Source organism: Pholis gunnellus, assembly GCF_910591455.1.
Source record: "Pholis gunnellus genome assembly, chromosome: 20".
Classification (NCBI taxonomy): Eukaryota; Metazoa; Chordata; class Actinopteri; order Perciformes; family Pholidae; genus Pholis; species Pholis gunnellus.
The window spans coordinates 4,470,847-4,529,757 of record NC_136547.1 but is presented as its reverse complement, the minus strand read 5'-3'; the positions used below and the strand labels follow the sequence as shown (position 1 = coordinate 4,529,757).

General features: G+C 45.1%; 1 protein-coding gene across 1 annotated transcript; it reads left to right on the top strand.

The window, feature by feature from the left end:
* The first annotated feature begins 13,354 nt into the window (after positions 1-13,354).
* Positions 13,355-56,875, top strand: znf438 (zinc finger protein 438). The gene is made up of 4 exons (XM_079181231.1): positions 13,355-13,469; positions 36,214-36,299; positions 50,504-52,285; positions 52,454-56,875. Exons 3-4 carry the CDS (start codon positions 50,532-50,534, stop codon positions 53,049-53,051), a joined length of 2,352 nt encoding a protein of 783 aa, XP_079037357.1. The 5' UTR covers positions 13,355-13,469; positions 36,214-36,299; positions 50,504-50,531; the 3' UTR covers positions 53,052-56,875.
* Positions 56,876-58,911: the final 2,036 nt, after the last annotated feature.

Here is a 58,911-nt window from a genome sequence, read left to right as displayed (position 1 = left end):
AGACAGAACAGAGCCTGTGTGTGTGTGTGTGTGCGTGTGTGTGCGTGTGTGTGCGTGTGTGTGTGATTGTTCGAGAGAGGAAGAGCGAAGTCATGAGACTGTCATCACAGAGTCGATCCTCCACCTAAAGAAAAACCCTGCTGTTCTCCTGAGCCGAGCTCGCTGCAGCGGACGCGGACAAACCTCTGGGCACACACACACACACACACACACACACACACACACACACGCACACACACACCACTTATCACAGTAGGCTCTGTGTAAATAGACAAGAATCCAGGATCACATGTTTGAGGTGAATTTCTCCTGAAGGCCGGTAGCAACAAGGAAAGATGAAGTTTACAAACTCAGCACAGAGTGAAATGATGCCCGAGATCCTGTGACATGCAATTACAGGCCGGAGGAGCGGCGGTTGCTGCCCGGCTGCGGCTGTTCTTGAGGCAGATGACTGTAACGTTTCTGGTGCCTGGACCTCTGGTATGCGAGGTGCTGTCATCGGTCAGTCCATCGAAGCCGGCAAGTTGGGTCTCCTCTATTGACTGTGAAACGAGGCCGTGACATTTCGCAATCACTGGGAACGTTTTGGAGCAAACAGAGGTTTGACGTCTGTCTTTCTGCCGGATGCATTTGGATCACAGCTCCAAGATTTCACCGCATAACCATAGATACTATGTCACAAGTGTACGATATGAATCTACCGGTCAAGTATTTAGACTCCGGGTAACAAACTCCTCTTTACGGGACAATCAGATTATCATTCAGCGACATATGACAGCTTGTGTACATAGGACGGCAGATCTCCAGGCTGAATAATTCAGTAGCAGTAGAACGGTCCAGCTTCTCGAGGCAGGCTGTCCAGACAGAGAGTAATAGCTCGAGCATAAACAACACCTCCAAACTTGCTCCAGGTGGCCTCTCCCACCAATAGACAGCCTGCCTGAGAGGGACGTGGTTGACGAGAGGGTGCCCCCTGACTCTCTCTCTCTCTCTCTCTCTCTGCCTTCCCCTTGATGAAAAAGGCCCCAGAAACAGTCGACATCAGCAAAGATCAATGACGAGACGCTGCGCTAACCGTGCAGTCGTGGGCTGGAAAAACCGAGATGCTTGTTATCCAATGGAAAGTCCGATCCTCTCCCATTTTCCTTGGATCCCGCCACTATTATAGCACGGGGTCATTTTTCAGCGCCTGTGGAAAACAAAGAATAACAATCACGCGACCGCTACTATATCGAAATAGCCTGAAGACGTCTCCGCTGTGTTTCGACGGGGAGCTGGAGTAAAACGGGGAAAGGGGGGGTATTTATTTTCTCTGGCAAAATTGACTGTGCGTTTTGCACCGGAGCAAATTCATACACCGGCGAATGAGTAATACGTGGAGCTGGTTTCGGTGTTGGATACATGCAGGCTTCTCATGTGACGCCTCTATGATCTGGATGAATGCGGGGGCAGAGAGGTCAATTATCTAAAATCATACAAACACGGCCACCTCACTCCGAAACTAATACCTCTGCTTATAAAGACAGCGTTTGTTTTTTATCATGAAGGCCCTGCAAACTCTCCCCAAAAGGGGTCATACAGGTGCTGTTCACCTAAATGACGCCATGAGCTGTAAAAGGTGGATATTGTCTTGACTAAAGTGGGCCTTGAAATAGAATCCAAAGCCTGACTCCTGCTCTACCTACGGGGAGCTGAAACTGAGTCGAGGAGGGGTGGCGGGGGAGAGAGAGAGAGAGAGTGAGGGATAAGCAGCCATCCTCCACTACATTAAGGGATCATGCTGCTCCCTGAAAATGAGTATTGATCCTCTTAGGTCCGGGATCGTTTAGGAGATTAATGTGAGTAGCGGTTGAGCTCCGTGGTGCTCCACGCGGGACCGGGGGGGGGATGGGGGGGGATGGGGGGGGGGGGGTTCAGCTCAGTGGGACGGCCGAGCCGAAGGAGCCTATCGGGTGATTGGGGACAGAGGGGCTGGTGTGCAGCTGAGGGGTTAAGGGGGTGGTGGTGGTGGTGGTGGGGGTTCCTGTACCTCCAACCAACCACGCTAGCTCGGTGCCATCTGGGCAGTCTGTTGAGAGAATCAGCTGGGAGGAGAAGCGAAAGTGTGTGAGGAGCGGGCGGGACGAATGGAAAGGAAGCGAGCGGAGCGGAGGAAACGAGAGCAGAGGAGAGGAACAGAAAGTGCAGAGGGAGGACAACGGGGAAAAGGTGCCCCCCCCCCCTCCCCCCTTTGCCCCGCTTCCAAATAGAGCACGGAGAGAGGCAGGAGGCAGTGATAGAGAGAGAGACACACAGCAAAGACTAAACTGCTTAATCTCTCCCAAGGGACAGCAGCTAAATGTGAGGTCCTCCTCCTCCTCCCCTTTTCCACAGACCGGCAACCCCCCCACTATCACCACCATGGCACTCTGCTCAACTGCGGTTATCCAGCTAAAAGATACACACACACACATTTTTAAAGTGCTCCGGTGGAGCCCACAGTGCAACTGATACTGCGGAGGAAAGATCCATTTCAGCCTCGAAGTGAAGCGCCACGCTGCACAAAAAAAGAGCGGCGAGAATGAGCGGGGTTCGGAGGGAAACCCTGTTTCTTTTTCAAATTTATTTATAAATTCCGCTGCTTATAATCTGGCTCGGGGGTGAATAAACAGATCTTATTGCGAGCCTGAGAATTTTCTCATGTCTCTCTCTCTCTCTTGAGGTCGAGTCGGCCCCCTTGGGGGAAACGGTTGAAACAAATGTCAGCCAAAGTATTCGTCAGTAGTTGAATACACGCTGTCTGAGAGTCCAAAAAAACCCAACAATGCAGTGTTTTGAGGACGAGATGCCGATCTCACGGTTTCCCTCCACCTAGCAACTCGCTTCCGTCTTCTTCTATGGATTTGTCTCGAGACAGGAAGTGGCTGACACACTTGTTGGAGGGAGCCGCACCCCAAACATCTGAGTCGGGATGAAAGGTGAATGGTGACGGAACCAAAACGCTAGTCGTACATCCCAAAGTATTTGAGTGCTCCTCCTGTATCAAAGGGGGAACTCCACAGATTCTGTTTACCTGTCATGAGGAGTACTAATCAGCGCTCCAAAGTCTGAAAAAAAATCTACCCTGTTCATGTTATCAGGCTTGGACTTACAGACTCAAAAGTTTTGAACAGAAAGCCTGCATTACAAAGCTTTACAGAGTAAGATTTTACACACAAAAACACATAATGATCTTTTCAGAAATGAATAGATTGCAGTACCCAAAATATACAATACACTTAAAACTCTGCTCCACATTGAGATTGAAATGTGCTATTTAAATAAAGTTGCCTCGCCTTAACGAACCACAGCTCATGCATTAACACATCAATAAGAATATTCCCATGATATCCTGTAATAGATGATAATATAGCCACATGGGCCATTTTTCTGCATTAAGTACTTTTACTTTTAATACTTTGAGTACATTTGATAGCTCTTATGTCCTTACACTTCAGTAACAATGAAAGAGTTTGACTTATACTGGAGTATTCTTTTTTACAGTGCTGTTGCTCTACTTGAGTAAATGATCTGAATACTGCATTTGCCAAGAGGATCAAATTAAAGATGCAATCAAATTGCATTATGGGAAGTGTAGGTTTTATGAAAAGTCACAATATATATGTATTTTCCTACGCTGCTTTGATTCTGACCAAATGTGTCTTGTGATGTGTCTTTGTTATGGAAGTACAAAGGATGTGATTGGTTTAGGGGAACCAAAGACCAACGAGCCAATCATCATTGAGCAGCTGACACGGCCCTGCAGGCCTTACAGTCTCCCTAAAAAACACTCACGTCTTTCAAACTTTGTAATGCTGCAAGGCATTTTTGTTAAATTACAATTGCATGACCACCGCGGCCATTACGGTGTAACATTGTTAAAAAAAAGCCTCAAGACCAACCCGAGATAACCCTCATGACATCATCAGGGTCAGAGGCTGAGTGGGACTGCTCATGACATAAATTAGCAAAATTAGTCAAATCTGTGTAATGCACCTTTTAATCTGAGGCAAAACTGATGGGAACCCACTTTTTCTTCCTTCCTCTCTTTCCCTCTTCACTTTAGGAGTCAAACAACCTACATGAGATAATAGTTCTCATGGAGGATCGGCCCACGACAGGGGGTGAAGAAGCCCCCTCTGATGCTCAGAGTTACGCAAACAAACACAAAGCCCCCCCCCCCCCCCCCACTCCCATGATTCCACGGGGGTGGGTGGCCACGGGGCTGAGAGCTCCTGACCTGCGGGTGAACGTAACGCTGCCTGTCTCCGCTGCAGGCCAAGATATATACTTGTTTTGGCTAGCCGGACGTGTGTGTGTGTGTCTGTGTGTGGAGTTATCCTAACACGTGCGTGTACATACACATTCCACACACACACACACACACACACACACAGACACACACAGACACACACACTTGGTGCTCCAGACAGGCTCGCCACGGTCTTCTCCCTCCTCTTGTGACTGTTAAAAAAGGAGACAGCCATCCTCTGGAAAGCAATGTGTAAATTTATACTGTATTCATTGGAGCGCCTGTTGCATTTTACTGTTCATTTGTCCCTGCAGCTGGAACTGTTTGCGCACGCCGCGAAGATGTTCAAGTGTTATTTTCTGGAGGTTATCTTCTCTCACAGCTGAAAGCCTTGTGTGCAGCACAAACGATACGTGTTAACTGAGGTGTGCTGCAGTGACAGGACGGTGCTGTCAATGCAGCAAAGATACATTTTGCAGACTCTTAAACGCTTCTCTTTCGAATGTTTGTCCAATTACCTGTATGGAGTTGCAATTCTACATTGTTAAAGGGTCTTGCACCCAATTTTTTAAAATGCATATTGTAGACTATTGAGGCCTTGCAGATAGCTTCTGTTTCATTTGCTCAGGCTTTGAGATATGTCTCTGAGGTGAAGGTGAGTGGAATTTGTTCATCACTAAAGGTGTTACACCACGACCTCACTGTGAACAGCTCATTGGAACTACTTTCTATCGAAGCAACTTCTTTAAAGAGCTGTTGATCATGACTTTTAAAAAAATATATTTTCAAGCTGTTGACCTGGCCAAGAGGGCAGGCACAGTTAAACATCGAACAATACACTGCAGAGTAAAAACTAAAGTTCAACAGAAGAGGTTACATAGACACAGATAGTGTGTAAGATAATAGGGCATCAAGACATGACGCAATTGTTACACAAGGTTGCAAGAACAGTTTGTGGTTAAAACATTTGTTAACTTTCTTTTTTAACTGGCTAGAGAGATAAGTGACTCTAGATTGAGTCTATCCCGCAGATCGTTCCTTGACCAAGGGGCATTTTGAAATAGACTCCCTTTTCCAATCTTAATCCGTCCGACCTTAAATCCAAGACAATTGCTGGACCTAAAATTGAAGGTCCAACAATTGTTGTATAAACTTGGAGTATAGGTACATGGGTAACCTGTCTAGATTTGCCTTGTACATCAAAATATATGTACCGATCCTGCACCGTGTTCAGCAGCTAATTGATAACATTGTCTGTCTGTTGTTGTGGAGATGGATGTGCAGAAGTGTAAAGCAGGTTTATCAGAGCCTCTTCGCTGACTGACCCTAAAACAGTAACGTGGGCCGTAAAAAGAAGCAAGAAAGTTTGGTAGGACTGAGGAGCACTGCAGAGTTGGCTAATAATTCTCTGTGGGTTTGTCACTTCGAGCCACCCCTTCCACATTACAGATATTCGTTTGAGCCGTTATTACAGCAAAAAACATTTGTGCAGCTTTACATGTATTTGTCCAAAACGGTGCGCACCACAAACTAAATTATATTCTTCTCCATTACAATGGAGTGGAGGCAGAATTGTCAGAGAATAAACGAGCTTCACTTTAAAACAAAAGAAATCCACGCGGCAGCTCACAAAAATACGATGAAGCGCACTTTTCATTGATGAATAACGTGACCTTTTAATACACATTAACAGGTTACATTCCCCTATATGAGAGCATTTGTCTGTACACCGCATTTCCATTACAAGGGAACACATCTGAGACGGCGCGGCTATATGGGTACAATGGGGAGGCTGAGTGAATAGTGTGTGGGTGGTTTATGTTTGTGTATGTGCTTATGTTTCTTTCTGTGATAGGCCACTGCTGTTTTCACTGGATGAATATGAATACCGCACACCTACTCTTTTCCCACACACACTCACAACATCAGAGAATTTTTTTTTTTCTTCCTCCGTACACGAATAGCGGCGCAGGACTATAAATGAACATCCAAAATGCCAGCCAATTACTACGGTGTCCCTTTACTCAACCTCTCCATATTAAGCCCCGGTTGTCAAACAGATTGTCTCCGGTGCTCCGAGCAGCCCGCGCCATGAAACAGTTTTCATTAAGGGAGGATTGCCATGGGCCTTAGGCTGGCGGCTTAATGTAATTTCACAGCTCAGCGTCCGTGCAGCCACTTCAGGGTCCAACCATGGCCACCCACACCTTTACAAGAGCCAGCGAGAGGCGCTGAAAGGGTGACAGGCCGCTGGAAGTTTTAGGAGCGAGGAGGGAGCCCCAAAATGAAATTCCAGCACAGGAAATGGCTGCAATAATAGCACAACAGCCAATAAGGCGTTGGAAATAAACATGTACAGAGATAGTCCTCGTTGAGGTTTTTTGCAATGAAGTGTTGGGGACGGGGAGATCAGCGATCAGCTATCGGGGGTGGAAAGGTTTACAGAAATCAAGTGGGATTCCTGCAGTTATGTTGAAATGATCAGAGAAGCATTCCAAGATTTGGTTCAATTACTGAATTCCTCTAAAGCTTTTCCTGGCTATATTTAAAAGGACAGTATTATGTAAAGAACGTGGGAAACTGCTCATACTGTTTGTTGAAGACAATGATACAGATGCTCAGGAAGATGTTCATGAAGGAGAGAACTTTGGGTATAATAGATTGGTGTGGGCATTTTCTCGTACATGTAGTATTTTAATTGTTTTCTACCCTGATCACCTCTTGAGTATTCGCTCCACCAAACGTCCCTATTACAAACATGTGGAGAGCAACACTTATTCAATATGACATCTGGACAAAACTGAAAGTGAGATAGGCAAGTGTTTCATTTTCATGTTTTACAACTTTGGAAAGAGCGAGAGGGCCTTGACTTCATGGCTTGGAAAGGAGAAGAGGTCCAAAGAGCATCAAAGCCAGGCTGTTGGAAACCCCACATACAAACACACGTGCACAAACGCTAGGACACACACATGCTGAACACAGGCAGACTATCCAACAAAGAGGAAGGAAATATTAAACGTAATTAGTACCTTTCTTCAGTTTACAGACATTTCAGCCGACTCTCTTATTTAATTTGTCTCTGCCCCACATGTCCAATAAGAGTAATTCTTTAAAGGAATCTTTTGTTCTTTCAAGAATTTAGATGAGAAGATTTATATAAATCTCATGTTTCAGGGTTTGGTTTGACGTGTTGGGGAATACACTTATTCTCTTTCTTGCTAAGAGATAGATATGAAGCTACAGCCAGGAGATGGTTAGCTTGGGGGGTTACGTGCTGGACTATTTCTTGGCCGGGAGTTGTGACTATATATCTGGAGTAGGCTAATGCTGTCAAACAACCAGCAGAGACTCCAGTAAAACCACACATTGTTCATTTTACACCTCCGCTTACAGATTAAACAAACAACATATTGTGTGTTAATGAGTGAGCATTAGAGGTGTTGGAATACACATTTGGTTTGACCTTTTACCTTGGATGGGGCCATGCTAGATGTTTCATCACTTTTTTTGTCTTTATGCTAAGCTACGCTAACTGGCTGCTGCTTGTACCTTCATATTTAACATTGACAGTAACCTTCGACAAGAAAGCAAATTGTATCTCTCAAAATGTCAAACTATTCATTTGAGTATGGAGCTGGAGTCAGTTCATGCTTAGCTTAGCATGAATACTGGAAATAGGCGGGAAACAGCTAACCTGCCAGTCAGTTCAAAAGATTGCATAGTTGCACACTAGTTTAATCCAGGCTAGTTGTTCCCCCTGCCTCTATTTTTTTAAATTCCAAACAAGACCAAAAATGTCCTGACTCCAACTCTGTATCTGTAAAAATTCACCTACAAGCATATATAAAGATCATACATGAACATGTTATTTCTTTGTCTTACAACTTTGCCCGTGTTTTCAACCTTAATGCTGAGCTAAGCTAACTGTACTAGCTGTAGCTTCATATTTACTGTACAGTGACGTATCGATCTTCTCATGTCACAATCATTTTGAATATATCCCAGTGTCCACCTATTCCTTTGACATGGCCACTTTGAAAAGCCCCAGCTTGACATGCTATGACCATAAAGCTGCACACACACACATACACACACACACACACACACACACACACACGACTTTCATGATGTTAGACAAATTACACCTAAGGCACCTTTACCATCTGCTCATAATCCAGCGCATTAACTCATTACATCACTGTTGGAATAAGTTTATTTCAAATAAAAGAACAAAGAGTACAGGTATATTCTTTGTCTACAAGAACAAAGTTGTGGCTGAAACGACGGATGGCGCATTAAATGAGCAAAACACGACAATCAGCCCAACCTTCACGTTATGAGTCACGAACAAGAGACGCTCATGCTTATTCAGTGTGCCCACTGAGGTGTGCAGCCTCTTCATTTAATATTTTCATAAGGTTGCATATGAGTGTACGCCAGGCAATCCCTGTAATAAGGAGGTAATGTATTCTGTGCCAATGGCAAAAAGGTACGCTTGAAACATCCCTCACAGGAGCAGTGAGTTTTCTACTTGACAGTGGACACATACATAATTAAGCCAACTAGAAAGAAATGAATATTTCATCTCAAAGCATTTTCATCTCCAAACATCAAAACACCTCAACGTCTCACATAATGAGCAAGGTAAATTAGTTCTATTCACAGAGGGAATAGGCAACAAGGAGTGCTCACTCAAATAGATCAGCTTGAGAAGAAGAGGGGGAACTCGTAACACTTTTCTGTGTATTCTTGCCAGAATTCTTTGAGTCCTTGGAGGAAGCGGCCGTTTTAACTTGCAAAAAAGAGCTAATTCTTTCCTAAGATTGTTTGCCTAACCATTTCTTCTTCTTTTTTTGCGCGATGCTGTAATTGTGTTATTATGTTATATTACAGCGTCAGCCTTAATGCTTTGTAGCCTGATCTGACCATAACTCATACTGACCTGTAATTCACGAGATGTCATCCGTGAGTCGCCGGAGGACTTTTGGGGTTTACGGATATGCAGGCGCATGCCAATGGAGAGGATAAATTGTTCCATAACGTTGCCGCAGTTCAGTTTTTACTAGTGTGGTCCACACGAGCGCCAGCTTTTCTCCATTTCTGTGATGGCATCCACGCTCTCATATGTCTGAGTTTCCGAGAGAATAGCTTGTAAATTATAGCTTTTAAAATGGCTGTGTGGTACACGGGAGGGGAAAGTAGGTGCTGTGCATAGTGCTGCAACAGCAGCACCACCGCGCTGGAGAGAATTACTTTGACCGTCAAAACCTGACTCAGACTGGCTCCCTGAACACCTCCATAGATAGGGAATTAACCTGCCACAGCTTGAAACGCTTTACTGAGCGCTGGTCGATACTGTCATTATCCTAAAGCAATTCTTAATTCTATTTGGCCCTGAGCTAAAGATCCTTGTATTGATCACAAAGTAGGGATGCCACAACTACTCTTTTTCTATAGTTAAGACGTTGTTTAGAAAAAAAAGAAAGCTCCTATAGCTCAATACACAGCCACACGCGCTACAGAAGAATAGCGTATCATTTTGAATGTTCAAACATGTGTGTTCAGTGTGACACCTGAGGATTTAACCAAGTGTTACAGTCATAAGGCACGAATGCTAGTGAGTGATCAAGGGTAACAGCAAAAAAAGACAACTCTCTTTCATATCCTGTTTTAGGAGATGAGAAATGTTGATATTACTTGCCGAGCGCCACCAGCATGAAACGGGGCCTTTCAGAAACGCAGCGGTGACAACACCTGTACTGCAGTTCCTGATTGCGCGTCTTTGTTCTCAAGGCTTCTGACAACTGCTGCTGCTGCTCGAAAGAGACAGAAAAAGACACAGAGAAAATCCTGCGCAGCATGAAACTGAGTAGATCTTTTTCTGTCCATCTGTCTTCCACACAGACACACACACACACATACACACACACACACACACACACACACACACACACACACACACACACACACACACAAACAAACAAACAAACATCGCCACCTGCCACAGACTATACACTGAGGCCTGTGACAGCGGTTAACAGAACAGGACATGTGTAGCCCCAGGTGACTCAAACTGCAAAACTAACAACACCATGCTTCATTGCACCAAGAACGCTGTGTGAAATACCAGTAAGAAGGGCGTGTGTGTTATGTGTGTGTGCATGTGTGATTGTCAATTCATATGCATGTCTAAATGCTTGAGCTCGTGGTTATGCATCTGTGTCACAACCGATCCTTATAACGCAGACTTTTTGATATGAAGTGCCATTTTTAAATTAATTAATTAGGATACAATATCCAAATTGAAATCTCCAACGGATCTGTCATTTCATTCCATCCATAAAGGCAACGTACATAAAGCAACGTTTAAAAAAACAAACATTTTCTCCGAGAGCACTCCACAAGAAGGCTACCTTCTGATGAAAACACATCTTGTTCATCAGCAATAAACGTAACAAATCCTGCAAAAGACGCAACGAGTATAGCCAATCAGAGGCAGAGTAGGGCGGGTCTTCGCGGGATGCATTTGGGAGGGGGGGGGGGGGGGGGGGGGAACTATGAAACTACCGTAAATAACAGGTGGCACAACTGTCATGAAAAACTACTATTGGTCAAGCTACAGTGTGCTGCCTAAAGTTGCCTACCCCTGCTTTAATGTCTTGCAATAATTAATACAGTGTTGTAACATAAAACAAACAAAACAAAGCTGTAGCAGTAGGAATAAAACACAAGTGGGAACACTGGCAATTACAACAGCAACAGAAGTGATGCTGCTGTTGGGCCCCTTATGACCACCACCACTCTCGTCACGATGTGTGCATATACAGTATACCCGACTGTATTAATACAAACATACTATGCGTGCATGAATAAAAGCTTGATTTTGACCCAGGACCCCTCTACTAAACAAGGCCAAGCCATATGACGGGAGGACCGGCTTTGGCTGGAGTTTTGTCCCTTCTGCCACAGCGGCAGTAAATATAATACCCTGTTGAATGCTATATGTAGATGTTTGTGTATATATGTGTGGACCTGTGTATGTAAGTATATGTGGGGATTCATGTAGGGGCAGGGATGTACAGTATGTGTGTATGACCATATCCATCACATGTCTTGTGTGCAGGCTTTTCATGTGAGACATGACTGTGCAGGATTTGAAAACAACTTTCCCTCCTGGGACAAGAAGGATCATCCATGTCTAAGGAATAAATCCAACATTGTCTGAGTTTATGTTGTATTTTAATGGTTCAGTTTCACGAAGAAATATGCAATAAATGTAATTATTATGACCAATTGACAGGGGCTTTTTGTGCCCTTTTTTTCACAGTCGGTGGCCTTTAGGCAGTTGCCCTTTTTATCTGCTTGGTAATTCAGCCTTGATCGTTATACAGGGAACCACATTACCCACCAGTAAATATACTACTTGGATGCACAGAGCAGATACACTGGATTGGTGTTTAAACATATTGACCTTATTAAGGAGCTGGGGAATTTAGCTGTGACATAATCAGTTTACAGTTGGATGTCATTGTAATATTCAGTGTTTCCTCTATTCAGTCATGTGGTTCACCAACTCAGTTTTCAGGGCCACAGCGATCCCTACACAAACATGACGTCAGTAATTTCTAAACACCAAATTTTGAATATGTGAGGAAGAGGGATAGATATCTAATCTGTGCTTGATATTGGAATCAGCATCAGGAGAGGAATAGATCAATCGGTGCATCCCTGCTTAAAGTGAGCTCCATCTCGAACAGCACCGACAATGAAAAGCATCTGATGCATCTCTAATAAAAAATACAATAATCAGTATATAATGGCATAACACCGACAGAGGCCATTTATCCTGCATAAAGGGTAGTTTTTACTTCATGTTTTGTAGTTTACTTTCTTAAAGGGGGTACTTCAGTATCGAGTCCTGAAACACGGAAATGAGTCAGTCTTTTCACATAACTTTCCCTCGACTGGAAGTCAGTGGGTATTTCGAACGGGGTTTTTGTTAGATGCTGAAAATAGGGTCTGTGGTTAACACAAGCATAAGAGGTTTTAACGTTTTGATCTACAACATAAAATGCTTCAGTAAATCCCCCCTCTCGTAAATTTGGAAGCTTCTACGTGTATTAAAAAAGTGGCTTAATGGCACTATAAAACGTCATCACGCCAAACACTAGTTCGCAGCCTCATTGTGTATACAGTGGTGTAATTTGTTTGTATCTTAATGTGAGCTTTCTACTTTTAGGCTTAAAACAATCAGAAAAGTGGTGATCATTTGTGATGTTGCTGTACAAATCGTGTAAGTGTCATAGACTTGTGTTTGCCACAGAGGTTATTTTGTGAAAAATCCAATTGGCTTTTTGTCGAGGGAACTAGTGCAATGTTTACTTCCGGGTTTGGCCTACCAAAATACGTCATTCCTGCAGCAATCTAATGCACTTCCATAAAGTTGAGGGACTTGTCACAGACATTAAAATAATTAGTAAAGTTGCATGAGAGCCCCTATAATTTAAATTTAAACGCAGGACATTTGCCACTAGCGACGTATTTTTAAGATGCAGTATTGCTACTTTTACTGTAAAAAAAAAGAGCACCGAATACTCTTTCCACCGCGTCTTGTTTGTGTTATTCTGGCGTCACGTAATTAAGTAGGCTTATGTTACTGTGTGTGTTTTCCCGCAGTGTTACGGCAACGTTACGTTATTATTATAACGTGTTAAAACAGCCATCTACCATGACCGCTTTGACGTTTCTGACGTCCTCTCAGCTGTCCGTCAGTGACAGCACTGTGATGTGCAGCTACAAGTTACTACTAAGCCGCTCATTGGCTGCATTGACCGAGCAGAGCAAAGTAGGTCCCCGGGATATTACGAGCCGTACCATTCTCTCCTACACGGGGTTGCACGGGGAAATAGGGACCACGGAATGTTGCTTCACCACCAGCCTGAACCACACATTGCTGACTGAAACACAATTCGACGCATGTTTGAATTCATTTAATTATTTTAGGACACATTAAAATGAGAAATTGCCATATATTAATAACTCGGTCATATTTGTTCCACCCGCCGGATCAAGTTGACGGTTTGGCTCAAAAATGGCTGGAGAGAAACATGTATGAGGATCGACGGTATTACCAGGTATTTACGACAAAATGAGCGCCTCGTAGCTTGAAGGCGCTTCCTCCACATAACTGGGGATCCAGGTGAGCCGTGTTTAAAGTTAATCCAGCATTTAACACCCAGTCCGCCGCTGTAAAGAGAGAGAAAACGAAGCCGAACGGCGCTCGTTTGCAATGTTATCACGGTAGCATTTACATGCAGCAGCTAGGACCTTTAGCTTTAGCTCTGCATTTACAGGACGAATAACAGCTGCAAACTCGTATAGCAGTCCACGCAGAGTGGCAGGGTTTGCGTGCAAGTGCACGCGCAACGAACAGCGGGGACACAAACGTATGGCCGTGTTTGTGCGTGTGTTTGTGTGTGTAGCTAACGCAGAGCAGGCCTGCGGCTAACCCTGCAGCTGTGCTCTCATCGCATTAATACGTCATCAGACTTGGGGCTCCCCGCAGTGATATCTGCACACAGACATCAGCGACATGTCAGAAGATGCGCAGAAAACAGACGTTGCACTGACAGTTATCGTGCTGTGCGAAACAACCTCACTTCTGTTCCCCAACTCTCCTCCTGCATGTCGGCAGTGCTGGATGTGCACCTGTACTTTATATAGACGTGAACCTCAAGTTCAGTTTGTGCTCTTTTCTTTTAACAGGCGTTGTGCATTTGGAGAGAGGTCATCTGTATTTAGCATAAACGTAGTTATTATCAACATTAGGGTTATTTCCAACTATTTGGTTGCTGTGGCTATAATAACAAACACCTGTTGCCCACCTAGAGCAGGAATGCAAGTCCTAAGAGAACAGAAGGCGAAGCCCAGTTATTATCTTATTGCAGTTTTTTTTAAATTAAATGTATGCAGATGGGGCCCAATGTTTGTGCAATGTGATGACATACAGTGATGTTGCCAGAATTTTTTTTTCTGTTTGCATCATTGTGATGAAATGCTTTGATCTTTACATTTTTCAGAATATGTCCTACATTATGCCATACATTACAATATACTGCGGTAGAAGATTTGTACTCGTATCACCCCCCCCCCCCCCCCCCCCCCCACTAAAGGGCCCTCATCACTTTAAGAACTGTGCTTGGAGTCGTGTTCTCTCATCATGGCTTAGTCAGTTTCAAAGTATTGATATAGTATGGGGCACTGTATTTTTTGGTAAATTATTGCAAATGATGTGTTACATTCAGATCTGCATCATAGACTGCACCCTGCAGCTGTAGGCAACACACATAGGAGGTGCTTCTGTTTACGCTTTTGATACACTTACTGTATCATTAGTGATGCACCAGACTGTTGCAGTGCAGGTGCTGACCCTACCAACACCGCTCCTCATCAGCTGGAACTGGCTGTACTTGTTTACACTGTTGCTCAGCGTATTGCTGGTGCTTCTCCGCCGAGAGGTCAAAGGTCAGCGGGTAGCTCCGGGACAGCTTTCCTGCAACGTTGCTTTTGTAGCTTGTCGCTCCACACGAGCCACCCTGGGAGCACTGACAGCATGATTTCATAAGGTGCTGATCTAGTGTCAGCGAACAGGCCGTGTGACAATTCACGGTCCCACCCCGGGGTGTTCAAACCGGGTCGAGCTTTTAGATTAAACACCTTCTAAGAAGTTAAAAATGAGGAATGCGATCGTCTGTGGTGAACTGAAGATGGATCGTGGAAGAAGGAGAAATTCCCCTCCAGTCTGTCCAATCTCTCTCACTGTGGCGTGCGGTATGTTCCAGAGAGTGTTCTTGGTTTTCCTTTCCAGATGCAACAATTTTTTATTTTCACGCTCTGCTGAGGGACAGTTTTTGTCCCATGAAAGATGCTGTGAGAGGTCAGCAACTTAATGCAGGAAAAGTCAACTGAAAACAGTTTCTTAAACTATGGTTTCACTTTGTTCAGCTATCACAAATTCAGAAGTGTGGGGGGGGGGGGATTCCCCAGTACAAACATTACGAAAGAGAGAGAATTCTGAGCCATACGGCCTCTAGGGGTCTGGTGTCAACCTGACGTAATTCGGTCTGACTCATGGTAAGTTATTATTGGGACCTAGAGAGAAAATCACATTCACTGTCGCACCTTTTTTTTTTTTTTGGTAGAAAAACACTGCTGTCTCAGCAATATTTTTTGCTGATGATGGAAAGCAGGTCACACCACACAAATCGGCAAACGCTCTTTTTCGCATTCGGTAAAACTTTCACACTCATAACAGAAACTCCCACGGCACAGCCGACACCTACTCCATGATTATCTTAGTTAACAAATACTCCACGGCTCACTCTTTCTCTCCCCCACGCGCTCCAGTTTGACTGCGGTTGTCGTCATCTGTGGGGAATCCTGTTCTCTGTGTGTCGTGATTGGTTGGCTCTCAAAAACACCTTGTAAACTTCTCCAAAATAGAATATCTTAAAGGGCCAGTTCACTCGTTTTTTAAAATTTATTTGATATCTGTCATTGAGACAAAAAATATAAATTTCAGGTTCTCAAATGTGTAACTTTGCATTTTTTTCTTGGTCTAACATTATGGTAAATGAAATATTTGTGGTTTTTGAGCTGTTTGTTGCACTGGAAGACATCAGCTGTTGCTCTGGAATGTTGTGATGGGTATTTGTCGCTGTATTCTGAGGTAACCTCAGAGGGGAATATTTCAAAATTAAACCAAACATGTGTTCATGACTATATACGCCACTAGAGCTAAGTGGCAAAATATGTTTGTTTTTTTCTTGATTTGGGTGAACTGACCTTTTGATAAAAGGCCCGACTCTGCTTTAAGTGGCTGCTCTCTGTTTGCTTTGTGAGTGTGTCACGTTGTGTGAGTGCAGGTCACTTCAGTTTAGCAGAATAAACGCACCGTACAGTTCATGTAAGGTATGTTCCAGAGCGCCTGACCTCGCCAGATTAGAAGCTCATCATACGCAGAAATCAGCTTTCATTCTGGCTGCGGTTCCATTCGCTGTTCTTCTCAGAGCAGAAAACTGGGTTAGCCTGCACACACTTTTTTATTTTTTTTAATTCTTTTGGCAGACTCGGCTCTTTATAGATGATTCAGCATGAGGAGCAACCTCCCTTCCTACACACACACACATACACAGAGCAGAGTTAGACTGCGATGGCCTCCTCTATCTCGCAGCTCACTGTGGGGAAAACGTCTCAAACTTTAAGCTTCGTCGTTAAGCACGCGACCATTACGTGATGTCATTCATCACCACAGTGTGAGCTTGAGGGGCTGGCATCCGGCGGCAAGCGCATGCCCCGTGAGCGACGTGAGCGTTTGCTTTGGCCCGGCGAGCAGCTCCGGCGTGGTTTCACATGTGGCTGGACGAGGAGGTTGGAAGTCGGGCAGAGGAAACTTAGATGCTTGTCTGAACATTTCCGTTCAATCCTAACCAAGATGGTGTTACCGTAACACAGACTTTTTTTCAATACATTTTTTTTAACTCGGGCGCCAACTCATTCCAGACTTTGAAGTGAAGCAATGGACAATTATTAGTTTCCAAATATCTCAAATTTTGCACGAGGGGTGTGATAATACGGCCGAACATTCTGCAGCGGAGTTGGTCGGACACTGATTGAGTTTACATGGTGCTCTCAGGCAATGGCCTACGAGGGCAAATTCAGGGCAGAATCCTCTGCCGTGTTAAGTTCTGCCACAGAATTAGAAAGTCCATCAGCTTGTTTCAGTCTAATTGATGGAAACCCTTGAAGTGGTCATTTTCTTCCTTTTGAGTTCCACCTGAATTCTAAGCAGCCGATATTCTTCCCCGTCTGTTAAGTGCCGCCCGAAGATGTCATGAGCGGGGAGCAGAAGAACAAGGAAAGTGCATCTCCTGTCTGAATAATGAATGGAGAGCATATTGTGTTATGGAAAAATGGGAGGATGTGGTTCAGTAATAGTCTGGTGAACAGCTCTCTCTCTGCTAAATTGTTGGTCTTGCCAGACTCTTGCTTGGAAAGTGAATGAAAATGACACGTGAAGCCTAATGACTTGACGTTTTACTGGATTTGGAGGCTGCAGGCGGCGGGAGGCATGTTATTATATTAGGCCGCTGCTCCGAGCATTAGCATGGTTCCTGGCTACGTTCTACTTTTTTGCAAACCATTTTGTCCGCGGCGTGCGTGGCTCAAAATGAGCCGTCGTGTGGTTACGTAATGAGTAGACCTGAGCATCGGGCCTGTACGGTCGTTTCACTATGTGATTACATCATAAGTTTCCATTTAAATAAAATAAGTCTGACCGTTTTTTAGAAGTGTAGGATGGCTTTTCTAAATCTGGTTAGGGAAGTGAGAGAGCAACCCCCTGCCGAGGTGCCTTTGAGCAAGGCCCTTAACCCCCAAGCTGCGTGAATAAAGGCTTTTAAAAAGAAAAAAAGGGAAGTCGTGTTCAACCACTGTCAGAAAAGGCCCTGCTGTAAGAGTTATCGCAATCAAGTGGTTTTATTTGTTTCATCATTTCCTATTTTTGTGTAGGTTATTTTAAATGTCTACGTAGTGATACTTTGGGATTGTTGTTTTGTTTTTTTAGCAGGGAACTTCTTCAAAGCTCTCTTTTTCTCCACGGGGACTTTCACTTTGTGTAATGCGTTTCTAAAAAAAATATTTTCCAGTAAAGTATTAGTATAAATAACTGAAAATGTTTTGCCTTTAATAATGTTATTACTCTACTTATTGCTTTTCTTTTTACGAGAGCTACAATTAATGGATCAGTGGATGGACAGAAAATTAAACGGCAGCAATTTAGACAATCAATTAATTATTTTAGGAATATAAGAAAGCAACTTATCGGCATCTGACTATTGTATGAAGACGGTCTTTTTTCCTTCACAGGGAGTGTCACCTTAAGATCAGCTAGCCCCAAATGAAGACCCTGATCATGTCAGTAATGGTGTTATTGAGTGGTGCATATGAACTGTAATTAAGGGATTCTCTGTTGCTGCAGGAACAGGCTAGTTCCTGGTTTAAAGGTTTGGGCCGGTACGTAGAGGTGTGCGTTTATTTATGACTACCAGCCTAAATTTTCTCAATTAGCTTCAGACATTAGGGAAAATCCAAATGGTTTTGGGCCGACGTGTGTTCATTCTGTCTGAGACAGCGCTGCGAATTAGAAACCCGAGCCTGCTCCTCTGCGGTCCCTCCCACGGCAGCGGTGGGCGCAGCACGTGCGTGACAGGCAGCAGAGAGGTGTTCACTTTCATCCCAAATATACAGTGTATACCCCCCCCCCCCGCGCTTTCACGTAGCTTTCTTCCAAACACATTTGTGTCTCCTTCTCTCTCTCTCTCGCTCTCTCTCTCTCTCTCTCTCTCTCTCTCTCTCTCTCTCTCTCTCTCTCTCTCTCTCTCTCTCTCTCTCTCTCTCTCTCTCTCTCTCCATCCCACATCTATGATTTTGGCGTCAGGTTTGCACCCACTCTCTCCCTCCGGCCCGGGATCATGTTACCCTGCCATTAGTCAGTCGTTCCCCCCTCGACGGTGCTCCATGTCAGGCGTAGCGGAGCCTGCCTGCCTCCCCGGACCACAGCTCAACCACAGACGCCCCTGGTCAGTGGAGCCGCTCCAGCTATGGCACGAAGTCCCTGGAAAATGATGCAGAGGAGCGAGGTTAGCTGCAGTTTTAGATCTGTATTTTCAATTTCACGCGGGGTGAAGGAAACTCCTCTACTGCAGGACAAATGGGTTACACCCACTACCCAAGAGTGTTTACCGGCGAGGCCGTGAGCTGCACTACTACTACAACAACAAGCCCGGCCCCTTCCGTGTACCATGCGTCACCAGTCCGGTGATTTGTGGGCCCCTCATCGTTTTATGGTTATGTAATGCCGGTTCCCCTTGACGAGTAAAACCTCTTGTTAAACCCCCCACGCCGCCCCATTCCCATAAAAGTGAGTGATGCAGGCTGTGGTGCTATCCCGTTGTGGTCGGCCTGGCTCCCTATATGGCACGTGTCACTGGGATGGGATGGGGCTCCGTACAGGTGGCATGACACTGCAGAAATTCCACTGACTTGGCTTTATTGCTTGATTAATGCACGCGGCGCAAAGCTGCTAAATCTGCGTGGGATCCTATAGGTCTAATTTACGAGAGTCAGTGAAGGCGTATACCTGCGTCTCTCCGCCCGTGCCCTTTTCATAGGGTGTCAACTTTTATAGAGGCTACAGCATCCTCCTCCTATTAAGCCTGTCGTGCACTCTAGTGGAGCCATAACTCCACCCTCTGCTCCCGCCAAGCTCTCGGCTCCTCAGTAATTTATTTAGGGTCCGACGTCTGTGCGTCCTGCTAGATGCAGGGCTATCGCATCGCGGGCCTGCTCAGGCTAGGCTAATCCCCTCTAATTGAAAGGGAAGCAGGCATTTTCTGGAGGCCAGTGGCGTGTGCAGCGCTCGTCCCTCTGCTTGTTTTACAGTAATGAGACATCTGGGGGGGGGGGGGGGGCTGGAGAGCAGAGCTGTTTGTAGAGGGAGAAGCAGCTCCGGAGCCCTCGGGCTTACAGGGCTGTCACAGACAGTACAACGGAGCCGACTGCGTGTTTACTCGCGTCTGTGCGTGGGTGTTTTTGTTCTGCTCCAACACCGTCTCGGCAACACTAGTCTCAGTCGCCAGGCTAATGTTAGGTGAGATTTATTTCATTGGAACGAATCGTAACATATAGGCCAAGGGTAAGGCTATTTAAAGGTAAAGTAGGAAGAGAGAGTCTACTAATATTAGGCTAGCGTGACCCGTCATCTCCACTATAAAGCAGGGCATGAAATGTGTAGCTGCCACTGCAAGTTATTATTACTACAGATAGAAGTTCTGTTTCGGTTCTCACCATTCCAAGGATTGAAAACATAGGATTGAATATATTGGATACTATTACATGTCCAGCTTATTTTTGCACACTAAACAAAAGCCTTGTAAATGCAGTGTGCGGTCCGACACCAGGAAGTGCGGCCTTTGTGAGCCATAAAATGTATGATCGAATGAAAAATCGTTAAACGTTATACCATGTCAACTTAATTTGTTGATTCCATCCTTGAGGTTAGCGCTAGCTCTCTGCTGTGGGGTTGGGACTTATTAAATTCTTAACGTACCGGTACTATTAAAATGGGATATCGTACCATTTTTAAACAGCAGGGTAAGATACCTTTTCTAGTATCGGTATACTGTGCAACACCTACCAAACACATGAACATTATGTTACCCCCTAAATTGTGCCAGCCCCTGTCTTCCAATGTGCCTTCATTGCCGCTTCTTTCTTGTACCATTCCAGGTTTTATACAGCAGCATTTGTCTTTGTTTATGGCTGCACCCTGACAGGGTGTAGTTTTATGGCACTCAGAGTTATGTATAGATAAATGTCTGGTGGTCCTGGCTGAACACAGTGCTCGAGTGGTACAAACACGAAGGGCAGTGGCAGTCAGTAAATAGTCTTAGCTTTTAGCTCGTCCTGCCACCTTGTCTATGTGCCCAACGCTTCAAGCAGCCATGCTAACTGGCCTTGTGTTGCCATTTTCACACAGCAGAGTTGACCTGGCGGTGCATTAAGGCCGGTTTGCAGCTACACTCCAGATCCAGTTGGACACGCTAAGCCCTCTACAGCTCACCAGAGACCTCTAAATGACTGCTTTTCACGAGCAGAAAAGCACCTCACATGTTTTGAGGGGAGGAGATTTATTTTCTGTGTTTTCCGTCTCGGCGGCAACTAGAGTGCACACAGACAGGAGTGGTTTGCAAATCTTATATCTTTGCACTTGTAGAGTAACACCAATCACGTCTACGCTCCACACCGGTATTACTTCATGTTTGATCCGACTCAGGAAAGTATACGTTCACTCTCTGAAAAGGTACAAAGTTGACGAACCGTGGCAAAGATACTTGAGGCTTAAGGTTAATGCTAAACTGCTGTAATCCATTATTTGGTTGGTTTGAGAGCAGAGATAGCAATGGTTCAGCATGTACCTGTCAGGACTAAATGATTGCTTATTTCCTGCCAGAGTAGGGGGGGGGGGGGGAGGAGTAATAGCAAGCAGCTGCCTCAGCTGGACCTTACCTTTCCTTTCTGTCGGCCTGCTGTTCTCTCCAGCTAGCCCGCGTGCCAAAACACCTACTTGTGCTCAAGCTCCGCGCCGCCCGTTCGAGAGACCAACCGCCGAAGGTGTTGGTGAGCAAAAAGCTCGATCCACCTCGATGAGCAACGACTTCCCGCGAGGCCTTGTTGGAGTGAGCAGTACGAACAAAATGAAAAGCGCCATTGTTCGTCCAGCGAGTTCACCCAATGCCTGCTGCTTATGACGATCCTTTTTTAAAATATTTGTTTTATCCTGTTGCTTTGCTTTGTGATTAGCTAAACGCCCGATCGACCCGCCAGGTTGAGGTAGCCGGAGCGAAGGAGCCATATTTATCCCGCAGCGAGCAGGAGCATGCAGGATGTTGCACCGGTCGTCCCTCTTTTCATTGGTAAAACGATAAACGTAAATCTGTGAAATGCGTCCGTGTGATATAAGTCTATAAGGGGGGGGGGGTATTAAGAGCCGGAGCTCTATGGGGTTTGCTGACATTTGAGGAAAAATTGGAAAAAAAGCTCACCTTCAGCAAAGGGACACTTGCAAGTGCAGGATTGTTGCTCTAAATGGGAGCGAGGATCCAGGAACTTCTGAGGAGCCCCCCCTTAGCAACGCGGAGGGACCGTGGATAGGGCAAGGCTTCTCCCCGTGAATCACGGCTAATTAACGAAGTAATTAAGATCAGAATCTCTGCTCGGAGGAGGACTCTAAATGGTCTATACGTTCAAATAAGGGCATCAAATGTAAATCCCTTCCATTCATGAAAGGGGGTAAATTAAAGCGTTCAGACCCTCTCCTCTCTATTCTCTCAGCGTGTCACACAAGGGACATCCGTTGAAAAGAGAGAGCCACTGTTACGGCGCGTTAAAGCGCTCGCTGCTCCATCAGAAGCACTGTTCATAATGCATTCGCTATACATATTTCAGCCTGAGTGAATTTATTTCAATAAATAATATCACTCCAAGGACACGCTTCGATCTTTCCACGGCCGCCACGCTGACTGTAAGCCACACCGTATTGTTATCTCATTCCTCTGGTTGCAAATGATAGATTAACAAACAGTTTATAAACAGGGCGCCGAGCATGTCCACCGTTTTATCATCGCCGCACACTGCCGGAATAACCTCCCTTCATAATGGATGTATTTTTCCAGGTTTATTCTGCTGCTACAAGCTGCGGGGATATCTATGGGTATGGCCATAATGTTGGGGCTTACTGGGGAATTTCATATAGTGGGCGCACGGTGGATGCGATTTATGGCTGGGATTAAGTTTTTTCTGGTAGGCAGTATTTAGGTGGTGCTGTCACTACTGTGTCGGCTTTCTAAACGCTGCACCTTTTCCCCCGAGCTGCTCCTTGAGCAGAATGCTTCACTGGACTTTGAAGAGGTGCTGCAGCGCTGTCTCATGTCATGTTAACAGTCAGTGTTTGATTTCTACAAAGAAGACACTATTGGAGCCAATTTAAAATAGCCACACTCCAGTCTTTTTTTAAGGATGGCAGTGTTTTGTTAGTCAGTGAGTCAGTCCATTACTCTGGAGCAGTGCTGCTCCTGTTGACGACCAGTGGATGGATCACCGTGACATTTTGCTCCGTTATTCATGTACCCGAGAGGATGGATCCTAATGAACCCCTGACCTTTCTTCTAATGCCACCAGCAGGTCAAAGGTTCCACTCATTGAGTGAAAACATGTTCTCCATTCACAAACCGAGCTTTGTCCGCTTGCCATTTCACCTTCTTGTATTCTTTTCGGCGCTATGTCCACAATTTTCGTAGCTTTCTCTTGGATGCATGATTACGATCTGATACCCAGTTGCTACGTTTTTACAGATGTTGACGCCAAGAAGCTTAATATTATAATTCACAAATGCCATGCACAGGACACCCCTAAAGGCCTTTACACACCGGGTAGTTTCTTTCCCCCTGTGTGATTTTAATTTGAACGTGCAATTTATTTTTTACAAGCTGTCACTTTTTTCCTGAACAAGGTTGACTTTTCTGAGGATTAACAAAGCCATCAACCAATCACGTTGTCCAGATCTTCCCTTCTTACCTTTCACAATAAAAGCCCTAGGCATATGTGTATAATAGCCTTTAACTTGAAAAAAAAAAAAAAGAAGCAATGTGAGAATGTTTGCATGTCCTGTAGTAACCTGGGTGCCGTACATATGTGTATGCATGCACCATGTCAGTAATCAGAAGTCTGGCAAACCCCTTGTATGTAACCATGGCTTGGTTTGTGTGTCTGGGTCAGAAGAGGAGGGAATAGGCCTCTTACAGTGGAACTTACTGGTTCTCTGCTCAGGGTACAAAGCAAACCCCTGTTTCCTGAGCTGTCTTGTGCAATTTGTGCTGAGCTCAGTGCAGCTCCGGAACATTTCCACTTATGTTTCACCTCGGTCCGTACGCTCTGTCGGAAGACACACCAGGTCGAGACTGTGATGGGAGAATTCAAGCGGATGTTGAGTTCAGAGGCCACTACCTTTTTCTTTTTTTTTTCAGTGCTTTTCTTGTATCACATTTGAGCCCTGGGTCTTCACACATCACCTTTCTGAGCGAGGATGTAGGTAGAGATCAAAAAAGTGTTACTCTCAAGAGAAGTGAAACTGTTTTCAGGTTCTTAAATAAAGTCGTGCTAAACTAAGCCTTTGTAAAAATCTAGTATACCTGTTAATGCCAACGGGCTGCCTTTCAGGTTGCAGCCGAAATTTGTCACATAACCCAAATCACTTCCTCTTCTCTTTCCTCTCAGGCAGGAAAGGGTTACTCTCCACGTTTCCTGTCCAATTCCCAGAGCTCCGGCTACGTTCTGATTGCTTTCTTGATGTTAAACATTCCCAGGCTCCTATAACCTTCTAGCTTGCCTCCGCCGTCCAAAAGCCGTCCCAGGTGAACGAGTGGGCGAACCTCCTGTTTTTAAGGATACAATCTCAAAAAGAAAAAAAGTTCTCACAGGGGGTGGGAGATACGGGGACTGGAGGGGCAGGGAGACGTGGGATGGGAAAGCATTTTTTTTCTTTGCATTCCGTTCGGTTGGTGTAAGGCTGTGGGAAAGCATGTTTTCCCAACCATGGTTCGTTTGACACAGCGTTTCTCGGGAAGTAAGGCTGTGCTCGAGCTGAAGGTTTGATCGTGAAAACGCCAGGCCCGGCATGTAGACCCATTTAAAGTGCGAGGGAATAAATAAATACGAGTCAGTCAACTGTCAACAGTCAACTTCAGGAACATGCTTCTCCGACTCTCTGGATATCGAGGTTAACACGTGCTTCCCTTTTAAAACGTCACCCCTTTTATATTTTCTTCCACGGCTCCTTCCCACTCACTTCCTTCCCTCCCGAGACAGCTGATCGACGGCTGAGTTATGGTATCTCGCCTGAGTCAGCGGGGCCTCCGCATCAGTCATGAAACAAACGGGATCCAGATTGAACTAACACGCCTGCGTGGAGGCTGTGGTGTGGATGTGACCCAGGGGCAGAGCTGGGCCAAGCCGGACTATATTTAGCCCAGCGTTGCTCAGGCTAATTGCCCTCCCAGGCCTAATCATTTCCAGGCTCTGCAGCTCACAAACGACTGGAGGGGAGGCCAAACACCCACTAACCTCATGTTAAAAAGACGCAGGCGTCAATGGGGCTGTCAGAGCGCTCCGCAGACAAGACAAATTAGCACAATATCCATCCTCCCCGTATGCTATTAGATGTTCTGTAAGCGGATCGGAGAGTTCAGTGTTGCTGTCCGCCGTTGTGTATTAATTGAATATGTGTTACTGTTACTGTATCAGTCCTTTGAAGGGCTTTGGCAGCATCCCCCGCAGGCGACACTGGGAGGCTGTCTTCAGGTTATCCCTGCTTTTGGAGGCCTGCTTCTGAATGATAAAACCCTCCGCTGCTGCCTCCCACAGCCAGCTTAGCTCCTCCACGTGAGCCTAGCCCGGGCTGAAAAGAGAAAAGCACCAGGGCCTCGGAAACTCTCCTTCACTGCGGAGTTTACACCCCCCTCTTATGCGAGAGTTCCTGTTCGTGTCGAGTTGCGTACGTTTCCTGTGTGGTTCCTGTCCCCGAGACTTGCCCAGGTTATACAGCGGGCACATGAAGGCCCGGGTCAGAGGGTGAGGGGATGGTAGGGTAAACAGCTCGCCTCTGCCTGAAAATCAGCCCCAAGCTTCCTTCCTGGTCTAGTTCCCAAAGGCATGCTGGGAAACCATTTTTTTTTACAACCAGTACAAAGACCAGGTGGATATCCAATGGTGAAAATGATGATGTCTTGCTGCTGCTGTCCCCACCTGTATGATCTGTCCTTAAAGCCAGTCGGTGTGTCGCCATCTTTAGCATTTTAAAATGACTTATTGCTAACACAACGAGGGGCCCCAACTTCTCTACACAAATGCGGTCTCTGATAACGAGTGCAGCATTGAGGCCCTTAAAATCGGTATTCAGCGTGGTCACAGAGATGTAGTGGTGGTGACGGTCTTGCTCGGATTGCCTGGATGTTTGTGAATCATTTGGTTCTTCAGGCTACTTTGACAGCAAAAGCAAACCACGTGCTGACTAATATACATCGAGACAATTCACAAACAATCAGTTTACAATTTATTTTTTCTCAAATTAAGAAATTGGTGATATGATGTTTTTGAGAAATTGATAGCTATAATTGTCACCAGTCTTGGTGATATGAGGACAACTCACTATGATCTTCAAGCCGTTATGTTGTTGAATAGTCCCCTGATTAGGCTCGGCGTAAAAGAGCTATCGTGAAGGGTGAAATCCTTCAAACATTTGCCTCCGTATCTTGTAGGCCGTAGGCTGCTCAGTCAAAAGGTGAGCTGAGAGCCAGAGCCAGAGGAGGAGGGAGAGAAAGAATACGTGAACTGTGTTTGTCAGCTTTTTAAACCCCTGAAATTGATTCTTCTTCTGCGCTCTTTATTCTAATGACAAGCTAATCCCCCCCCCCTCTCTCCCCTTCCCCTCTGTTATAAATAGAGCCTCTTATTTTCCCAGCTCCGCCGTGCACTGCTTCTGAAAATTAGCACTCGTGATGAGTCTGCGCTCTCGGCAATCAATTTGCCACGCTAACTCCCTCCAAAAAGGTTACCTGTGGCAACCGAGCCGCGGTCACGTAACTTAGAATTTTGCCCTCTCCTGCCAATTACCATTCAGCCCGTTAAATGAATGGCCCTGTCTGGAGAATCAGCTGAATGAAATGTCAAAAAATATTGACGCTGAATAGTTCCGTGATTTCGGGGTGTTTGTCACGGGGAGAGGAGGCTGATTGGTGCAGGTGGTGCACAGGGATAAAGGAGGCGTGTCAGCCCCCGGGGCTACTTTAATGATATTAGTAGAGATCCGCTTATTTATGAGGACCTAAGTTATTCATGCTCAGCACCGGCTATCCATCATGACAGCTAGGCTGGCTCACTGTAGCCTGCAACAGTCACAGAGCGGAGTTGTGCTGCGACCAGAGTAGCTGATAATCACACTCTTTATTCATTCACTACTGTAATATTCATTCGGATCATAACGCTGGATTATTATGCCGGCGATTAGCCTGCCAGTTCTCCTTTTGACCAAGTGCCTTCTGTTTTTGTTTTGGTGTAGCAGTTCCCTCTGATTTCCCCTCCCACCTGCCTTCTCTTTTTACATGTTCCGTATGCTCGGAACGATCTAGTTTGTAAATTGTGTCTAAAGGCAAAAGTGTTTTGTAGCTGTTCAAAATGTCCAAAGTTGAATGTGCTGCAAAAAGCCTGCCGTCACACAGACCGCATCGCACTGCCTCTCCAATCTCTCTGCAAGAGCTCTTTGGATTATCTTTGTTGTCTCATCAATGGATCGTAGAAAGTGAGATAAAGGTGCTAGAATACTTCAACAGAACTGCTTGTCAGATGGTACTCTGCACCTTTCCGGAGTCAAAGTTAGGTGGGCTGTGTCCGTAAATTTGTGTACCTCTGACGATCACATTTTACAATTGACAGCCGGCTGTTACCCCTCACACGGTCAACACATCATATGAACTAGATCTCTTCCACGCCTGTATGCGGTCTCTCCTTGAAGAAGACCTTCACCGTGTTGCACAGAACAACTGACCCCAATGCATCAGGCAACGGCGCTGTTTTGGCCAATCAAGTATGTTTCTTTTGCTTTTTTTTTTTTTCATGCTGTGCTACTTTTGGCCTTCATGCCCAGTAAAGAGATCCAGCTCAACAAGACATACTGGTCCGACCGTCGATGAGACCTCACCTGCTAGGCCTCGCAGTGACAGGTTGAGAACAAGTAGCATTGGACCGTTGACCTTCTGAACTCTCCCTTATGAAAAATGTAAATTCTGGATATTTCCTGAATTTCTGAAATATAATGTCATATTAAAAGCATATTCAGGAAAAAACAACCAAATATGAATATCTAGGCCTCTTGTTATGAAGAGCTAGGTCCTTTTTGCAGAAATACAAGAATGCCCTCACAACGTGTTTCGAATCAAATTCGATTATCTTTTTCAGCTATTTTGATACATTTTGTTGTCGCGCCCCAACTGTGGGCTGTTTACCCCTTCAGCACATTCTGAGAAGACAAACAACATTAAGAAACCAGAAGGAAATCCTAGTTTTAGGTCATGGAAGTGGTCCAACCCTGCTTAGAAAAGTCATGAGAAAGATGTGGAATTTATAATATCAAAGCTACAGTAGGTGAATGTGATTGAGTGGATGCAAATGTATTTTTAAATCCCACTTGATTTCATTTGCAGGTGATTATTTGCTCATCTGGCTTCGGTCTTGACATTTGACAGACGTTACCTCTTTTCACTGTGGAGCCCCGGTGATAATGGCTTCATTTTGCACCGCAAAATACATCCATGGAATTGGAGCGAACACACACACACACACACGGGGGGGGGGGGGGGCTTTATTGTGTGTTTGTGCTGCTGTTGGTGGCTGGGCAGGTCTGCGGTGTGCCTGGCAGGCTGCTTGGTCTCTGGGTTGCTCTGATAGCGCTTGTTCCTTTGAGGGCCCCAACATGCTGTGGATAACGACACCAGCCTCGTCCAGAGTCTGATCTCAGGCCAGCGTGAACCTGTCCAACGTCTCGGCTGCCAAGGACCTGGGCAGAATAGAGATACACCCGCGGTTGATTGGTTGAGCACATCATCAGACGTGTAACACAGGTTTGATGGCTGATAGTGCTGGCCCTGCCTGCTCCGGCTCTTCGCTGGCACACAGCGATCCCTGGATGCGCCCTCGGAGGACGAGCCCACCCCTCTCGTCTCCCTCGTCTTCCCTTGATCTGCCTCAACCGGCTCCTCTCCCTCACCCTCCCCCCTACCAGTTCCCCTCTGTTCTTTCTGTGCCTCTCCCCCCCTCCCTTGAAAACCGTCTTTCTTCTTCGCCTTCTCCCCTCCCAGTTCCTCGTCAGATCCACAGGGCCAGATTTTTATCGCTTTTCTGCGAGTCCTGCGAGGGGAACCTTGAGGGTCTCAGTGGGATCAATTTAAAAGGGAAGCGCTTGTCTCTCCTCCTCTCCTTGGCCCTCTCGGCTGATTGGGTCCGCTCGCCAGGAACTTGCAGGCTTTTGATCTCAACCGCCCCCACCCACCCTCTGCTCGAAAGTTTTTGTCGGAGCTTGGCTCTACAAAAAGAAAAAAATCCTGTTCCACTTTCTGAGAAATGTGGGCCCCATCCCTGTTCTCTGCACCTGCGAGTGAAAGTTTTGTAAACCCACTGGGTGGTACTCACAATCTATGGCGTGATTGACTTCTCTTTGAAGATGTGAGAGCGATCCGTCTCTTCAGGTGGAGGTACGCCGAAGAGGACCCGCGGTCCTCGGGCAGCTCGCTTGAACAACCCGGTAAGAAGTAGCTGGGAGCCGCGATGCATAATTCACACCGTGTGGGGATCGGCTCTCTGTGTTACAAAGAGGAGAAAGGTACGAGGTGGTGCCTGGGAGCGTTCACATGCTGAGCCTTCGTTGAAGTCGCTCCCTCCTTTGTACGACATGAAGGAACAGTGACCCCGCAGCAAGAGGGACTACATTAGACTACAATAACCAACCAGGGAGTGCTCTTTTCAGGCTTTTATGTTCCTGTTGGAAACCTAGAGCGCTGTTAATGGATAATCCAGGTTTATTACATTACATATTATAGACTTATTTTGCTATTTTTGGCCATCATTCTAATCGGTTATGATGTTATACTCCGCAAAGTAATTGCCAAGAACCGTTGAAGGTGATGTCACGGCAGTTTCACATGGTGTCGCTACGGCGATCAGCGGAGAATCCAGCCCACACTGATGCTTCTTTGAAAGCAAAGCGGCTGAACTATTTGTGACAGTCGCGTGGTCGCGAGTGCCAAGTTACAAAAAAAATCGGAGGTGCACGACCAAGCACCTCGACCACTTTTTGGGAATAAGGGGGGAAAAAAATGAATATTTTGTGCATTTAAACGTAGTCAGTGAGTGGAGCCGAGCAGAGCCACACCATGCAGTGAAAATGAGGCATAAGTATGGAATAAATCCCAGACCGTATCCTCAGTAGAAGATGGCCAATCTCATGAAAATAAGTTGTAATAGATATAAAGAAGGCTTAGCTTAACGTCTGCAGCAGGTAATATTTCCTCAGCGTGTGATTATGTGAGTCTGTTGTGTAATAGAGGTGGTTTTCTGAGGAATGGGCAGTAGAACCACCTCCTCCTCCTCTGTCTCCTCTGTCTCCTGCCAGGTCACTGGAGGTCAAAAAGGCCCTACCTCACTGACCTCTCGTCTCTTGGGAAAACTCCAGTCACGACTCGGGATTAAAATTCTTGGTGAATTTAGCCAAACGTGGCCACAGGGTCTTTTAGCGCTTTTTTGTTTTTTCAGGCGGCGTCAAAAGCACATCACCCCGTCTCTCGCCAGCTGGCTGGAACCTGCAGCCGTTGTCTCCGCCGCCGAGCCGCTCGGAGAAGAACCTGAAGGTTCGAGGCGGTTCGGTTACGGGCGCCTCGCTCGCCGTTAAGCAAAGCACCCCTCATTTTTCAAGGCTCCTGGGTCCCTCGGTGATGACATCACCGGTGTAGTTGTGCACTAATTGAGGTTTAATGCTAGAGTAGAGAGAGCAGGGCTGTAATTTTCCCGCCCCGGCCTGGAATAGAGACGACAGCTTTTCATGTGGTCCGGGTCTAATTTAGGCTGCGCTGCTGCAGCTGTGGGACACCTCACACTTTGGTGCTTCTCATTCTGCCTTGAAATAAAAAAAATATGGATTCTGGAAAAAGCAGTTTGTTTATACAGTGATGTAAAGGACATGCCCAGACTTAGACGTACAGTAGTAGTGCTAGTCGATACGCTGTTGCTAAGACATTAGAAGACTTTTCATCCAACAAAACACTGACATGGAAATTGGACTTAAAAAAGCTTTTCGTAACATTTATTTTCCAGTGCCTGTTGCAAAACCACCAACGTTCTCAAGTAAGCCTCGAAGAAATAAATCCGTCCCCACCACCTCTGCCTAAAAACCGCTCTCCCTCTGAATGTAAAGCAACAATGTAAAGCAACACAAATAGGCCCGCCGTAGGTGGAGGAAGAAGCGGCTGTAATGTGGAGAGTGGCATTCTGTGTGTCATTACGGTGGCATGTCCACTGAGCCTGGGCGTAATGACATCCAGGCAAACAAACAAACGCGCGTCAGACGAGCTGCTCTTTATCCGTGCCGCCATATCGAGGCCCGTTTGAAGTGGAAAGCTTTAATCACAAGTGTAATCATTGACATTACTAGCTGGTTACTGGACTGAGAGAGGAGGGGGGGGGGGGGGGCATCTGATAGCAGCAGGAGACCAGACAAGCTCAGGATTGTGTGACCGTTACACTCTGTCTCTGGGGACAGACTAGAGACGGCTTGATGTTCCTTTTTCTTCTCTTTCTTCTTTCTACTTGTTTACTTCTGAAAATCATTATTGATGCCATGACCATTAGAGATGTAACCTGCAGCCCATCATTAGACGTGCAAGTTTGCAGTGGTACATTTACTAAAGTACTGTACTTTAGGACAAACTTGAGGTACTTGTGCTTTACTCGAGTATTTTCCATTTCATGCTACTTTTACTCCACCACATTTCAGATGGGAATACGTTTGGTAACTTAAGTCATTCAGATTATTAATTGTTGATGTATTCTAATGGTTTAGGCTACCCAGCAGTATATTAAGTCATTCATATTCGCTCCTACTTTTCCAGCTGAAACATTTAAGTGATGAACACATTAACTATTGTAATCCAACGGTATACATTATTCGGAAATACTTTTACTTTTGTTACTTTTAAGTATACTTTGATGCTAATGCTTTGTACTCTTACATGAGGACTTATTCCTATTTTGAACAGAGTATTTATACACCGCGGTACTTTTTACTGAGGTAAAATAGAGATGCCTGCCATTGACGCACAAATGTGTCCTAACATATGCTAACAGATTGCACCATGAGAATAACCAAGGTATGTTTCATCATTCAAAACCACAGAATTGTCCAATGTGCGAACTCTTGGAGCTAATCCAAACATCACTCACGGAGAGATGTGATGAAACGGTGCTCGAAACAGAAGCTGCTTGGCAGCGGGTCGCTGTGATCAGCCCTCGTACGGAGGAGTTTGTGAGTGAACAGGAACATAAGCCGGAGATGTGTCGTTGTGCATTTGGGTATCAGAGGCTCTGTAATGTACAGTGGCCTCGGGGTGTGATTTGGAAATGAAAGAGCGTTTTGTGATTCACACACACACACACACACACACACACACACACACACACACACACACACACACACACACACACACACACACACACACACTGATCCCATTGTACCAGCCGGGTCTAGCTGGCCTCTGCTTGGGCCAAAGCCTGTTAACTCCGATTCAGAGCGTAGGGGCTGGTAATGAGCACTGTCAGAGTTGACATAACAACCTCCCGCTCTGGGGCTGAACAGTAGAGAGGGGGAGTGGGGGGGGGGGGGGGGGTTCTGTCCGTGCTGGGTGGTTCTGCAACTTAACCATTGAAATTCCCACTCAGTGTCAGCTGTGTTTTGCTTGGTGTTTTTTCACTTTTGGTTTCGCTTTGCAGTCGGCGCTCTCTTAAGTTTAGTCCTGGACTGGATTTTTGGACTGGATTTTTTTTTGTCAACCTAAAGTGACAGGAGAGGGTGAAGCAAAGTACAAACGAACGCTGAGTAAGACATTTTTAAGCGAGAAAAAGGTTTCAATTAACTTGCCGTGGTAGAGACCTGTCAATCACTGTGTAGCCCCGTCCTAAAGCATCCCCTGCTTCATGGTCTGTTTGACTCTAAATGGACCATCATTTACTAAATGAACATCATGCTGTATTGAAGAAGAATTGAAACTAGATATTGAGACCATAAACTCATGTTTACTATGTTTACTGGATGCCCTTTTCTACAAACTACCTTCACAGTGATATGTGATCACAGGTAAATAAATAAGAAAATATTTGTTAAATAAATTGTAGGTAAATCATGTTACTCAGACTTGACAGTGGCTGCTTTTACACCTCTTACCTGGAATGAATAACACCGTCTTTCAAAGCGTAGTACTTGAAGAGGCAATCCTTCAAGACTTGAGTCCTGGTAGACTTGGTGACACATTTCCTGTGACTACTTCATAATAAAAGTCCATTTGTGTTTTGCCAGTGAAATGCTTTTAACATGAAGCTGTAGCAGTAGACAATGTGCACTAGCAGCAATTTGTAATGCTGCAAATATATAAATAACGCAATACTTTCATTAATGCGCCACAGGCTCAATCACCATTGTGTTGCCTCATTTGGGAAGTGTTTTCTTTACAGACTGAGATAGCCACTGAAAGCATCAGTGGAGTTTTCAGGTTTTATTGCAGTTTGGTTTCTGAATTTGCCTGAAAGTTGAGGAGCGGCCCTCGATGTGATCTTCAATATTTTGAGTAAAAGTTGTGTACTGTGTATATGCGTAACTTCAAAATAATTTCCATTATCGTACACCCTAACTCCCCTTGAATAAATGTTTTTTTTTGTCATGAATAATAGAGCTAAATAAATGAATTATTACATTCGGGGGAACAGAGAATACCAAGCGACGTCACTGACATTATACCAACGATAGGTGCTCTGTGCGTTTGTCCTCAAGGTTAATATCCAGAGCGGTTGTTTTCTTCACAGTGAGCATTTTTCCCATGCGCGTCTCCATCCCGCCTCATTAGAATCGGCTTGTTTCGAGTGGATGACTTGCTGCGTTTGTCTGATTTTTGAGTTCATGCAGCACACAAAAACAGAGCGCGGTTCCAGCATGGCGTGTCCTGGACTCCCATTTCTCAATAATTTATCCAGACAACTAGAATGATTATTCTATGAATATGCACTAAAAACCCCTTTCTTGTGCTCTTTCTCTCCAAGTTTGTGCATGTCGGTGTGTGCTCGAGTGTGTGTGTGTGCATGCGGGGCAAATGTGCGGCTGTGTGTATGCAGCTCTTTCCTGCCTGAAACAAAGGAGGTGTCAGGGCGAATTAGGCCCCCCTACGACTGAACTCCCAGAGAGCTTAGAGATGCACCGCAGGTTCTGCTGAGTCGCACATGAGCCACGGTGTCTGCCTCCCCCCACCCCACCGCCCTCCAACCCCCTCCCACCTCTCCACTCCTGAGTTGCTCTAACAAGGTTGTTGGAAGAGGATAAGGCGTGTTAAATGAATAATTTACACAGAAGAGCGCTCCTTATTTATTTAATACGGCTGGATCTGACTGAGTGGGCAGCCCCGCGTCCCCCGACTGCCAAGACACTGGCTAAACGAGCGCTCGCTCGGCTTAATGGAGGGCCAAGGCGACAGGCATTTAGAGAGAGCAAAAGGGGGTACATGAGAGACTTTGTAGATTGTGTGTGTGTGTGTGTGTGTGTGTGTGTGTGTGCGCTTGTGAAACAGGCCGTGCAGAGCCGTGCTCGTGTGTGAATCTTGTCGCCGCTGTATGTATATTGTCGTCGCACTACGCTACTCTTTATACATCTCTGCAACAGATCACATGAGAGACCCTTCAACTATTGCAAAAAACTGCTTCCAAGAATTTGTGGAATGCTGCTCCATCCTATGCATGGGAAACATATTATAGTATATCCCGATGTTTTTTGGTTATGGTTTGTGGAGCCCAAAATTGGTCAATATTTGATGGACATATAACTGCACACTTGAACATGTTTTTTAAGCTATAAACTAAATGATGTAAATGCACTGAGATGAAATGCATCCATGCCAGTGTTAATATTGGTATTTCTTATCAAATTTATAAAAATCTGCATTTTATGCTTGAAAATGGCTCAAAATACCATCTACTGTCTTGAAGCAGCCTTAATCTTGCAAGGTCAGTTCTGAAATAGATTTGAAGGTTTGGGATTAATAAAAGTCATGAAATAAATCAATACTAATGGGCTCTAATCAGACCCCCGTCTTCGGCCCTCCCCCATGCCTCTATGCATTTTACTTTATTTGTAACCACTGTGTAGCTTTACAATCACAGCGCAACTCATTTAGCGGCTGGCTAGTTAGCTCCTTAATTAGCTCTGGCTCTCATGTTCGTCGAGGCGTTCGTCATACGGAAGTGGGTTTGGTTTTATGTCTCAGCCCCTTAAGCAGTTTTTTTCCCCATCTTTCAACATTATGCAGTGGGCGGACTTAAGCTCAGACCTGGTGGTGAAGTTACACTTAAATTATTAATGATAATCATATCATTAACTATATTTAAACATAGACATTAATACATTGAAAAAACATTATTCATCATCATATTCTTCACAATGTCTTCTGTTCCTTTTTATTTCAAAGTGCCCTTTTTATTAATGTAGTTTTTATGGTATGAGAAAATGCTAAGAATCACAACGCTGCTGAGACAACACTGAACTAACCAGCTAGCTACAGCTGCTAACACTCGCGCTAAGCTCACAAGCCAACCCAGCTAGTTAGCTTGTTAGCTAGGTAGCGTGCAACTATGGGGTCAGATCAGTCTCAATAATTGCAAATGCAAACAGAAAGATTTAAAATGCACACAGAACGATTCACAAATACATTCCAATGCACACATAAATAAATTACGATTTATATAAATGTAAAAAAAAAAAAAATCACAAATATATTTCTGCATTTGTATGCATTTATTTGTGTATCGCTCCACATTTGTTTGTGTTTTTTTGAGACTCCCCTGACATGGCTGGATTTGCAAATGCGTTTTGCAAATCCAGAAATATATTTGTGATTTTTTTTTTTTACATTTATATAAATCGTAATTTATTTATGTGTGCATTGAAATGTATTTGTGAATCGTTCTATGTGCATTTGTGAGTCAAATGTATTTGTAAATCTTTCTGTTTGCATTTGTGAGTCTTTCTGTGTGCATTTGCACTTATTGAGACTGATCTGACCCCATATTGAGAAAAATAAAAGGAGAATTTAAGTATATTGTAAGCGTGTATACTGTGTGTATTTACAGCACTAGACTTTACGTGAGATTCAGAATTACTTTGACGTTGTTTTTGCTGTAGCTAACAGGAGCTAACTGGCTAATTTTGGCTAAGGGGGCGGGCACTTACGACAGCTCCAGTGTTCTGAAAAGTGACATGAAAATAGAAATGTGGGGCAAAAGGCCATTCAGAAATAATAAGACTTTTGACAAAGGATACAATTCTATAATGAATTAACAATATTAAATACCATTTCATAATAATGACTTGAGTTGTATTATTTATAGCTTAAATAATATAATTATAATTGTGTGTTTTTGTTGTATTTTGTACACTTTATTTTAAAGGTCAATGTTTTATGTCTTTACAGGGGGAGTGTGGAGAGGGGGGGACAGGACCACCACGTGGGCACCACCCAGAAAGAGGAGCAGCTGAGGAGGGAGGATCATCCAATCGGTAAACACTTTTTTTTTTAAAGAACATCAGTAGTTTTAGGATACAATAAGGTACACGTCATGGCAGCGGCATTTTCTGTAATTATGTTTGCACAGTTTGCAGGACGTGAGACAGCGGGATTCATGGGAGAGGAGGAATCTGTTTGATTGTTCGGAAACAAACGCAAGACGATTACATGTCAGTTTGTTATATAACATCGGCCCTCTTGTTCTAGCACTTGAGGGAGGAAATAAACCGCTCCGACCAATCGGGTTAAGATAAAAAATCCTTAAAATCTTCTCTCTGACATCTGGGTTTGTCATTGTCTTGCCCATGTCCTCCTCCTCATATTCTCCTTCGTCTTCCTCCTGTGGAAAAGGCAGCCCCACTCAGGAGAGATACATCGCCACAGTTCCTGTGTGTGTGTGTGTGTGTGTGTGTGTGTGTGTGTGTGTGTGTGTGTGTGTGTGTGTGTGTGTGTGTGTGTGTGTGTGTGTGTGTGTGTGTGTGTGTGTGTGTGTGTGTGTGTGTGTGTGTGTGTGTGTGCGCCTCCCAGGAGAATGAAATCCCACAGCTCACACTGACCTCATTATAAAAATAGCTCATCTATCCAGCCATCACATTTCCCCTTCTCCTCCGCAATCTCTTAGATATATATCGTGATCCACTCTACCTTCCCCTCTCCCCTCTGTCTCTCCATCAGTGTTTGCTTTGGATTTAACGTGAGATTAAAAGCTTACGCAAGCCCTTGTAACGGCAAGGTCCCCCCCCCCCCCAGCACCTGTCATTACCAATCTGTCCGTAATCCGGGATCATAAGATGTCTTTTAATCATAAAACATCTCTGAGTAACATTAAAGACGGCGTTTACACGATTCTCTTAATGTTGGGCCTTGCTGAGGTACTCAGGTACTCTCCTCTCTTGTACCTGGTCCACCTCTGCCAGTGGAGTAAGACCCCCCCCCCCCCCCCAAATAGAGTCAACAGCGCTCCCGTCTGGTTAATTTAACAGCAGCATCAGTGATCATTATGGTCTAAGGCCGGCTTTGATCCTGCCAGACAGCGTTTCCTACGGTTTTAATAACTCAACAAAGACACATGAACAGATGCTCAATGTATGGACTCTAGACAAAGACGGAGACAGACAGACACATTAAGGATTCACCAAATCTTCACGAAGCAGAATTGCTTTGAAAGATGAAAACCCAATTCTCTTCGGAAGACTTTGTTTGGGCGGGAAAGAAATGTGATTGAGCTTTTGTGCATTTTTTTCCAGTAAAGCCTTGTTTTACATTCACAGTTAACCACATAGTCACCCCTGGGAGCTCTTTATACAAGCGCAGCACTGTCGACCACTGAGCCACTCCACTGGAGCAGCTCGGGCTACTGAAGATCTGCAGAAACAATTAGAATACAAATGATTATAAATAACAGTAAATGTTCCACAGAGTTTAAGGTGTTCAACCACGGTGATTAGGGGGGGGGGGGTGTAACGCTGGCCTTCACATTCACGGGTCTATTAAACTGCACCTGGACTGTGTTTCATCCGTCGCCTCGTACCTGAAGCAACGCAGCCTCCTTGTGTTGGTTTAACGCATGGCTGATTTCAGTAGGAACCGAGTCTCTTGGAGCAGATTTAAGTCTCAAGGTATTTGAGTCCAAGTCAAAATTTCAAGTAATGTCAGAAGAAGCAAAGTGCAAGTCAGCCGCAGGTCTTTCAGGTCTCTGAATTCGGACACTTAAAATGACACGATTACCTCGCTCCCCTACGCAACAGCGTATAAACATGATGTCTGCACTCTCGCCTTTCCATTGAAGCGCATCTAAAGTGTCCCACTTTAAAAAATGCAATATACAAGGACCAAAGCCTCATAAAGTTCTTAAAGATTCAGGTTATGGGAAGTCCCGGGATACAGATTGTTGAGTTCTTGCTGTCAAATAGAACTACAGGTTTCAAGTCCTCATATTTGTATCTTAAATCCAAGTTTCAAGTGTGCAGTTCTGTTGCAATGTCACGTTTAATGTTGCCCATGATTTATTGTATAAGATAATACCATTAAAGGAATACTTTGCCCTCAACATGACTATTTAAATATCAATTACTCACCCCGTGTTACTTGGAATTGGAGAAGAAAACTCTTTTTCTTGCACGTCTACGCGGTGAACAAAGAATCAAAAAAAAGGACAAAAAGCCTTGATGAATTGAAGTAAATTTAGCTTTTAACATCAGCAAACCTTTATCAAAACACTCATTTAAAAACTTAACTTGTACAGATCTGACTACTTCTGGAACACATGCATCTTCGCACAAACCTTGCTATTTCAAAAACAGAACTCACAGTGCAAATTCACTGTGCAACAAATCTTCAGAAAGTGCACAAACAGGTTGCTCGAACATCCCTGAGCTGTTAAAGTAATAATAAAAAAGAAAAATGGACTAATATCGCGAGTGGGGTTCAGAGGGTTACCCACGCCTCTCAGGTGAAGGGTAGACACGCGCTGATCCACTCAGTGTGGCGCGTGTGCAGCCCCGGACATCTAAGGGCATCACAGACCTGTTAATGCTTAATCTCGTGCGGCTGAACGCCACTTGTCCCTCTAAGAAGTTGAACGCCGACCGCACGGGGCCGCGTAACTAGTTAGCATGCCGGAGTCTCGTTCGTTATCGGAATTAACCAGACAAATCGCTCCACCAACTAAGAACGGCCATGCACCACCACCCAGAGAATCCAGAAAGAGCATCAATCTGTCAATCCTTTCCGTGTCCGGGCCGGGTGAGGTTTCCACCGGCCGTCCCTCTTCATCATGGCCCCAGTTCAGAGAAAAACCCACAAAATAGAACCGGAGTCCTATTCCATTATTCCTAGCTGCGGTATTCAGGCGACCGGGCCTGCTTTGAACACTCAAACATCTCCGCCACTTATTGAGTGGCGTAATAATCGCGCGACACAACGAATCGATAATGAAATTCGTTGCCAACTCTTTTAATAATCGATTTTTATCGATTTGTTGTTGCAGCCCTAAACACAACCCTCATTTACTTCAATTCATCAAGACATGTCTCTATTATCTGATCATTCGTTCATCGTGGCATTCAAGAAAATGTTTTTCAAGAATTTAAGGTGACACGGTGAGTCATTAATATACAAATTATCATTTTGTGGCCTGTTGCCTGCCAGGTGAAAATCTGTTATTTTCTTTGACAGTGTAGTGTTACAATCATAGACTGTATATAAGAAGTGACCGTAGTCATCATGACGTCACACATTGGTTTGAGGACTGCCGTTATGAAGCCCCGATTTTGCCGTCGCCATCTTGGATTACGACTGTCGCCATGTTGTTGTTTTTTGCAACCGATAAACCGAAGTGACCATATTTGGAATGTGGAGGAGTGATGTTGAGACGCCGTATACGTAAGCCCGGACCTAAAGCATACTCCAAACTGGACCATCATTTACTAAATGAACATCATGCTGTATCAAAGAAGATTTGAAACTAGAGATTGAGACCATAAACTCATGTTTACAATGTTTACTGAGGTAATAAATCAAGAGAGAAGTAGAGTCATTTTCTCATAGACTTCTATACAACCAGAGGAGTCGCCCCCTGCTGGTCAGTAGAGAGATGCAACTTTAAGACACTTCAGCATTCACCTCACTCGGCAGAACCGGAGGTTACCGCCTGGTTACAACAGGTTACCACCAAGTGCACGTGTACATGTTTGTTTGTGTTCCCCGTTACCTTCGTACCTGCATATCCAGCAGCTTATCCCCCCCTAGAAAGGCCATCTTATGTTAACTAAGTAAAGCTGCCTCACATTGACCTGCTTTTGAAAACCCATGCTCACCTCAACGGGAGAAGAACGGTTAGGATCATCTGCATATTCTTTTGATCTCGCACCGGGTCTCTTGGAGCATCCGTCATTAAGGAAGTTCGCTCGACGCTCCCTCTTCCTCTAATCGTGGCTGAAGCTTCTCCACATGCCCCCTTCTCTGCTAGTGCCCTTCACTCCGTCGCAGCCCCTTCAAAATCCTCTACCCTGCTGCCGCCCTTCGCTTCAAAGCCGCCCTAAGTTGGCTTGAAAGCCAAAACCACTCTTGTACGTCCTTCACCGCTAAGCTGACGTGTTTGTGTCTGCGCCGTGTTGCCCTTGGGGTGGGTTACCTCCACCTCCACCCCCTCCATCTCATCTCTTCTCCTCCCTCACCTTGCTGTTTATCCGTCTCTGGGCTCGTCACGTCCCTGAACCTGCTCTAATTAGCATCCCACACAACACTGTTTATTTACTCAGGTACCGACAGAAGGGGAGGGAGGTGAGAATGAAAGGGAGAGTCGGAAAAGGGGGAGAAAGAGACAGAGAAAGCCGGGAAGAGGAAGAGAGAGAGAGAGCGGGAGGGCTGGGAACGGGAAGAGAGGGAGAAATGATTCAGAGAATCAAAGAGCTGCGAGTCTCTTTCTCATAGCGGATGCAGAGGGTAATGATAGTTAGAAAGACATGATGCAAAAAGTCGAGAAAGTGAGAGACGGGGAACTTTCCCCGCCTCTCCACGCCTCCTCTCTGCCTTTTCCAGCGTTTCATCTGAGATGCAGAGTGCCTAAAATTAGCAAGCTGGCAGCTTCCTTCCTTCCCTCCTTCCAGAGCCCCCATTAAAGTGCTCCCATTGCGTCGAGTGATCATTAAGGTGGGACCGGGAGCGCAGGTGTTATCTTAGTGTCCCAGTCGAGGTTGCAGTGGCATCCCTTTTTCCTTTGCAGGGCCAACGTGAACAAACATTTTGCATTCCTGATTGGGGAGTGTTTATGTGTTAATGTATCCGAGTATTACAGCGCGCAATGCACGTCTTTCTTTGCATGAGGGGCGAGTTAATAAAGGAAGGATGAAGGGAGAGGACTGAGCTAGATGGAAATGGACAGGTCCTCTCTTGTGTGTGGTGTTCAACCTGTTGTGCTGTGGTCATGCTACCTGATGCATTTTTGTATTAAGTCTTATATCCAACTTTCTGTGTCCTATGTAACATGTCAAGCATTCTTGACGACCACCCGGGATTTCAGGTCTCTGTGTGCTTCAAGTGTTGTGGACCACTAGGGGTGGGAATCTCTAGGCACCTCACGATTCCATTCGGATTCAGAGGGCTACGACGTGATTATAGAACGATTTATCGATTCATCTTGATGCATCAACATTTTTATGTACCTGATTATTTTTTTATCACTGTGTTTATCTGCTATTTGTAATGATACGTGATTAAAAATCGGATGAATTTACTTCCATTATCTTTTATTAATTCAATATTGGGAACAAAAAAATAAATAAATGAAAGTGGGCCTTTAGCAAAAACACAGAATTCAGCATGTTCTGAGTCATGTGACATAACAAGCTGCCCTCCATAAAGCTTTGGTTTGGTTGTAGAGTGAGAATATCGCTGTGTCTGTAAAAACGTTGAGATGAATGTTGTATCTCGGGTGCAACATAGAGCGAACGCTCTGATTCTCAATGACTACGCTATCATGGAAAGGGGCAAAAGGGGGACAGTCTTTGCTCAAAGGCATTCACTGTTTCATACGGTTCACGCATAAAGGGATCAACGTAGTTGTGTGAAGAATAAAAAAATAGAAACCTTAAAACATGAGGACCATGTCTCCTTTTAGACCTCTGCATATTTTTGGGATTATTTTTGGAAAGTCATAAAACTTGTCGGATTACTCCCCCACTTTCTAGATAACAAGGGGGTTCAGACTTGGTTTGATAATCCAACAAGCATGTTTGAAGCATTCCGGGGGCCTTTAAGTCTAGTGCATGCCCTTTTCACTCATCTACCCGTTCTTGTGCACCTCCGCAAACCTCCACAATTATTTAATTGACCCTTCGCCTAGTCCTGACCTCGAACGCAGTCTGGTCACAGACAACTATCCGGCTCTGCTCCATAGACTCTCATGCAGTTGTTTCAGATTTTCTTCATCTTTATGTTGGTTTAGTGGATTTGGAGCTGGTCATGGTTTAATGTTGTTAATAGTGATACTACCCGGAGAGATTGGAAGGAGCTATACGTTTCTACAACGTTACGTTCTTCATAAAAACCTTTTGGAGCTAACGTTAGCAGTGTACATAAGCACATCGTTGAGTAGCGTTTAAACTTCCATGCTACGTTAGCTACTAAATGGATACTGAATGTTTACACATGCTGCTTTTACTTTTTAATTATTGTAACAGTGAATTATGACCTACCTGGCTTTACAGGAACACAGTTCCTTCATTTCCAGGTGATGTGGTGGTTCACCTTTACACTGTGATCTGTAGGCTTTAGCTTCTATCTTTATCTTTTTAACCTGTTTTCACTGCTGAATTCCTTTGACATTCTATATGCATATATATAATTTATTTATATTTGTCCTTCAAACATATTGTTGACCCTTCTGTCTGTTTCTCTCTGAAATAGCTTTTTGAGATGACATTTCTTCATGGAGTGCAGTTAGTGACAGTGTGGGCTCCATGGTATCTCTGACAACTAGACAGACTACCGGCCGTAGCGAAGGGTCAAGTGTGACTTGACCTAGTGCGTGCCTCTCGAAATTTGAAACGTTGTGATCTACGGTCTGACTCCTTTTTTAGGAGTCATTGCTGGTCTATATAACCAGCTGGTGGTCACAGAATTTGTATTTGGTATTGTCTTGTCCAGCTGGAATGGGAACACGGTCTTGGTGTTTAGGGTCATGCTTCTCAGAGGGTGACCAATCAGTTCAAGTCCACACGAATCCGCTGGTTAAATCAGGGCATTATTCCATCTCTGTCATTCCATGTCAAACTATGTGTAGCCACCGTTTCACACTGGGACAAATAGTTTGTTTCATGTTCCCCCTTGCGTCCTACATTACATCCGACTGAGCTCACCATGTTTTTATCTGCTCAGGCAAGGTCACCCTGCATGTCATACATCCACCAGTTTCCCCTTTCTTTCATGTGTGTTATCGACTTCTGTAGCAATCTTATGGCACATCGTCATTTCCTGCCTGGTTCCTGTTGGTCACTCAGCAAAAATGTACTCGCAGCAGCTTCCTGACATCAGTGACTCTGCACATTTCTGAATCAAAATATTGGCCTCTGCCAGTGTTTTTTCACAGACTTGAGTTCAGCAGATGAAATGGCCATTTCTCACATGCTGTCACACTGAGTATGTGGGATAGTAAAGCATTCTGAAATCGTCCCTTCTGTTTGAAGGTCTAATTGTGGAAATTTCAGCAATATTTGAACTTTCAGTTTGTTTTTCTTACACATTCCCAGGCAGCATCAGTTGTCACCTTCCTGCACCGACAGCCCTCATTCCTCTCTTTTATTTCGTTTCCTTCTCCGGCTCCCTTCCCTTTCTCCGCCACTCTTTAGTGCTGTTTGACCTATTCAGAAGGGTCCAAATGTCACGGCAGAGGGAAAGGTCAGGTAAAGGTTTAGTGTCGAGCATGGCTAACGCAGTGCTGCCTGCCTGAGGTGGAGAGGAGCATGGTAACACTCGAGACCTTGAACACAGGCACTCGGACACACTGCTGTCACCTCCGCTCCACGCCGACGCCACTCACAGCTCTGAGCCGGCAGCCATGTCATCTGTGCGCATGTGACTGTGAATGTGTGTGCGCACGCTCATTTGGTTCATCTGCGAGCGTGGATGATTGAGGACGTTACAGTTTTCCGGGGAGGACACATGGCTTCGTTGGACATGGGGTCAAAGGTCATTGGTTGTCAGGGGTTTACAGCATCCTGCCTTCAAAGAGCCTTGTGTTTTGTTTTTTTTACCGAGGGTCCAGCTTGTCTGCAGTGACCGCTAATTCTGAAATCCTTAAGCCATGGACGGAGGGGTTTATATTGTCATTTTCCTTGTTTAGATACGAAAAAAAGTGATTAGTGAATTAGTTTTTATTTATTTTTCTTTCTATTTCAATACAAGTAAAGCAGCCAGGGTCTCGGTTAAGCATATTCTCCAAGAGGAACGGCGGGTTAGCAGAGGGATTTCTCTATCGATTAATCTACATCCACATGCAGGGCAGAGCAGCGGGACCCTAATTGGAATGGATTTCTCAGTTGCATTGATTTGCTCAGGTGACAGTGGATGACATATGGGTGTGTGTGTGTGTGTGTGTGTGTGTGTGTGTGTGTGCGTGCATGCCATGAATACCATATGATGCTGTAATGTCAAAATGCTGTAAAAGCCGTGTGTGTGTGTGTGTGTGTGTGTGTGTGTGTGTGTGTGTGTGTGTGTGTGTGTGTGTTTCACCTTCTCTCCTTGGCCCTCTCATTCAGCAGAGCTCTGGGATGAAACGAGGACCTCTGCAAACAGTGATTTCATTTTCCCCATGACCGCCTTCGCTCCAGACCTCTAGCTCACACACACACGTACACCTTAGGCTGGGGAGCAAAGATGAGCAGTTAGCATGCGTGCAGGAAGAAGCAATCGAGCACAGATAACACTTAAATTCATTCAGGAGGAAAAAACAAATGGAATGATCTAATTCCCTTTTGGACCGGAAGATTCTCTGACTGTCCCTTTTTATTGTTGTTTTAATAATGGCCAGAAAAGGGCGAGAGAGAATTTTAAATTTGTTTTGTTTTAATTACCTCTCTCACTCACTCAGGTTCACTAATCCAACATGCTGTGTGTGTGTGTGTGTGTGAGAGAGAGAGAGAGAGGGGAGGTTGTTGAAAGATGGCCGCTGGACATGGCTTCTCACAGCCGGCTGGCCCCGACCCCCCGTGATCTGCCCTCTTATCTAGCCCAGATCCTGGCCTTTCATCTGGGCTAAAACCTGGGGGAGATTGGCCTCTGATGGGGTTTTTTGTTTGGCCCTCCTTCCCTCCCACACGCTTCATTCCAGACCCCCTCCATCTCCAGGCTCTATCTTCGAGTCCCAGATGAGCATTGCTCTCACCTACAAGGGAGATAACAAACCTCACACTACTCTGCTCCCTGCTTTTGCTTTCCTAAAAACACCTCACATTCGATGTTTTTTTTCCCCAAACTCCACCACAAGAGAAACTACTTCCCGTGCGCTATTGTGGGAGCAAAATGCAGGACCCTGCAGTTGAAACAGTAGTGGGCCAAGAGCGAGACAAAAGAGAATCTGAGAATGCATCGGGGATGCTACCAAAACACAGCGCTCTCCGTGTTTTGACATTTCACAGAGCGGTGCTTTCGTTTCTCTCTGAATTGCATTGCTGGCTAACAATAGGCAGGTGGTTTTTGGCGGGTCGGCCCTTCGGTCTTGTCTGAAGCGCCTCTACACGTGACGCTGGTCCAGGTCTGAGGGTGTGAGCTGAAGTTGTTTGTGTGTGTGTTTTTGAAGCTTGTGCAGTTCACTTCATTCCATTCCAGGTGGATGCCTGGTCCGTCCCCACACTGCCCTCCTGCTCAACCCTGACCTGTTTCCAGCATAAACAGCAGATCCTCACCTCTCACCCCTCTGGCTTTACCTGATAATCTGTCTCTGTGGATCACCCCCACCTTGTTTTTTTTCTCTCTCTCTCTCTCTCTCTCTCTCTCTCTCTCTCCCCCCCCCCCCCCCCTCAGTGTCACGTTCTCTCCAGAAACCAGGTCTTTGCGTCACCCTAGCCCTGACCTCTGACCCCAGTCAGATTAGAGCGGTTGGCGTTTCAAATCCAGCCGCAGATTGAGTAGCATCTGTGACCTCCCTGCGCATTTCTCCCCTTGTCCTGCTGTGTTGTACCCCTCAGAATCAAGACGGGGTCCGTCAGATCTCAGTACCAGTTGGTTAGACACAGGTTTGAAGTGGAGGTCATTTTCAGGCCCTGAAACAGGTTAATGGGCCGGTGTCCTCTAATGTAATATAGATAGATTTTAGTGGCTATGTAAAGTATTCAGACCCCTTCACTTTTTGCTCTCTTTGTGTTTTAGATTGATTAGATAAAGTGTACCTTTTGTCCAGAAACCCGTCATTACAAAGAAATATACGAATTTGTTGAATTTCATGCTATGGCACACAATTGAGCTAGGTCTACCTTGTGTTTTGTATAATTCCCTGAAGATACTGTGTCTATAGATACTGTAGAACTTGATTGGATGCAAATTCAATTGATTGGACATGATTTGAAAAACTGAAATTTCAATATTTTTTTGTGATACATATTTCAATGTAAACAAATACAGGGATTAGCGCCACACATCTTGTACTTTAAAAAAAGTTGAAGTTGCCACTTTAAGAGCAGAATTAAGAAGCGAGCCCTATAAACAGTAGGTAATTAATGACAAACACTGGATTAGTCTTTGAGAAACGTGAGAGTTTTACTTTAGCATCAAGCTGCAAAAAAAGTTGTGTCATGACGTGTTTGAGTTGACTGGCAGACGTCGCACATCCAGCGATGTCACCACTACATTGCTCGTCGCACTGTCAATGCTGAAGCAATATGACTCTTTTTTTGGATAAGTGTTAAAAATACCAATTGGAGGACATGGTGATATAACACTAGCCTTTGCTTTGTCTCTGCATTTGACCACAGTGTCTCTGCCGTTCTCCTATCTGAGTCTAGAGCATCAGGATCAGATGCAGGTTTACAGGCCCAGCTCTGGAGCATCTTCAGCTCTCTGGTTTTCTTTCAGACAATTTGTTTCTTTTTCTCTGCGTCTCACTGTGAACGAGAACCACCTCAGCAAGGCAGAGAAGGATGACGACGGGGCGAGCTAACTGTCACTGGTACATAACAAGTGAATAGAGCCTTTTTCTCTACCATCTCCCATGGGACTGAGCTGGACAAGGAGTTGTTTTCATGCTGATTATGCAGATGGAGGCACACTGAGATTCTGTAGTCATCGTGACTGCCCCATTCTTTATGGTCATAGTCATCATCACAGAAACTCACCTGTTGTATCAGCGTACTTCCTGTAGTAGAGCTCAGAGAGTGAGGATGTGTTCAACTGGTAGCTTCAGGGCCTCCGGGAATCAGGGAAATACTTCTATGAAAATACCAGTCTTCTCCGATACGAATTTGAAAACTTAGCCTGACTTTAGAAACACTTTTGTAGTAAATGTTATGTTTCACAATAAGGCCCTAGGCCTGTAATGAACCATCCTATGGAAGTACAACTTTGAGGATTACTCGGTTGTCTTTCCTCATTAATTTCAACCATATTAGCGAAGCGGCTCTAGGAATGGCAATGTCAGTCCAGACTTAAATATAGCAGCTATTGTCACCAGATCAGCAGAATAACTTTTTCAGACTCCTCCAATTACGACATTATTTCTCAGAAGTGCAGACCTGCAGCCTTATCAACAGCAGAATCTGAGTTTTACAAAATCCTAAAATCAGTCTTTGGTTAAATACCAAACACGGTCAGTCAATCTCTTGTAGATTGTACAATGCTCTCTGTAATGCTAAAAATGAAAACACCCTGTCCATAAAAAAGTGGGCAAAGGAAGCAGGAATGGGGCTTTGTGAGGACGCTTGTGGGGGAGATTTGCAGTTTCCAATGGTCCTAAACTAAGTCCATGGATTGGAACACTGCTGGAAAAATGAAGATATTTTAAGACCCCATACCAGGAGAGAAATATGAGTTTAACATGTTGGAGACAATGTGGCTCAATGGAGGCAAATCATTTCCATATATTCTGTGACCGTCCCACGCTGATTTTATATTGGAATGGCATTCACAAATCATTAAGCACGGTATTCAAGACTGAAATGCTCCTGAACTTGGAGACTCTTAATCTGGGCCACGTTTTGTTTTTGAAACAGAGGAGGGACAAAAAGCTGCTGCAGGCCCTTTCGGAGGCAAGTCAAAATATCAATCACTAGAAAGTGGCTGAATCCAGCACCACACTGAAAGATTGGTACAGAATAACTTTGGAAATATTGAAAATGGAAAAGTTGACTTATTCTTTGAAGATCCAAATGACAAATTCTCTCAAATTTAGAATGACTGAATGAATTTGTAACCCTCTATCGATATGTGCTCCTGGAGTATCGTCATCAGGTCCACATTTAAAAATGTCCAAAATATTAGTTCATGTCCAGAAACTTAAAACTTAGCTGTACTTTGTGTTTAGTCGGCTAAGCTAAGATGTTGAACATGGTAAACATAGCCTGCTGAGGATCAGCTTGGTTACATTGTCAGTACAGTTGCATATGTCCATGTGTACATTAATTTGGCAAAAATAAGGTTAATGAAATGATCGTAATATTTGCTGTCTAGTGCCTCCTGTCCCTACTACCTCCTGCTACAGGCCATGGACATTGATGACATGGAGCCATCTGTATGTCTGAGCAAACACATCTGTGTGCAGACGCTTGTAGACACAGCAGTGCAAGGACAGTGCGTGACAGAAACAATCTGTGTACATGATCAGATTAGATGTGGGATCACCTTCCTGAACACATTTGCATAGTAATGAGAAAAATTGACGGGACAAGCTTTGTGTTTTAAGTGCTTCCTACATTCTTAGGATGATGGTGATGAATTTAATGTTATCTTACTGTCTAGCATCAACTGCATTGATTTTCTTACAATTTGATCCGTCTCGAAGTTCAAACAAGACATGCTGCTCCCTTAGTATTGCTACTTTTCTGGGTGGAATAAGACAAAGGGATCTATTAAAACAGATCTTGTTTTTGTGTGGAGTTACTTGGTGTCAGGTGACGTCTGCTGAATCATCTGTGACAAAAGGATTATAGGCCTACTGGTTCTGCTTCGCCAGCTGTTGATACGCACCCCCCCCCCCCCCCCCCCCCCCCCCCCCCTCCCCCCCTCATGTCCGACCGTAAACTTTCACATGGCAGAATGAATCGCCAAGCATTGCCTCTACCCCAAACTCTGTAGCCACATAATATGCCAAGAGGAACACACATCCCACGGTTTTATTCCACTCGGTCTTCAGCCAAAGTCACAGTCAAACTGGAGTCAACTATCCACACAGAGGAATATCTCCAGTTTTATGGAGTCGTAATGCGGTAGGGGTACTGTATAAATAATCTCCACGCACAGAAACACTTCCAGCTGTTAAACAATATGCCCATTGCAGATTTTCTTTGTGAATGCATGAAGCGTCTTGCTCAGACTGCTTTGAAAATGAATACAGGGGGGTGTTATTGAGAAATTCTGTTGTTGAATATTTGCCTTTTGTGACACCTCCAGATTGTTGCACTTAATGCTGATTATTATTATTACAGACTGGAGTGCTTGTATCAAACGTTGCTGTTGAAAGTCGGGTCATGATGTGAAATTCAAACTTCACAGGCTGTTTACAATTAGGCCCTTTGATGCATTCCTCTGTAATCTCTCCCTCCTTTTGATATAAAGATTCAGTATTGATATAAATGAAGGGACTTTGCCTTTGTTTTTAAAGCCATACCTGTGGCTTTTGATTGATGGATGGAAACTGTACGGTAGATTTATATAATATAGACTTGTTTAAAACCTCACTCTTGAGGGCATAGTTTCCCCAAAGACTTCAGCAGTATTTTGTATCAACACAGTCAGAATGGTGATCCACCGAGTGAAAAAGCCTTATCCCCGTTGGATAACCATGAAATGTTATTTGTGAACAGGGGATGATAAAGTAAATCCAGGGCTTTCTTCAGGGGCATCCTCATTGCCTTCGGCCAGGTTGCAGTGCTGGTCAGTGGAGGGGGAGATGAGAGGGGAGCCCCTCTTCATCTAGTAAAGATCCTGCCGTTTGGCAGCTTTCACGCTCCACTGGCTGATCCCTCCAGGAAGTGAGGGGGGGGGGGGGCAATAAGGAGCCCCCCTCTCCCGCAGATCCCCAGCATGTACCACGGCTGCATGCTGAGCCCAAATCAAAGGGGGCAGTCTGTCTTTAGCCTGGGGGAGAGTGAGTCTGCTGTGTGTGTGACCAGAGAGACATGGGTAATAGGACAGCTTGTCACACTCGTGCAGATGCCTGTATTTTTGACAGTTGGTTTGCTTCTCTCCTGCTTGGGTTGCACAGTAACAACACCATCAAAAAAACTGATGCATTTGCATTGAGGTCACATTTACAGTCGTGATCTTCGCACCTTTCAGAAGAGATCAGAGGAAGTCATGTAGACGTCTTAGTTATTCCTTTTAGATCAAACACATTAAAGACTGCAATCACACGATGTAGCAATATTGGCAGTTATTGTTGATGTTGATGTTGAAACTTGAGGTAAGAGGGTTAGGGTTGTTAAGGTTGAAAGGGCTATCTAGTGTCACTGCAATGACTAATACAAATGTTTCTTTTGTTCTGTTTCAGTTGGTAGCCAGTGAGTCCAGCCTTTCAGATGAAGAGCCTTCAGTTCCGGAGCATCGCCCCCAAGGCCCCGGCCGTGGTGCCCTCCCCCTCCCCTGCGGTCCTGTCCTGCCAGCCTCCCTCTACCCTCCCTGAGGCTACCACCGCCTCCAGCCCCAAGTCCATCATTGTGCCCACCCAAAACTATGCACTGATGCAAATAGCAGGTCAGGATGGCACATTCTCTCTGGTGGCACTGCCCCCTTCTGTGTCCTCTCAGACACCACAGCAACAACAGCAACACACCCAAAAGAACCTGAAGTTGCCCATTCCCAGATACCAGCCAGTGAGGAGCAAGGGGACCGCAGATAAGGTCAAGTCACCACCACTATCTGCTAGGGTGAAAACAGCCTCCAAGGTTGCTGTGACAGCACAAACTAAGTCAGTTGTAAGTGGGGCATCAACAGTGATGAAGAAAAAACAGCAGGAGTGCAAGCACACAAAGGAAACCCTAGTGCCCAAAGAGGAGCCTTCAGAGCAGGTCATTCTGATTGAACCAGCCTCCTCTGACATCTCTGTCACTGCTCTACTCCCAGACAATGCTGTCCTGTACCCGGGTTCTCAGTTAGAGCGAGCTCAAGATGGCTCTGAACTACCTACTACAACTAGTCTTATTCAGAATCTCCAGTACCCCGCTGCTGTCAAAGGCTCTCCAGGCAAATCCCAGGAAGAAAGTAAGACTACACTGAGGCTGTGCCCATCTAAGTCAGCTGCAGCCCAGCCCCAGAGCAGTATCACTGTCCTGTCCTCGGCCATTTTCAGCAAAGCAGTCCAGATTATCCCGTCCCCACCTAAAGGTAAACTGCCCATTCTGCCCTACTCTAAAATGAAAAGTACCCTTATCCCAGCTGCCAAGCTCAGCAATTTGTCCCCAGAGAAGAAAGGTTTCTCTTGCCAGACTGGACTCACCAGCCCCTTAGATCCTACATCCAAGATCCTCGAGACAGCTGACGCCTTGGGTCACAACCAGGTGCCAAAATCAACTCTACAGCCCCAGGCCAAGACCACACTCATGCCTGTGTTGGGAACCCTCCAGAAACCACCTGGCAAGAAGAGGGGGAGGAAGAGAAAGACCATGGAAGACATCTTGGCATTTGAGGCCAGAAAGAAGAGGTCTTTGTCTTTCTTCCGTAGAAGGGTCCCAGAGAAACCACCAGCAGTTGTTCCAGGCTCCAAACAAAAGGAAGTTGATATTTCAAAGAAGTACCGCAGCATCCGACCCAAGCCCATGTTGGTTATGGAGACAGTTCCCCAACTGGTTAGTTTGCCTGCCATTACACCGGATGGCCAAGAACAGGAGCTTGTTCTTGGTCATCAGCTACCCACCACTACCACAACCAAGGCCCTGGACTGTCCTCCCCAACCAGCCCCCGTAACCCTCCACCTGAGAGGTGCCTCCCATTCGCGAGTGTTCATAGGCAGCCGTCCGCTCCACCGTTGCCCCACCTGCAGCCGCTGTTTTCAATTCAAGCATCACCTCCAGAGCCACATGAACAGCCACACTAACAGCCGGCCCTACATCTGCCCAGTCTGCCGCAAAGCGTACGCTCACTCTGGCAGCCTGAGCACCCACATGAAGCTTCACCACTCCGAGGTACGCCCACGTCGGTCGCTGAGCTGCGAGTTCTGCGAGAAAGCGTTTGGATATGTGGGGGTTTACTTCAGTCATTTGAGAGAGGTCCACAAGGTGGTGCTGACCGTGGAGCCGTCCATCAGCCACCATGAGAATGACCCGTCTGTGGAGGGGTGAGATTATACATTGAGCACCTACTTCATTGTGACCTTTACGTTATAGCAAGTTTAATGCAGAGATACATTTAATGGCTAAATAAATAAATGCATGACCTGACTAGGCAACTTTTTCCAGTCATAACAAAGTTGTAAAAAAGCATTGTTTGTTATTTTCCTCACAAGGGCCAACTTCACACAGCCATCCGATGAGCAGGATCGCGAAGACCCGGTGGAGCTGCAGATTAAATGTGGCCGCTGCCAAGCCATCACTCCTACCTTTGCTGACATGAAGATGCATTTACTGCATGTGCATGGGGAGGAGGTCCAGGTTCCATTACATGATGGCCAATCGGTGCGGGTTGGCCGTGAGGCTGAGAATGAGCTAGTAAAGCATGCTGCCCACTACTGGCGACAGCTCAACGAGAAGCGCAACCTGGTCAAGTGCGGCAGCTGCGACGAGGAGTTCATTTCCTTTTCCAAGCTTAAGAGGCACATCATGTCCCAACACCGTGATAGGGAGGGGGAGGACAGCGAGACCCTCTCATCACCAGATAGGGGTGGAGGCCTTGGGGTCCTTGCAGCAGGTGCGGCCTTCAACTGTGTGCTTTGCAGCGAGGTGTTGGACACTAAAGAGGGGGTTATGGAGCACTGGAGGAGTCGCCACCACTGTGAGCAGCCCAACCTTCTGTGGGATGCACTGAGCTCCTACTCTGGCCAGGAAGAGGCTGAGGCGGATGGGGACCTGGACACTCCTGCTCCAAGCCCACACTATCCCGCCTAGCCCTTAGACGGGCACTGAGCCCTTACGGTGACTCCTTTCACACACACTCAGTCCTAACAAACGGCATCACAGGGATGGAGAGTTTCTGTTATGTCTTTTATCACTAGTTTCATCTCTCACCAGTTGAGGGTTTTGACTTGGTCCAAAAAAGAAAATGGTAAAAGAATATCAAGCCAATGGTGAAAATGTATCTTAGTGTTACAATTCATAATATATGAAGAATCCAATTTTATAGGTAATATTATTTTTCATGTTTTTTTGATTGCACTGTTTTGTTTTTGGACATTTTGTTTGGAGGTATGTATTTAATATCCTGTGGATTATTTTTTTCTACTGCTTATTTAAATCTTGTTAAAAGGGTAATTTATAACCTAGCTGACACAGTAATACTGTCAAAGGGTAACTTCTCCCAAATTCTTACCTCTTATGGGATCTAGCCATCCAGATAATGTAGTTCTACATCATTCTTTGGTGCCACACGGTGGCTATCACACATATGCACAGGTCAAGTTGTGACCATGCGATGATGTAGGCCGCACGTCCCAGTACAAATTCGTTATGTCGTCAAACAATCTGTTCCTTGTACTTTCTCGCAGTTGAGTAAACTGATAGTAGGTCAATTTGGCTTGTCGCTTGTAGCTTCATAACCTGAGGGTTGGTGCTTAGTTTTGTAACCAGTTTTTATTTATCTGTTTTCTGTTCTCGCAGTTATGGTTCATGCTGAACTACTGCTAGACCGGTGAATAAACCGGCGGTTTGCTGGGCTCATTGCTGACTTAAACCAGGTGTTTTTTGCTTCTTGCTGTGCTGTTAGCTCTCTGCTCTTGGAGGGATGCAACTTCGGCAGTGAGTACTCGTTAAATGGTAGGTCACTAGGGTAAGTTATTCCGGCAGAGCTTTAGTGCAAAGCTGCTACCGTGACTATGATTTCATGCCATGTGTATTTTTTATTTCTAAAGAAGGATGGCCGGTTCCAACCAATCCTAGACCTGGGGGGGGGGGGGTTGAACAAGTTTTAAAGGTTCTGCCAACCCGAATGTTGCAGATGGCAGCTGTTGTCCAGTCAGTTGCACAGGCGGCCTGATTTGTGTCAATAGAGCTCAATGATGCCTATTTTCACTTACCACACACTACACCACAGGCAGTTCCTGAGGTTACAGTTCCTGTTACCAATTCACAGTGATGCCGTTCGGCCCCTCAGGGTGTTCCGTACTTATGTCCCCTTCAAATCTGGCTCAATGGGCTCCACTTTGATCCCAAGTGGCACCGGGGCCAGAACGTCAGGGTGTCCAGCTTTTGTTGCCAAAAGAGGAAACCAGACCTCTCTCATCTAGAGTGATGCATCCAAATCTGAATCGCCCTCTGCCGTTGGAAGCCTGTCGTCCTGTGAACAGTCAGTGATCCACACTGTGTTCAATTTGAGGGCTCCCTCCACCAGGTCCCTCTACGCTAATCTGTGTAAGCTTTTTTCCAAGCGATGCACAAGACGTGGTGAGGTACCAAAGAGCTGCTCAGTGGCCATCATTCTGCGTTTCCTGCAGTCATCGTTTGATCATGGTAGTTTCAGTAGGGGAAGAGCAGACCACCAGACAGTGGGTGAACCCCTGTCAAAACAGACTTTCTAATTGAATTGTGGATGTGATTCTACACGGCTATAGGTCTCTGGTCCTGCCTGCACCTAGTAATGTAAAGTGCCAATCTACTCCGAGTGCGTCTACATCCTGGGCAGCCTTGAAAGAGGTCTCACAAAGACATGCTGCAACCTGGCGATCTTCATGTAACTCTGCTCACTAACATGGCTGCTCATCATGCTATGTCAACGGCAATCCTGTCAACGGCTTCCATTCCTTAGTGCGGTTAAGCGTTCCTCGTGACCTTGCTGGTATAATTCATACAGTGCTGAAGCAACGCTGTCTGGCGGTCAGGAAGAATGAAATGGAACGAGAGTTACGATATAGTGTGTGAACAGATTCTTTGATGGCATTAGGGTTTTGTACTGGGCCGTGCTCCTCACGTCATCTCAGGTCACAGGTGACTTTGTTGGTATGACAACTTGACCTGAGCACATGAGAGTCCGACGGTGATCCAGAATTCATAGAACCGTCGTTACATTCAGAAATCTCACTTCATGAGCACAGTTTTTGAGTTATCTGTGCTGAGATTTCTGCCTCCACCCCCAATGAAAAATTACATTTTCTAATTTGAATGACAACATCTCATTGTGGAAACGGTATCCCTGTCACTCTGTGATTATTCAAAGATCTTCTTTATCTCAACTGAAACTAACATGCTCATGGCTAGATGGCAATAGGGGAAAGTGAAATTATTTTTAGTTTTCCTTAATTTGGTTGGACTGACCCTTTTTAAAATACTGAGAAATGTCAATCTCATAACAAGGGCACACCGTCTACTGGCACACTGGCTGACAACTAATCTATTGGCCTTGGATTATTACAGTTTAAAACAAATCAGTATGTGTATACAATCCTTTAATGTAATATTGCTCCTGTTACGGAAAATCAATATTTCAGTTATGACTTGAACTTTCACGGTCCGATTTAAGGGCAGTATTAGGGTCCTGTGACAACCCGGACCCATGAAGGAACACTTTCCTAACCAGCACCCAAGTGACATCCGTGTGGCCTTCTGAAGAAACATCTGTGTTCATGCGTAGTGTGGCTTACCGTCAGTATGGTCCTCTGTGGGCCAAGTTCTGTTTCCTTGACTTGTTTATTAATGCCTATTTGTGTATTCGGTGATATGCCAAGGGTCTATTCACACTCGTGATTGTAGAAGTGAGTTTTGCATTAAGCTTTTTAACCACTGACAGAATACTTTTTGTTGACTTCGTCGATACGCAAAGGAAACCATCGAACTGCCTACCTGTTGTTGCCAGCTTATGTACGCACCTGTGGAATTGTGTGCACCCAAACTCTATTATTAGAGTTAATATAAACTGTTGTCAAGTCCAGAAAATATGCTATTTTATACTCTAGATTAATACAGAGGTCTTTTAGTATATTTATGCTTGTTGTTGGTCCTTAAAGAACCAGCACTGAGACTTTGCTTCTTCTAAGTTGGGGGATGCTTAATGTGTTGTTTCTTGATGGGAGGCCATTACGACATGGCAAGTATCTCTGCTAACATTTGTCTGTGTTTATCTTTCATATGAAGAAAAAAAGAACATCACAGGGTCAAGTGAATGTACCTGAATGTTTTCAAAACCCTACCAAAAGTATATATATATATGCTATATAGACTTATTCCATAGATAGAATATATAGATATATTGAGAAAAAAATACATATATATATATTTACATAGAGTAACTAGTGAATCAGCTGCTGTGTTCTGTCATAGTGGAGGAACGAAACAAGAGATGAATATATCATTGCCAACACTGGCAACAAAAGCCATGTAGAGCTGTCCTTATGTGTCTGACACAAAACGCAGGACTGTGAATGAAGGGCAAAGCACTGATGTGTACGTGTCGCACTGAGTGGGTAATCTACAGTATAGTGTACTGCTGTTCGTTGAATGCCATGTTTGAGTGTTCATCAGTGAACTGTCCTTTGTTTTCAAGCCTTCAACACAAAACCAGGAAGTGACAGAATTAAGGGTCAGACTCTTCTTTCCTCAGTTAGATGAGCAACATACATGACTGTCACTGTTAGCACAAGTCGGAAAGTGAAAGATCCCACATTAGGTGATGTGATGTGTTTGACTCACTGTTGACTGTGTCCAAAAAAAAAAAAAAAAGACTGAAAGTGTTTGTGTTTGTGACTGTTTGTGTTCCTGAAGAACCCAATGTTTATGAGAATAAAGATATGCTTTGTTGAGGACATTGTGTCTGTGCCGTGTTTATGCCTCACCGGGACAGAAATAAAAGAAAATAGAGGCATGTTTCCAGGTGGTCCGTCCGTCTGGTACATTCTTGTGAATCTCATGTCCTGATGGTTTCATGTAGGCTACAGTGAGCGAGGGAGCGGCTGATGGAGTGAGCGAGGGCTATATTCATTTTCTGTGAGTCACATATCAGTTTTTTTTTGCTGTCCTGCTTTGCCAAGGCCTTTAGGACACGGCATGCAGCATCTTGTTGAGGTATTTACACAGAAATCATCATTGAATATTTGAATCATTTATATGATAAAAAATACCAAAGAAAACAAGAAATGATTAACTTGTATTCCTAGTTTATGAATAGAATATGTAGAATAAGCATATTATTTAGTTAGAACCATGGCATGTATAGAAGAATGAAATCATTTTGTGTTAGTGTGAGTTCTTATTTAGCCAGGTAGTCATTGTAAATGAGAACTGGTTCTCAATTGACTTATCTGGTTAAATAAAGGCCAAATAAATACATTTGAACACAGACGTATGTCTGAGGTGGCAATCTAAATCACTCCGACGGTCTTTGGTTGCTGCCCAACACATTGATAGTCGTTCCACAACTCCTTGGACCCCAGTGCAACCCCAGTGCAACCGCATTGCTTGCGCTGTGTGTATTTATGCCCCTGCTGAATACCCTGCAGATGCAAAGGCCTCATCTACTGTAGCAAACACATGTGTAGGACAGATTGAGTGAAGAGCTGAGACAGACAGGAGGGTAGTGTCACTGTGTGTTCATCAGAAGAGATTCAGAGCATGGGATTAATTGATATTTAACTCTGGAAAGGTGTGCGCACGTGTGCAGTATGTAAGGGTCCAGCTAAGTGGGTTAGCTAAAGGGCTTTTGAGAGCCTACATATGCCGTAGCTCTGTGCTCCTCCCCTCCCAACAGTCCTTCCATGTGTCTGCTCTGCCATCAAAACATTCTCTGTTTCTACCTTTTGGTTTTAATGCACACTGCTATGTCTCTTTTACCAGCTAGAACCACACATGAGCCACATCACAAAAAGTAGCTTTGAATTGCAACATGATCGGTTGGAGACTGCTGAGGTTCAGAGAACGGTTTCCATGTTCTGAGATGAGCACAGAAACAATGGTTCTATTCCTTGTGACGGCTTCATATTTAATGGATGGAGATGACATTAGTATCTCCGGTTCCCCTCTGCGTGTCTTTTTCTGCTTTGCAGGATGCATTTAGAGCAAAAAGAAACACTAAACCACTCTTCAAATTCACAGACAACAGAGAGGGACAAATATGTTAGTAAGAGAGTGCGCTTTCTATTTGTTTCAATGCCGTCAGTACCAAATACTCTCTGCTCTGCCTCAGGCCCGGCCCATGTAGTCATTGCCACACCAGTGTGGAATGCAGGTCCTCAGCTCTAATTGATTTGGAGGCAAATGACCCTGTATCAAAGGTCAAAGGGCACTTCTGGTGTGATTTCTGCTGCTACTCAAACAAGCAACAGCCCGACAGAGAGTAAAAAGAAGCAACTCCCCGGCACAAAACAACCTCAGCAAGGTTTACGTCAACTCCTCAACTTCTTCAAAGTACTTTGCATGGACTCAAAGGTTTCAAATGAGAGCGACTCAACTTCAGGTGGCTTTCAGCTCCGGTGGAACACACAGATAAAGCTGCGACATCAGTACATATCGGGGCCCAATCTAGCATCGCCATCGCACCACATCGCAGGCGCAGATAAAAAGGAAAGCGCTATACGGTGATGCATATTTCCCTTTAATCAGAGCTAACGTGTACCGCAGCCGTCACACTGCACTCCCACCTCACCGTGGCTCTCTGGGGGGACAGCAGAGATCAAAGCTACCCCCCCCCCCCCCCCCGCTTGTACATGATCAGTGGGAAAGAAGGAGAACTGCTCTCCTTTCTCGTTCTTTCTTTCTTTGGGTCTTGCTCCCCCTTCAACACTACCGCAGTCCCAGGAAGTGTCGCGCTTGAGCAAGAAAGGTGAGG

What these genes read in the sequence shown, in the direction of transcription:
- znf438 (XM_079181231.1), top strand. Translation starts at nt 50,532, where the DNA reads ATGAAGAGCCTTCAGTTCCGGAGCATCGCCCCCAAGGCCCCGGCCGTG. An exon ending in AATGACCCGTCTGTGGAGGG is followed by an intron (nt 52,286 to 52,453) that starts GTGAGATTATAC and finishes TTTCCTCACAAG; the next exon opens with GGCCAACTTCACACAGCCAT.